The 72,089-nt window shown below is 46.5% G+C and overlaps 1 protein-coding gene across 1 annotated transcript; it reads left to right on the top strand.

The window, feature by feature from the left end:
* Window positions 1-46,451: 46,451 nt before the first annotated feature.
* LOC115083465 (oocyte zinc finger protein XlCOF6-like) lies at window positions 46,452-52,005 on the top strand. Its single transcript, XM_029587313.1, has one exon. The coding sequence runs from the start codon at window positions 46,502-46,504 to the stop codon at window positions 48,530-48,532; it is 2,031 nt and encodes a 676-aa protein (XP_029443173.1). The 5' UTR covers window positions 46,452-46,501; the 3' UTR covers window positions 48,533-52,005.
* The last annotated feature ends 20,084 nt before the right edge of the window (window positions 52,006-72,089 follow it).

Below are 72,089 nucleotides of genomic sequence, written 5' to 3'. Positions count from 1 at the left end.
GCTTGGAGTGCAGTAAGGAATGCCTCACAAGAAGGGGTAAGGGGGATGGCATCGACATGGAGGTTGAAGTCTCCTAGTATGATGGAAGGGATTTCAATATTTATGTTGGCAGATAAGAATTCAATTAAGGGGGAGGGGTCCCGTTCGATGGATCCAGGAGGGGCATAAATGAGACAAATTTGCAGTGAGGGGGCTTTGAAAAGGCCAATTTCTAGCTTGGAGGGTGATGTGGTGTGGGAGAGTTTGAGATTAAGGTGTTTCTTGAAGGCTAGGAGGATGCCACCTCCTCTTTTCTTGGGTCTTGGAATGGATAGGAATTCGTAGGATTGTGTAGGTAGCTGGTTCAGGAGGACAATGTCTGTTTCTTTGAGCCAGGTTTCCGTGATCGCACAGATGTCTGGCTTGGTGTCAGTGAGGAGGTCATTTAAGATGGGGGTTTTTTTGGAGAGTGATTGGGCGTTGAACAGAATGATGGAGAGGGTAGTGAGTCCAAGGAATTGGTTGAGGGGGGTAGTGAGGATAGGGAGGAGGGATTTGTAGGGGGGGTGGGACGGGGGGGGGGGTGGGAATGGGGGCATCTGTTGTGGGGGAGGTGGATGCGGTTGATGTGTTGTGTGGTCATGGTGGGTGAGTAGGCAAAAGGAGGGGGAGGGAGAGGTGGTAGGTAAAAAGGAAACTGAGAGGCTATAGGGTAGTACAAGGGGGGATTAAGGTATCAAGGAGTTAAAACTGAGGGAAGGGCACAAAGCTGATTAGGTAGAGTAAGAGGTGTAAGTAGTGTAGCATGCAGGTCAGACAATGCAGGTTATACAGCTTAGATAACATGTAGATAACATGCACATAAAACAGAATAGAGCAATTTAAGGTGTTAGGGGGAGTAGTCCAGTGGCTGGGAGGCAGGCTCATGAACACCTGTGAGAAGTGAGATAGGCACTTTGGGGAGATGCCCACTCACTCGGAGGTCCTGGAGCAGGGTGGTCCTGGTGCTGGATGGGTCTTGGCTGGGAGGCTGGCAAGTGAGCAGAGATACCTCAGGGTCAAAGGAGACTGCTGGGTGAGAAGGAGGTCCGTGTCGTACTTTAGGGTCTTCCAGGGTCCTTCAGGGCAGTCCGAAGGGGCTGCACGAAGGGGCGCTCAAAGGGGCAGGCCCCTTTGTCGCGCTCCTTCGGCGCGTGACACTAGGCGCGTGACGCCTGGCCTGGTTAGATTTTTATAGATGACTCTTTTGTGTGTCGCTCAACAGTGATGTCATCAATATGAGTCTTAGCATCCAGCACAGAGATTTAAAAGCGGAGTCGTTAGAAGCAGGGCAGTCTTCCAGCTGGGGGAGGGGTCAACAGCCACGAGGTGGAGGAGGAGGAGAGGGTCCAATGGAGGGCTGGGTGCAGGAAAAAGCTCAATCCAAGCCCTGGATCCTGGCTTGCAGAGCAGAGAAAAGAAAGGCAAGTACCTGTACGGAGATTTAAAAGCACATTCGTTAGAAGCAGGGCAGTCTTCCAGCTGGGGGAGGGGTCAACAGCCACGAGGTGGAGGAGGAGGAGAGGGTCCAATGGAGGGCTGGGTGCAGGAAAAAGCTCAATCCAAGCCCTGGATCCTGGCTTGCAGAGCAGAGAAAATATTATATGGACAAGTGCAAGATGATGCATATAAGAAAAAATATTATATGGACAAATATTATATGGACAAGTGCAAGATGTTGCATATAAGAAAAAATAACCCATGCTGTAGTTACACGGAGTTAGATTTTACATTAGGAACTACCAACCAGGAAAAAGATCTAGACGTCATAATGGATAATACATTGAAATCGTTGGCTCAGTGTGCTGTGGCACTCAAAAAGGCAAACAGAATGGTGAATAAAATGTCATAATGTATCTGAATTAGTCCATGGTGAGACCGCACTGTGAGTACTGTGTACAATTCTGGTCGCTGCATCCAGTTGCACTGGAGAAGGTACAGAGAAGGGCGACCAAAATGATAAAGGGGATGGAACAGCTCCCCTAGGAGGAAAGGCTAAAGAGTTTAGGGCTGTTCAGCTTGGAGAAGATACGGCTGAGGGGGGATATGATAGAGGTCTTTAAAATCATGAGAGGTCTAGAACGGGTAAATATGAATCAGTTATTTACTCTTTCAGATAATAGAAGGCTAGGGGGCACTCCATGAAGTTAGCATGTGGCACATTTAAAACTAATCGGAGAAAATTCTTTTTCACTCAATGCACAATTAAGCTCTGGAATTTGAGGCCAGGGGATGTGGTTAAGGCAGTTAGTGTAGCTGGGTTTAAAAAAAGGATTGGATAAGTTCTTGGAGAAGTCCATTAACTGCTAATAATCAAGTTGACTTAAGAAATAGCCTCTGCTATTACTGGCATCAGTAGCATGGGATCTACTTAGTGTTTGGGTACTTGCCAGGTACTTGTAGCCTGGATTGGCCACTGTTGGAAACAGGATGCTGGGCTTGAAGGACCCTTGGTCTGACCCAGTATGGCAATTTCTTATGTTCTTATGTTCTTTATTCTCTAAGGCATTACTGCATCCAGGCTGTTCTTCTTCTATGTTCAAATGTGTGTCTGATTTTGCAATATTTTCCTGTTCTAATGATAAAACAGACAAACACTGTTTTTACTACTGTTTTTTTAAAAATCATATCTAAAAATATACATTAAAACTATTAACTCACCTTTTAATTTTCTTTGTTGCCTTCTTTTAGTAAGTGACATTTTATTAATAAACACAGACTTCTGCCTTTCTTTGTTTGAAGAATCCATTTCTGTTTCAAACTCCAGACTGCTGAATCTTTTCTGGTCACCGGCTATACCCTTTTATCACCAGCATTAGTTGGGGCGTAACCACCAACAAACCTCAAAACCTGTGTATTGAAACAAAACAAAAAAAAAGCTACCTGTCCTCTCTGTCGTGTGATGGACATCTGCTACAACTACCCATCTTATAGAATAAGATAGTTCTCTTACTTGGGTTATCATTTACAGGGCTTTTTGTATGTATTATCAATATCTCTTTAGATCTGAAGCCCATTCACAAAACTACAGTATGTTGAACCTTTTTTTTGTGATTTAATGTTTGCTGATCATTGTTTCTCCCTGATTAGATCATGTGTCCCAGACAGCTATCCGCACCTACCTCATTACAATATACACCCCCCCCCCCCCTTTTGTTCATGAAAGGTAGTGTGTTACCAGCGCCCCTTAGGTCTTGGGGCACTTTACAAAAAATGTAGACTGGTGTGTTTTAAGAGACATCCCCCCCCCCCTGTGTATTCCTTCACCCCACCCACCCCCCCACACAGCAATCCTAAAAAACAAATGAAAGGTCTCTCTTGAACGTCTTGTCATTCTGGTCTTTTTTTTTTTTTCCCCTTCCAAACATTGTCTCATTCTGATTAGATTAACCATTTACAGATCTTGGATCCAGACAACTTCCCCCCCCCCCCCCCCCCCCACCCCCACACACACACACATAGCTCATAGCAATATACATTCCTTAGTTAATGAAATAGTTGCTGTATCAAACATTTTACAGCCTGTGCATTGATATCAAAGAGACTTAATAAAACCATAAGATATCCCCCCCCCCCCTAAAAACTTCCATATCGCCTTAAAGCACAATTGACACATTTTGTTAATTCTGATATATTTATTAGTTGTTTTTATTAACTAATTTATACACATGGCAAAATTTGTTAAAATATTACAAAGTATTTCATTGTCAATACATACTTCTGAAATACAGACAGGAAAAAACAAAGACTGCTTTATTATACATTTTTTAAAAAGGACTGGTGTTTCTCCCATAGATGATGGCGTTTATATATTTTATCATTAAAATCTCATCTGTAGGTTTAAGCAAACTGTTTAGTTTTTGAACAGGATTTTCAGCAGTTTTCACGCTGTGTATAAGATATATGATCAGATTCATATCGTCATTGTTTAGGCTTAATACACCTCGTTTATATGCTGCTAATACTACAAGATTCAAAACACGTTCTAGGCACAACCTGTTACAAACGGTCCTTAATTGTTCCTGTGTCAGAGGCAGTCCAATAAACGCAACAATGATCATCCTGACTCGGATCGTCGAGAACACAGCCTTCGCAATTTTCATACCGTATGCCAGACAGACATTTTGTAAGAATACTATAGACAGCCACCCTTACGATTGATCTAAATGTTGTTTTTCGAAAAACTCCATGCACCGGCGGTGGTTTTGGGAATCCTATATAGCTCCACCAGCTGAAATCGTGCACATCTTCAGGATTGGTTTTTTTTTTTTGATCACATGTATCTGGTTCTTTTATACTTGGACAGAAGCAGCAAATACAGTTCATTTTGATACCTGGTGTGTCTCCATATTCTTCTGTTTGTAAAGATCCTTCATTTTCCTATAAAACATAGTGTAAAACATTAAATTAAAACCTCTTCTAAACAAACTCTCTATTATAGATAGCTCCCAAACACGCCACCCCTAAAATGTATCATTAGAAGGAAAGAGATTTTTTCTTACCTTACACTCAAGCTTTTCCAACAAATAATCTGCTTCGGCATCCAGCGCTGCTTTGTGCAACTCTAAATCTTCAGAATCTAAAGCATTTTCATTGACAAAGTTTGGATCCTGTGAATCAAAAAGCTTTTGTCCCAACGGTAGTTCATCAAAATCTGGGTCAGTGCTTCCTCCTTCTTCTTCTGCCCTCCGCTTTCGTTTATGGCTCCTCTTTAGTTTTGGCTGTTGAACGATTTTCATTTCAAGACGCTTAGGTGTTTCATATACGGCCATTTTCAGGAACAATTACAACAACTCTGCTTGAAGATTGTTCTCACGTGATCACTATCACATGCTTACTTCTATATCCGGTCTTGCAAGTTTGGGCGTGTCTAACAGAGAGGGGAGGAGGGAAGGGTTGTGGGGGAGAATACAGAAGTCTGTTTTTTTTTAAACAAAACTAAAGCCTTGTGGTTTACCATTTGCAAACCTATACCCCACCACTGCTTTGCTGAATGCCCCTGTATTTTAACAAACTCTTCACAGATCTGTTTAAAAACTCTTTACCTCTGTCTGTTTGTATTTTGTTGGGAACACGACCACCTTTAAATATATTTTCAAAGGCCTCGGCCACTTAACGACCTGTTTTTGTTTTTAGGGTCACAGCCCATGCGTATTTTGACAAAATATCTATCACCGTCAAAATGTATTTGTAGCCTCTGTTATAACCAGACAAGGCGGTCATGTCAACCAGATCTGCTTGCCATTGCCAATCCACATCTGGCACTATGGTTTTATTTCTTTTAAATCGTAACCCTAGCAGGTTTGTGTAAAGAATAAGCATCTTGTTCTGTAAGCCAATCAATCACTTGTTTCTTGGTCACAGACGGCATACATGCTTTAGCTGCCTGCAAAAGAGGTGTTATACCGCCAAAGCTACCTACAGCGCTTGGATCATTATAAATTTTCTTTAAGATCTGCTGGTGCATTCTTGTTTTTTTATATGGCTGTAAAATACAGAAGTCTGTTTTTTTTTAAAACAAAACTAAAGCCTTGTGTTTCACCATTGCAAACCTACACCCCCCACTGCTTTCAATTATCCTCTGCTCAGATTTAGGTCTGGGGGAAGGGCGGGTTGAGGCATGCTATCTAGAGAGAGGGGAGGAGGGAAGGGGTGTTGTTGGATTCTCCCTGTCTCTGTGTACAGAATGAGTCACAGCTTCGTGCCTGCTCTCTGGTAACTTTTATTGGGGCATGCCTATCTACAGCAAGGGCTTGGAGGGGTGGGCTTGGGCTTCTGGTGACATCACTGGGGGGGTTTGGCTTGGGGGTTTGAGTGACAGCGTACCCATAAACTACTCCGGTCCTTAGTCTTTGCAAAAAAAACCAAACCTGTCTTTTGCAAAGTTTGATCCTGCAGTTCATGCAATTCACCACCGGTAGCTTCAATCACTTGTTTTAAAAAAAACAAATCCTTGTCAACAGAATGAGCCACAGTTTTTCTGCCTCCTAACAGCTTGTATTGTGTTTGTTTTTTTTAAAAACAGAGTGGCTAGAAAAAAGCATATTTCCTGCAGTTTTCCTGCCTCCTAAAAGCATACCTCCGGCTCCGACATCATGAAAAGGCATCAGGAGGTGCTAGGAGCGCATATTTAGGGACTTTTGTATTGTACTTCCGTTGAAATAATCAAAAACAGCCAGAGTCCATTAATTCTGACATCATTAAAAAAGCGACAGGGCCCTTTCTGATGACGTTTTAGGGGGTGTGTTTTTGGGGGGCGGTGTGGGGTGGACTTCCGGTGATGTCATACCCGCTACATCACAGGGGGTGTGGCTTGAGGTTGGGGTGTGGGCGGGGCCATCCGTGACATCATGGGGGGGTGGTTTGGGGTGGGGTGTGGGGGGGCTCCCCATTCACTTCTATTGGGAGGGGAGGAGCATCGATGGGGTCTGGGGCGGGGCCATGGGTGGAAGGGGTAGGACCTGGGGTGGAAGGGGTGGGGCCTGGGGGCGTGGTCGAGGGCAGGAGGGGCGTGGCTACACCCCCATTCACTTCTATGGGGAGTGGGCGGGGAGTGGGTGGGGCTTAGACCGGAAGTGAACGCTGATTGGCTGCTGTCATCCTTATCTCACCTGTCAATCAGTTTGATTGATCGTGTACCCATTATACTACTCTCAGAGTTTGGAGTTTTTTTGGATGGGTTAGACACGGGTTGCCAACTTTTCCACCAACCAGGATTACATGCTTGTGTACTAGGGATGTGAATCATTTTTTGACGATTTAAAATATCGTCCGATATATTTTAAATCGTCAAAAATCGATAGAGCCACGATACAATAACAATTCCCCCGATTTATCGTCAAAAAATTGTAAATCGGGGGAAGGGGGAGGGCGGGAAAACCAGCACACTAAAACACCCTAAAACCCACCCCGACCCTTTAAAATAAATCCCCCACCCTCCCGAACCCCCCCAAAATGCCTTAAATTACCTGGGGGTCCAGCGGGGGTCCGGAACGACCTCCTGCAATCGAATCGTGTTGTCTTCAGCCGGCGCCATTTTGCGCCGCCATTTTGCAAAATGGCGCCGGCCGTAGACAACACGATTCGACAGCAGGAGGTCATTCCGGACCCCCACTGGACTTTTGGCAAGTCTTGTGGGGGTCAGGAGGCCCCCCCAAGCTGGCCAAAAGTCCCTGGGTGTCCAGCGGGGTTCTGGGAGCGATCTCCTGCCGCGAATCGTTTTTCTGTACGGAAAATGGCGCCGGCAGGAGATCGACTGCAGGAGGTCGTTCCGGACCCCCGCTGGACTTTTGGCAAGTCTTGGGGGGGGGTCAGGAGCCCCCCCCCCAAGACTTGCCAAAAGTCCCTGGGGGTCCGGGAGCGATCTCCTGCCGCAAATCGATTTTTGCGATTCACGGCAGCAAAATGGCGGCAGCAAAATGGCGCCGGCCGTAGACAACACGATTCGACCGCAGGAGGTCGTTCCGGACCCCCGATGGACCCCAGGTAATTTAAGGCATTTGGGGGGGGGGGGGTTCGGGAGGGTGGGGGATTTATTTTAAAGGGTCGGGGTGGATTTTACGGTTGTTTTAGTGTGCAGGTTTTCCCGCCCTCCCCCCCACTGGACCCCAGGTAATTTAAGGCATATGGGGGGGGTTCGGGAGGGTGGGGGATTTATTTTAAAGGGTCGGGGTGGGTTTTAGGGATGTTTTAGTGTGCCGGTTTTCGATTTTCACGATTTTAATGATATTTTAAAACCCCAAACGGCAACGATCCGATTCCCTCCCCCTCCCAGCCGAAATCGATCGTTAAGACGATATATGACACGATTCACATCTCTATTGTGTACTGGGTGCCTCCCCTTATTTGCATGTAATTACATTTATTTACCCCTCAGCCCCTGAATTTGCCTCCTCTTTTACTCTTGTCTGTTCCTTGTGCCACCACTGTCTCTTCCCTCAGCTCTGTTTTATCTCCCTTATCTGCTCTCTCTGCCCTTCTCTCTCCCTTCTGTCTCTTATCCTCCTCCAGGCCCTGTTCCCTCCTCTGTTTCTCTCCCTCCTACATCCCATGTGCCCATGCTCCCCCTCTCCCCTCCATTCCCTGTGACTGCTCTGTTTGCCCCCATTATGGGATTATTTTGCTTGAATGTCACTCTTGAACTGAAAGCTACAAAGAGAATGAACGGAGGCGTATAGAGAACCAGTTCTGGGCCAGGCCAATTCAGAACCGCTTAACCTGAATTACAAATATGCAGGGATGCAGAGGACTGTGCCTGACACCTAATACCCCTGTACAATTGCTTTGGTGACCTCTGACATAATCCACTTTCAAGGTGTCTCTTACTACGTGCCTGTCCAGTAACGCAGCAAAGCAAAAGATAAAAGGACTGACCCAAGCATGCAGAAGAGGAGCTGCCAGCCTGCACTTCTCTGTACTGGACTGTTTACCTAAGAGATATGTCAGGCCATATTATTATCATTTCTATTATCTAATGTATATTCTGATTGATTACCTTCTCTGATTATTGTAATCAGCCCTTTAGTGTTATTTGTACCAATCCCCTTTGTCTAATTATTCCTACAAGCTAATAATAAATCCATTATTTCTTTTACCTGGCACTCAGGTGTTCTAACTCAATGTGTGTGTGTGAGAGAAAGAGAAGAGTATTAAGGTAAACCTTGTCAGTTACTGGTGCAAGCCCTGTCAGTCACTAATATAAGGCGAGTGATCCTAGTCTCAGTCTGAATCTGGAACATCCTTCCCTCTTGTTCCCATCCCTTCTGCCTCTGTTTCCCCTGTGGATTAAGCAGCTCTCTGCTCACCTCCCAGCGCACAGTGGAGCTGACAGTGAGGACTTTTACTGCTGGGCTGCCAGAGATGCAGAATTTAGAGCAGCTGGGAGCTACTGCCAATGAGGAGGGGGAACTGAGCAATGGGCCCACCGGTTCTCCCTATACTTCCAGTCACAGCAGGGGAGGTGAGGAGAGGGCCTCATGAAGGTTGAAGAGAGCTGTGCTAGCTGAGCTCCTAACCCCTGTCCTTCCCACTCCCATCTATAAACAGGAAGTGTCATAGGCGCATGAATGTTAGTGTCTAGTCAGTTCTTACCAGACACTGTAGAGGTCCATATAAAGCTGGATTGTCTGTTAAATCCAGTGGGAGCACTGAGAGGAGAGGATCACCTTGCTGGCAGCTAGAAAGAATCAGTAAGTACTGCTTGGAGAAATTTTTATAACTTAAAATTATTGGGGAGAACGAAACTATTGGGGCATATTATTTAGTGTGTGTATTTTGTTTTAAATAGGTAATCAGAAAGTCAGGCATCAAACAGAAGTTTGTGTGTTTTATTTTAAATAGAATGTCAGGCATACAAACGTGCTTTGTATGCCAATCGTGAGAATCTTTTTCTCCCTAGCAATAAAGAGAGTCCGTCGAGGAAGATCACGTGACGCCTTGAAGGGAAGCGGATGTAGCTTGCCTTCGGGAGCTCCCCAGCCACCCGCTTCCAGCCCCATCAACATCTTTAATTCGGTCCAAAAATCTCCTCACACACGAAACCGGATAGTGCTAACCTCAGGGGTTCCGATTTGACGACGATGTCGACGCAGACTACGAGGAAAGATAAGGAAACTGCTAAAGAACGTTTGCGGCCTACTAACGGCGTTATGGAGGAGGAGGGGGGGGGGGGGCGATGGATTCGCAAGTGCCGGCAAACTGGGCGGAGGTGCAGGCGGCTGTTGTTTCAGCACTGCAGCCTGAATTTTTGAAATTATCCGCTCAATTAGCAGACCTCTCCTCTTCTGTGGCGGGGTATGAGCCCCGATTTAAAGAAATCGAGCAACGGGTGTCCGACGCGGAAGATGGCCTCTGTACCACGCGGTCTGCCATGGAAAAGTTGAAAGAGGAGCTGGTACATCACATGGAGCGGCTGGAAGACCTTGAAAATCGGTCTCGCCGCTCCAACCTGCGTTTCATCGGTCTACCTGAATCGATTGAGGACAAGGATCTGCCGCGATTCTTAGAGCGATGGCTTACAAAAGAACTTTTCCTGAATTCAACCGGAGGGCCTTTGAGAATTGAGCGCGCTCATCGCTTGGGGCAAAAAAGGGCGCCAAATGAGAAACCGCGTATCGTTATTGCCAAAGTTTTAAATTTTATGCATAAGACAGAAATTCTACAGGAGTTGCGACGTGGGACAGCTTTGCGTTTTGATGACAAGAAAATCTTAGTCTTTCAAGATTTCTCACTGGCTTTGTCGGCCCGTCGCCGAGCATTGGCGCCTCTCTGCATTCAGCTCCACAATCTTGGTCAGAGGGCTGTTATTGTCTATCCGGCGAAAGTCAGAGTGGCGGCACCGACGGGACCTCGATGGTTCAATGAAGCGGGGGAGTTGCGCAACTATATTTCCAAGCTTCAGCCGTTGCCTGGCGGCTCCCCTGGTCACTCTTAATAGACAGTGCTTGCTGTTAGTGAAGCGTATTACCTTTTGGGTCTCGGCGAGGGACGCAGCAAGGCAGTCCTAGAGGAGTACAAATTGTTCGTCTTTATTCACATGACTGGCATACCCCTCTTCGAGGTGTACATCGGCATCTAGCGGGAGCTAATTGTCAGTGGTAGCTGATTTTTTTTCTTCTCAGCTTCTGGTTCATAATCCTGCGATGTCCGTGAGGGGCTAATGCAGTGGAGTTATACAGTTTTGGTTATGACAATCTTGCGTGGACTAAGCACCTTTTCGGCTACAGTTCTTATGAGGTTATATGAATAGCCCGAGCTAGTGGGTTTCCATTGTTTTCCAGCTGGCTCCGGATGATTTCCTCCAGAGTACACTCGTGGAATTCACTGGTCGGGATCTTTGTTTTTTCCTATCGGAGGCTATCTGGCCATACCAACTTGGGGTTTGCTCGTTTTATATATATATTTTTTTTTTTTTCCTTTTGCTCCGGGTGAGTTATCATACTAATTTTATTTTTGCGGGCGACTGCGGTGGACTGATGCCCCTTCTTTATGTGTGGCTACAGGACCCTAACACATTTGTGGTTTTTTGTGTTTTTTTATCAATTCCTTAGGGTGATTTAACCCAAGACTTCCAAGACTGCAGTCTTTTGTTTGGAGCTTTGACACTCCCTGTATGGGGCTATCTGGTCATAATTATTAGCGGACCATTTTCTTTGCCTCAGGGTGATTAAAACCCAATATTTCCGCTTTTACCGTTGCCTGCTTTGGATTACTGTTCTTTTTATCTGGGGGCACATTATCATGCTAGGGGAGTGGGGTTTCCCTTATTCTTCCTGTTTAAGATGTTTACCCTACTGAGTTATGTTGTATTCCATAGTTTGGATCTATGACCTTTTACACCACGTGGTTATCTGTACATATCACCTTCGTGGGTGACTTCGGGGCTCCCCCTCCTTGGGATGTCATCCCCTCAGAGCTCCATGGCGCCGTCTATTGCTCGGGGGCAATGAATGTGGGGTGCTGTCTAGGGGGGGTGCTACGTTTGGACATCAATTTCTCTGCCTGTGGGGGGGTGGGGGCGGGGTAGGGAGTTCGAGCGTTATACGTGATCTGACGGGAGGGGTTTTCTGTAAGCCGAGTTGTTCGGGGGGGAGGGGAAACATGGGAAGGAAGAGAAAGGGGGGAAGGGGTTGGGGGAAGGGACGGGGGGAGGGGGCAGTGGTGGGTTTAGGGGTTACTTGGTTCTGGTTTTGGGTGGTAGGGGGGTGGGGATTTATTGAAGTTCTATATCCACGAGTGGGAGGCCACGAATGGCGATGGAGCTGGTCTATGCTGGGACGGCCAATTCCTAAATTAAAACTGTTGAATATAGGGCTTTGTATGTTTTTCATCCTGGACCATGGTTAATTTTGGGCCTAGAATCATTTCCTGGAATGTCTGTGGTATACACTCTCCCATCAAGAGGTATAAAATCCTACAAGCGCTGAGGCGTAAGTCTGCTGATCTTGCGTTTTTACAGGAAACACATTTAACTGATGGGGAGCATGCCAAACTAAGGCAGGGTTGGGTGGGAGAAGTGCACTTTGCATCTGCCAGCTCCCGGTCTGCGGGGGTGGCCATTCTGATTAAGAAAAATGTCCCTATTCAGATCTCCAATGTGATTAAAGACCCTAATGGGCGATATCTGATCCTAGAGGCGGTTTTTTATCAAATTCCCACGGTGTTCTGTTGTGTTTACGCCCCTAATTCGCAGCAATCTGCATTTTATCATAATTTGCGAACAGTGCTGCTTCCCTATGTTGATAAAAATTTGGTGGTGGGGGGAGATTTTAATGCCCTGGGGGATCCAGCCTGGGATAGGATTTCCTCGGGATCACAATCGGGCACATCTAGTAAAGATCTTCAGATGTTAGCAAGTGTATTGCACTTGGTTGACTCCTGGAGGACACTCCACCCCCTTGAGAAGGAGTTTACTCACATTGCACGTGCGCACGAGACCAAGTCTCGCCTTGATTATTTTTTTGTTAGTACCACGTATTTTTCTCGTATTGCATCAGCGGAGATCGGTGATGTACTGATCTCAGATCATGCTCCGATTTGGTTGGAGCTGAGGGCTAGCCCATGTACTCCCCAGGTGCGACATTGGAGGTACCCCTACTTTTTGGCAGAAGACACTGCTTTTCAGACATATCTTCAGGACAGATGGGCAGACTTTGCCGTTCTCAATGCTCAACACGTTGGCGACCCAGTCTTATTCTGGAACACTGCCAAAACAGTCTTGAGAGGAGATATTATTTCTTATGTGGCTCACTGGCGGAAGTCTCTGGATAAGCGACTAGTATTGCTCTCGGCCCAACTTCAGAAGGCTAAGAGAGCTTGGCTAGCTGACCCATCAGCGCAGCAGCGTGACCTGTTTGCTTCTTTACAAACTGCCATTAACTCGTTGCTGCATCAGAGGGCCACTAAGAGTATACTATACTATCGCTTCAAACTGTATCAGTATGGGAATAAGTCTGGAAGACTGTTAGCAAATCTGGTAAAGTCAGTGGGGAAGTCGAGACATATCCCCGCCTTACGGACACCTGGGGGGGAAGATAGTTAACAATACTCCTGATATTCTTACTACTTTTCAGGATTACTTTGCTACGCTCTATAACTCTGGTAACTGGGACAAGGACAAGTGGGGCGACTTTTTATCCAAACTAGCTCTTCCCTCGATTACCGTGGCCCAACAAAGATGGCTCAATGAACCTATTCAACAGAGTGAGGTCAGAACAGCTATTCAAAAGGCCAAGAAATTAAAAGCGCCAGGGCCTGATGGCTTTAGTGCGGAGTTCTATGCTTGTTTGGTCGAGCCGCTCGCCAATTTACTTCCAGGGGTGTTTTCCAAGTTGATCGAGGACGGCTCGTTTCCCGTACATGGTAACGTAGCTCATGTGACCCTCATTCCCAAACCGGGAAAAGATGGGTTGGACCCGGCGGGATATCGACCTATTTCCCTATTAAACGTAGATCATAAATTGCTTCCAAACATTTTGGCGGACCGCTTGGGAATGTTAATGCCCCTGCTAATTCGGCCTAATCAGGTGGGCTTTGTTAAACGTCGACATGCTATGAGCAATATTCGATAGGTGGCGGCGGCTATGGCATTGTGCCGGCGGACGGGCCTCCCCTTTTTAGTGGTGAGCCTGGACGCCGAAAAAGCCTTTGATAGGGTTGAGTGGGGGTTTTTGTTTCAGGTGTTGTCGGATATGGGTTTTCAGGGTTATTTTCTGCAGGCCCTTCACCTGCTGTACAACAACCCTCAAGCGCAGATTACTGTGAATGGGGCATTATCGACCCCCTTCCCAATATTGCGCGGTACTAGGCAGGGCTGTCCACTGTCCCCTCTTTTGTTTTTACTAACGTTGGAACCCCTTCTTTTAGTGTTGCAGGCCACGCCCACCATCCGAGGCGTGCAGTTCTATTTTCATCGGCAAAAAGAGATTTATAAATACGCAGCCTTTGCGGATGACGTTTTGGTTTTTCTTACCTCTCCGGAGCGCTCCCTTCCAGTCCTCGTGGACCTATTTCACGAATTTGGGGAGTTCTCCGGTTTGAGTATCAACTGGAATAAGTCCGAGGCCTTGGGCTTTCCTGACACGTTGATAAAGAACTGGGAAGGGGTTTTCCCCCTACATTCGGCTGGGGATTCGTTCAGATATCTAGGGATTCTCATGTCCACAGACTTGTCCACTTTTTACTCCCTAAATATCGATCGATTGCTTAGTGTGACACGGGAGAAATTGGCCATGTGGCGTGATCTCCCACTTTCTCTGGGGGGGCGTATTAATTTATTTAAATTGATTATTCTGCCCAAATGGCTATACGTACTTCAGAACTTTCCCTTTTAAATCACACGGAAAGATTTGGGGACTTTTGATACGTTGCTGCGCGTATTTTTGTGGAGGGGCAAGAAAGCCCGAATTCAGTTGAGATGGCTGAAGTTGAAGTGGGGGTCGGGGGGGATGGGTGTCCCTGATTTACTTAGGTATGCAGTGGCTGCGAATCTCCGCGTCGTTCGCGACTGGATTTTGGGGACTTCCAACTCCATAGTTTTATTAGCGGACCAAACTTTGGTGGCACCCCTGGATTTACATTACGTGCTTATGTGTCCTAAACGACAGCTGGTGGGGACAGTTGGGCAGGACCTGCTTATAGCTCCCTTGCGCTATGCCTGGCAAGTAGTAACAAAGCAGCTGCGTATCCCGGCTTATTGTGCCCTCTTGGCACCTATTGTGGGCAATCCTGATTTCATTCCGGGGTCACAAAGTAAAGGGTTTGAACACTGAGCAGGGGCTGGCATTACACTATTGGGACACATGTTAGATGATTCGGGGGAACCCTTCTCTTTTGTGGACTTTCAGGAAAGGTACGGGCTTGCGAGCAAGCATTTCTTTGGGTTTCTGCAGCTCAGTCATTATTGGAGGGCGATCCTGGCCACATACAAATCCTTGCAGCATTTTCACACTATTGAACAGTTCTTCCAGTTGAGCCACACCCATGGACCCTCTATGTCTTGTTACTATCAGGGCCTGCTTCGGAGTTTAGCGGGTGATGTTGAGAAGGATAGAGTGATTGACTCAGTTCCTTTGATGAGGGTGTCAGAATGTTGTTTTGTTCAAGGTGGAGAGATAGGCGAGAATTTACGAGTCTTTCCAGGATTTTAGCTAAGAGGGGAAGGTTGGAAACAGGTCTGAAATTGGACAAGGTGGAAGGATCAAGGTTAGGTTTTTTGAGTAGCGGTTTAGCTACAGCATGTTTGAGAAAATTAGGGACTGTGCCTTGTTCCAAGGAACAGTTGATGATGTTGGATAGCGGTTTAGCAATTACTTTGGGAATGGATAGCAAGAGTTTAGAAGGGATAGTTTCCGAGGGATGAGAAGAGGGTTTCATCTTTCTCAAGATGTTCTCTATTTCCAGTGAGGACGAGGAGTCAAAGGAGGAAAGAGTAGCTGTAGGGTTGATGATGGGTAGAGAAAGGTTGTTGGTGCTGTGAGAGAATTTTGCAGTGAGAGATGAGATTTTATCTCTAAAGAAATGAGCTAATTCATTGCAACGGTTCTTGGAGGTAGTTGTTGCAGGCTGTGTGTAGGTGGAGTTAGTGAGGTCCGCAACCATTGAGAAAAGTGCCCTGGGATTATATTGTAGGCCGTGAATTTTTTTTGAGTAGTATTCACGTTTGGTAAGGAGTATAGATTTTCTATACTTGTGCATGTGCTGGTAGTATGTATTCTTGGAGGCAGGGGAGGGGTGTTTACGCCAGCATCTTTCAGCAGCTCTCATCTGCGTCTTTAGCTTTCTGAGTTCGGGTGTGAACCAGGGTTTTCGATTTCGACTGGACGGGTTGACAGATTTTGTGTTTACAGGGCAGAGCTTGTTAGCAATGTTGAAGGTAAGGTCGACCCAGGAGGAGAAGGTGTTGTCAGTAGAGGAGAGATCAATCAAGTTGTCTATGTCAGAGCAGGCTTGAGAGAGGGTATCCACTGTACAGGATTTGCGAAATTTAAAAGTGATGGGTTGCGCTGGTACGTTGAGGGATGCTTGTGGTAGTGAAAGGGTAGTTTGGATCAAGGAGTGATCCGACCATGGTACTGCCAAACATGATGGTGAATTGATAATATTGGTTGTGGAGTTGATGAATATGAGATCAAGGGTGTGTCCAGCTTTGTGGGTAGGGGAGTGGATGATTTGCTTGTATCCCATGGCTTCCATGGAGGAAATGAAAGTTTCACAGGCGGGGGATTGTGGGCAGGCATCTACATGTAGGTTAAAGTCGCCAAGGAGAATTGTGGGTAGGTCAGAGGATAGGGAATTGGCAAAGAATTCAATCAGGGGGGAGAAGTCTTTCTCTAGGAGACCTGGGGGGGGGGGGGGGTGTAGATGAGACAGATTTGAACAGAATCAGATTTGAAAAAGCCAATTTCGTTCTGGGGGGGGAGGTCACATTTCTGGGATATCAGTTTGAGCTCCTTTTTTACAGCCAATAGTAAACCTCCACCTCTTTTCTTTTTGCGTGGAATTGAGAAGAGGTCGTAACTGTTGATAGGGAGCTGGTTGATAAGGGGTGTGTCATGTTGTTTGAACCAGGTTTCAGTTATAGCGCATATTTCTGGTTTAGCGTTCGTTAGGAAGTCATGTAGGATATGTGTTTTCTTCTGGAGGGATTGGGCATTGAACAATATTAAGGAGATGAGTGAGAGACTGATTGCTTGGGTGCTGGGAAGGATGGGGATAGGGATAATTCTTCTTCTGATGTGTCTGGGCTAGCAAGGTGAGATAGGGAGAATACTAGAGTGGTATCCGTGCTGGGAGTAGACAGGGTGCTGAGAGTAGACAGGGTAGTCGCATATAAAGGGAGGCATTTTTTAATGAGTGAAAAACAAATTAGACCAAAGAGACATTTCACCGTTTAAGGTGCGGCAAAAAGGAATAGGGGACTTACAGGGTGTTGTTGGCTTTAGTCAAATTGCTGGATACGAATTGGGAGGTATAGTGGGGTGCTGCTCGGTGTGAGCGAGGGGCGAACCGAAGGGGCGAAACAAAGGGGCAGGCCCCTTTGTCGCGCTCCTTCGACGTGCGACACCAGGCGCGCGACGCCTGCCGTGTGAGCCTTTTCAATTTCAGCGGGGTCTCCCTTTCGATGACGTCGGTCGTGGTCCGGGGAGCAGATTGGTCTCCCGGGCTGTCGATCCCAGCGATGGGGGAGAGCCCTGAAAGGACGGCAGGCTGAAGGTATAGCCGCGTAGGCAGCGAAGGAGCCCGGTTGGGGTAAGTGTAATTTAAGAGGCCTTACCCCGACGGGCTTTAGCGCCGACCGCGCAGGCCTCTGCACTCCTTCCCTGCCGTTCCGAAAAGGAAAAACTCCTGCCAGGTGAGCCTTTTCAATTTCAGCGGGGTCTCCCTTTCGATGACATCGGTCATGGTCCGGGGACCGGATTGGTCTCCCGGGCTGTCGATCCCAGCGATGGGGGAGGGCCCTGAAAGGACGGCAGGCTGAAGGTATAGCCGCGTGGGCAGCGAAGGAGCCCGGTTGGGGTAAGTGTAATTTAAGAGGCCTTAATATTTGAATATCTCGATATTGGTATTTGTTCTGAGTAATGGGGTAATAGCATAACGTATATACGCGGTAAGAATAATAAGAATTTTATAGTAGTGCATTTATACATGAGGTACCCTCCTGTTGAAAAGGTAATTGTTGTTGTTTGATTTATTTTTCACTTAGATTTTTTGAATATTATATAGTCCCCCGTCGAGATACCATATTAACGACGTGATCTTGTCTATAAATTGGTTGTTGGAAGGTTCGTCAAGAATTGATAACACGAACCTACACAGTTTTGTGCTACATATCAAGAGAATACTGGTGTGATATAAGCGGTTGCTTATTTAATCAAGTCCATCCCTGATGAAGCCATTAAGATAAGCTTGGCGAAACGAAGATCTTTGTTGGATATTTTTTGGACTTATATTCAATTTGTTTACAATATTTAAACATGTTGTGAGCATTTGCACTTTATATAATTATTAAATCATTGAAAAAACATTGTATATTGATTGATATCATACACATTTTGTATTTTTCATGTTTATTGATGAAGCTTGTTTTTATATGTGTGTGTATGGGTGAAGTATGAGTGTGTTAGTTAGATAGGTTTACAAATGCAAATAAAAAATGAATGCAATTTGTTGAAATCCTCTTCTTGTGTATACTTAGTTTTATTTTAAATAGGCAGTCAGAAAGGCAACAAACCCAAATTTGTGTTATTTTGAATAGGTAGTAAGAAAGTCAGGCAACAAACAGAAGTTTGTGTGTTTTATTTTAAATAGAAAGGCAAAAATCAAGTTTGTGTTATTTTGAATAGGTAGTCAGAAAGTCAGGCACTCTGATTCCAGTCCCCAAGCCTCTCTTCTGGTTCCGGCTTTTGCCCTCTCTGGGCTCTTCTCTGACCTCAGACTGGCCCTGACCACCACCAACTGCTGCTTACCTCAGACCTCGGACTGGACCTGATTACTACTCCTTCGGCCTCCCTCACCTAACCCAGGCTGGTCCATCTCCAGTCCCGGCCCCAGTCCTCTCGGACCGGGCTTGACCTGCCTCTCATTCACCCTGGACTCTGTGGCATCTGTGTCTTCTGGCCACTCTCCCAGGACCAGCTATGCAGAGGTCCGCCTAAGAACAGCCGGCCCCGGCACCCAAGGGCTGGTAGTGGCGAAGCTCCTGCAGGCCTCTGTTTCCTGTCTGGCTCGCCTCCTGATGGTGGGGACCTGTGGTGCTCATCCCCATAGGTAGCGCCAACATCACCTCTGGCAAAGGGTCCACATTCCATAACAGTGCCTCTCTCTATCCCCTGTGGATTAAGCAGCTCTATATTCTCACCTCTCAGCACACGGTGGAGCTGACAGAGATGTGAAATTTAGAGTAAGAAAAACCTTTGGGTTCTTAAAGATCTCTATAAGAACATAAGAAATTGCCATACTGGGTCAGACCAAAGGTCCATCAAGCCCAGCATCCTGATTCCAATAGTGGCCAATCCAGGTCACAGGTACCCGGCAGGATTCCTAAATTACATAAGAACATAAGAAATTGCCATACTGGGTCAGACCAAGGGTCCATCAAGCCCAGCATCCTGTTTCCAACAGTGGCCAATCCAGGCTACAAGTACCTGGCAAGTACCCAAACACTAAGTAGATCCCATGCTACTGATGCCAGTAATAGCAGAGGCTATTTCTTAAGTCAACTTGATTATTAGCAGTTAATGGACTTCTCCAAGAACTTATCCAATCCTTTTTTTAAACCCAGCTACACTAACTGCCTTAACCACATCCCCTGGCCTCAAATTCCAGAGCTTAATTGTGCATTGAGTGAAAAAGAATTTTCTCCAATTAGTTTTAAATGTGCCCCATGCTAACTTCATGGAATGCCCCCTAGCCTTCTATTATCTGAAAGAGTAAATAACTGATTCATATTTACCCGTTCTAGACCTCTCATGATTTTAAAGACCTCTATCATATCCCCCCTCAGCCGTATCTTCTCCAAGCTGAACAGCCCTAAACTCTTTAGCCTTTCCTCCTAGGGGAGCTGTTCCATCCCCTTTATCATTTTGGTCACCCTTCTCTGTACCTTCTCCAGTGCAACTGGATGCAGCGACCAGAATTGTACACAGTACTCACAGTGCGGTCTCACCATGGACTAATTCAGATACATTATGACATTTTATTCACCATTCTGTTTGCCTTTTTGACTGCCACAGCACACTGAGCCAACGATTTCAATGTATTATCCATTATGACGTCTAGATCTTTTTCATGGTTGGTAGTTCCTAATGTAAAATCTAACTCCGTGTAACTACAGCATGGGTTATTTTTTCTTATATGCATCATCTTGCACTTGTCCATATAATATTTCATCTGCCATTTGGATGCCCAATCATCCAGTCTCTCAAGGTCCTCCTGCAATTTATCACAATCCGCTTGTGGTTTAACTACCCTAAATAATTTTGTATCATCTGCAAATTTGATTACCTCACTTACCATATTCCTTTCCAGATCATTTATAAATATATTTTAAATATATTATATTTATAAATATAATCTCAAAAGCTCTCACCCATTGGAACAACTGCCTTCTATCCATCACCAATTTACTCAACAGCTTAAACCTGGTACTCAACGCCTCTAAGACAGAGCTTCTCCACATCTCCTCAAATGAAAACAATATCTCCCCACCATCACCACACAATTCTCTCATTACCTGTAAGCAGGTTAGAGACCTTGGGGCAATACTAGACAATCGACTAAACCTAAAGAAAATGGTCAACACAACCTCCAAAGACTGCTTCTACCGACTACAGGTTCTGAAACGACTTAAACCTCTCTTATTCTTCCATGACTTCAGGACAGTCCTCCAAGCGCTACTGTTCGCCAAAATAGACTACTGCAGTGCCCTTTTCCTAGGCCTCCCCAAATCCACTACCAAACCACTGCAGATGATATAAAATGCGGCAGCGAGATTACTGACCAGTACCAGCCGCGGCGAACACATCTCACCCATCCTCAGGAACCTACATTGGTTACCAGTGAATTTCAGAATTCTATACAAATCAATTACCTTAATTCACAAAACCATCCATCATCAACTTCATCTCGACCTAGAAATCCCATTTAAACTCCACTCCTCTAACAGACCAACTAGAGATATTCTCAAAGGCACTCTGAAATTTCCCCCCACTAAAGCCTCACGCCTCTCTACGACCAAAGGCAGAGCTTTTTCGATAGCAGGCCCATCGATCTGGAATAGCATCCCATCAAACCTCAGATTGGAGCCTTGCCTTTTAACTTTCAGAAAAAGACTTAAAACCTGGCTCTTTCACCAAGCCTTCACCGACCCACCAGACAATCACTAGATGTCCTTCACTCTGACCCGGTCTGGCATTTATACTCACGAACAATGGACTCTGACACTTACAGGTTAAAGCACCTATTAAGCTTTATCCCGTGCATTATATGGTAACATTTATAGTTATTTCCGGCCTTATCTTCTTTCCAGGTTGTTGCAAGCTCCCAATTTCTCTTTCCCTGTTGATTGTAACTTTGACTTATTCCTACTTATTGTTATCTATCGTTTATTTGAATTATTCTCCAATTACACCCTTGTTAAATGTAAACCGATCCGATATAGTTATTTACTATGAAGGTCGGTATAAAAAACTGTTAAATAAATAAAATAAATAAATATTGAAAAGCACCAGTTCAAGTAAACATCCCTGAGGCATTCCACTGTTTACACTTTTCCACTGAGAAAATTGAACATTTAATCCTACTCTCTATTTCCTATTTTATAACCAGTTTGTAATCCACAAAAGGACATCGCCTCTTATCCCATGACTTTTTAGTTTTCTTTAGAAGCCTCTCATAAGGAACTTTGTCAAATGCCTTCTGAAAATCCAAAAACATTACAGCTACCAATTCACCTTTATCTACATGTTTGCTAACCCCTTCAAAAAAATGAAGCAAATTTGTGAGGCAAGACTTCCCTTGGGTAAATCCATGATGACTGCTCCATTAAAACATGTCTTTCTATATGCTCTGTGATTTTGATCTTTAGAATAGTTTCCGCTATTTTTTCCAGCACTGAAGTCAGGCTCACCATTCTATGGTTTCCCGGATCATGCCTGGAGCCCTTTTTAAATCTTGGGGTTACATTGGCCACAGAACAGTCTTCAAGGAAAAATGGATAATTTTAATGATAAGTTACAAATTTTAAGTAATAGATCTGAAATTTCATTTTTTACTTCCTTCAGAACCCTGAAGTACATACCTTCCGGTCCAGGTGATTTCCTACTCTTTAGTTTGTCAATCTGGCACACTACATCTTACAGGTTCACAGTGATTTATTTATCTATTTATTTATAACTTTTCTATACCGAAGTTCAAATAACAGTTACTTAACACTACGGTTTACATTTCAACCATAAAACAGACAGTAAAAAATTTGTCTTACAATGAACAAGGAGGAAATAACTTGGATACAACTTAAGCAAGGGGAAAACTAAGTATCAAACTAGTAAGAACTGGATTATTTGGGTAGTGGGCCAACTGGGATGGGGAGGTTGACTGGTGGGAGAGGTGAGGGAAGGTGGTTACTACATCTTTATTGGAAATCAAATGCATAAATTGAAAGCCTAGGTAAAAATATACGTAGGAAAAAAGCTTGGGAAGAGATGGTCCATGGAGGTTGTAGCGGGGACGAGTAGATTATGGGAAAGCTTGTCTGAACAGAAGAGTCTTAAGTCTCTTCTTGAAAGTAATCGGGCATTGTTCAAGCCTAAGGTCGGGTGGGAGCAAATTCCACTGTTTGTGACCTGCGGAGGAAAGAGCTCTTTTACTTAAAGAAGTTTTGATTGTGGGTGCTTGAAGAGTGCCTCTCTGCGCTAATCTCTGAGGTCGGGCTGAGGTATGAAGTTGCAGGGGGGTAGAGAGGTCCAGCGGAGAGATGTTAAAAATGGCTTTTTGGGTGATTGATAAAAGCTTGTAGAGGATCCTAAATTTGACAGGTTTAGTTGATTTAGTTGATTTGGTTTAGTTGATCTGACTCATCACCCTTGAAAGCCATCTCTGAAACCAGTATCTCCCCAACATCCTCATTAGTGAACACAGAAACAAAGAATTAATTTAGTCTTTCTAGAATGGTCTTATCTTCCCTAACAGCCACTTTAACCCCTTGGTCATCTAATGGTCCAACTGACTCCTTCGCAGGCTTCCTGCTTCAGATATATTTTTTTAAGTTTTTATTATGCGTTTTTGCCTCTACTGCCAACTTCATTTCAAATTCTCTTTTAGACCGTGTTATCAATCTTTTACACTTAACTTGACAATGCTTATGCTTTTTCCTATTTTCTTCAGATTAATCCTTCTTCCAATTTTTGAAGGATTTTTTTTTTGGCTAAAATAGCTTCTTTAGTTGCGGTCCCGACACCACCTCTCATGTTCGGGGTCAGGCCCGCTTACCGCCTCTTCTGCCCACACAGGAGTCCGCTGGGTTCCGGGCCCATCAGGGTCTCCGTCCGAGGAGTTCCCACGAGGAGGACGCCATTACAGGCCTTTTCCCGTCTGGCCTCGCGCGCGCGAGGAGGGCTCTCTTGAGCACTCAGCTACCGGAGGTCCGGCTCCGCCCCATCCGCTGACGTCACGCCCTGCTCCCGATTTAACCGGCGTCCAGCCCTCCCTTAGACGCCTTGCAACGAGGTTCCTTGCTGACTAGTTGCTTCCTGTTCCTGTTCCTGCTTGCTGTGTCTCATTGTCTTCCTGGTTCCTGATCCCGGTTTGCCGAACGGACTTCTCTGCTAGCCTGCTGCCTTGATCCCGGTTTGCCTAACGGATTTCTCTGCTAGCCTGCTGCCTGCCTTGATCCCTGTTTGCCTAACAGACTTCTCTGCTAGCCTGCTGCCTGCCTTGATCTCGGTTTGCCTAACGAACTTCTCTGCTAGCCTGCTGCCGCCTTGATCCCGGTTAGCCACGGACTTCTCTGCCAGCCTGCCGCCGGCTCTGATCCCGGGGTTCCTCGCGGCCTACTCTGCTAACCCGCCGCCCGCCGCTACCTTGCTCCGTGGCGGTCCAGCCTCCGTTTCTCCGCTGGCTCTGACTCCGCCCTATTCTCTGAACTGCCTGCCAGCACGCAACCTGCTTCCTCCTGATAGTCCTCCTTGCACCACTGGACCTCTCTCCTGGCCTCCTTTGGACTTGCTTTCTCTGGACTATCTTGTCTGTTCTACTCCCTAGGGCCTGGGTTCCTACGGGCTCCTCCCGGGGGAATTCCAGGCTCCGGGTGTCCGTGCCAGGTCTTGACTCTGCCCCCCGGTCTGCGCTGTGTTACCTGCAGGCCGGCCCAAGGGTCCACTTCCCGCCTTACCGCAGCCTAGTCACAACAGTTTGCAAGGCCATGGACCCGGCGGAGGCTCCCAGTCTACAGGCCATCCCGGGAATGGCACAACGCCTCCAACAACAACAGCATTGCATTGACGCTCTTGCTGCCACTGTGGAACAGCTGGTTTCCCGCCTGGAGGCACGACCACCGGAACCAGTCCCAGCTCCGCCTCCCGCTCCTGTTCTCAGCTCTACGTCGGTAACCCAGTTGCCTGCTCCGACTCGCTATGCTGGGGATACCAAAGCATGCCGAGGCTTCCTGAACCAATGCTATGTCCGGTTCACCCTGCTGCCAGCACAGTTCCCCTCGGACTCCGTCAAGGTAGCTTATATTTTCTCGTTACTGGACGGTAAAGCACTGGACCGGGCTTCTCCCATGTGGGAGTGGCGGGACCCTCTTCTACATAACCTCCAAGAGTTCGTTCTTAACTTCCGCCAGGCTTTTGATGACCCTGCTCGTCAGACCACAGCCGCCTCTGAACTTTTGCACCTTATGCAAGGGGTGCGTTCTGTGGCGGACTATACTATTGATTTCTGCACCCTTGCCATGGAGGTCGGTTGGCGGGACGACTGCCTTAGGGGGATCTTTCTTGAGGGCCTGTCTAGCCGCATCAAGGATGAGCTGGCCGGCCGGGATCTTCCGGATGACCTCAATGAGTTAATCGACATAGCTGGCAGGGTGGATCGTCGACTCCAACAACGAGATAAGGAGATGCGCTCCTCTCGAAGGTCTCTACCCGCCTCTCAGGCTCACGCCCGGCCCACGGGGCCCAGGGCACCACCTTCTCCCTCCACACCGGGGGAACCAATGCAACTGGGCAGGGCTCCGTTGACTGCGGAGGAGAAGAGGAGACGCCGGTCCCAGGGTCTTTGTCTCTACTGTGGAGGGAAGGGGCACTTTCTCTCCACTTGCCCGGAGCGTCCGGGAAACGACCGTGCCTAGGTCATCCTGAGGAGCTACTCCTAGGCTATACATGCTCAGCTCCTCAATGCACCATGCCGGTGAAACTCAAATACCCCGGAGGGGAACTTCTGACTTGAGCCTTCATCGACTTTATAGCAACTTTATAGTAGCGGACTTGGTGAATCAGCTTTCGCTACCCACACAGCCCACGGACCCTCCTTTGCGCATCTCCTCTATCTGAGGTACCTTGCTTCCTGGGACCATCTCCTGCTGCACCAGCCCTTTGACTCTCCAGACCGGACTGCTCCACTCGGAGGAGATTTCGCTGCTCATTTTGGAACGGGCAGTCCATCCCCTGATCCTTGGACTACCGTGGCTATGCCGCCACTCCCCTGTGATTCAATGGGACACCCTCCAGTTGACCCAGTGGAGTCCCTTCTGCTTTTCACACTGCCTACAGATCCCTCATCCTCCATCATCGGTCCAGCTATGTTCTTCTCTCCTACTGCCAGAGCCGTACCAAGCCTTCGCAGATGTATTCTCTAAGGAGATGGCTGAAATCCTCCCTCAACACCGACCGTTTGACTGCTCTATCGATCTGCTCCCCGGTACCACACCTCCGCGGGGCCGAGTATACCCGCTGTCTCTGCCAGTGACGGCCGCCATGTCCCAGTACATTGTTGAGAACCTTGCTAAAGGCTTCATTCGCCCCTCTCGATCCCCTGCCAGGGCTGGCTTCTTTTTTGTGGGTAAGAAGGACGGTTCGCTCCGCCCATTTATTGACTATCGAGGCCTAAATGCCATTACCAAGAGAGACCGCTACCCACTTCCGCTGATCCCCAAACTCTTGGATAGGCTTCAAAGGGCCAAACTCTTCACGAAGCTCGACCTCTGGAGGGCCTATAACCTCGTACGCATCCGCCCCGGAGATGAATGGAAGACTGCCTTCAACACCAGGGATGGGCATTACGAATACTTGGTAATGCCCTTTGGACTCTGTAATGCCCCGGCAGTCTTCCAGAACCTCATGAATGAGGTCCTGCGTGAGATGCTACACTCGCACGTCATCGTGTACTTAGATGACGTGCTGATCTTCTCTAAGGATCTGGAATCCCACCATCGCCACGTCAGGCAAGTTCTGCAAGCCCTAAGAGACAATCACCTTTAAGCCAAGCTGGAGAAATGTGTCTTCGAGGCAGAGTCGTTACCCTTCCTGGGGTACATCATCTCGGCCACGGGGTTCCAGATGGATCCTGAAAAGGTCTCTGCCATCACGAACTGGCCTCGGCCGGTTGGCCTCAAGGCTCTGCAAAGGTTCTTGGGGTTTGCTAATTTTTACAGACACTTTATCCCTCACTACTCCCATCGAGTCACTCCCCTCACTGCTCTGACCCGTAAGGGAGCCGATGTCAAGTCCTGGCCTGACTCTGCCATCGAGGCCTTCGCAGACTTGAAAGAGGCATTCTTGGCCGACACCTGTCTCTGCCACCCGGACCTGACGCGCCCCTTCATAATCGAAATGGACGCCTCCAGTGTTGCCGTCGGGGCAGTCCTCAGCCAGCACTCCTCATCGGGCCAACTCCTGCCCTGCTCATACTACTCGAGGAAGTTCTCGCCAGCGGAAGTGAACTACTCCATTGGGGATAAAGAACTTTTGGCCATTAAGCTTGCCTTTGAGGAGTGGAGGCAATGGCTTGAGGGAGCCAACCACCCAATCACAGTGTACACGGACCATAAGAACTTGGAGTTCTTGTCTCAAGCCCAAGCCTGAACCCACGCCAGGCCTGTTGGTCCTTGTTCTTTAGCGCTTTGACTTCACTCTGCGCTACCGCCCTGTTGCTAAGAACGCCCGGGCCGACGCTCTGTCCCGGTCCTCCTTCTCCGAAGAGGATCTAGAGCCTCCCCAGTTCATCCTGCATCCTTCCAAGGTCCAACTGTCAGCCATGACTGTGCTCTCTCAAGATAGGACCGTGGTTCCCCAACGCAATCGAATGAAGGCACTGTGTTGGGCCCATGACTCTCTCACAGGGGATCATGCCGGTCAAGAATGTACATTGGAGCTCCTTAACCGCTTCTACTGGTGGCCCAGCGTTTGGCAGGACATCCGGACCTACGTAAATTCATGTCCTACTTGTGCCCAACAGAAGCCTAGCCCAGGACTCCCGTGTGGCCTCCTGCAGCCTCTCCCGATACCCACAGAGCCTTGGACCCATCTCGCCACAGACCTCATGGTCGACCTACCCCCGTCACGTTGGAACACGGTAATTTGGGTCACCGTGGATCGTTTCTCCAAAATGGCCCACTTTGTGCCCTTGCCCAAGTTGCCATCCGTACTCCACTCGTACCCGAACTGGCTCTTCTTTTCGCCCAGCACATCTTTCGAATCCATGGGCTCCCCGTGGACATCTTTCTGACCGGGGGCCCCAATTCATCGCCCGTTATTGGGGGGCCCTCTGCAAATGCTTTAAAGTCCAACTCAGCTTCTCTACCACCTTTCATCCGCAAAGCAATGGACAATCCGAAAGGATGAACCGCACCCTCAAGACCTTCCTGCGAGCCTTCATTAACGAGAGGCAGGACAACTGGACTGAGCTTCTGCCCTGGGCCGAGTTCGCGTACAACAACCAGTACCACGCCGCCACCGGAGCAATGCCCTTCCAGGTGGTGTATGGAAAGCAGCTCAAACCTCCGCTACCCATCGCCACACCCAGTGCCTCTCCAGCCGCACAACTCACCGCCCAGCAACTACAGGCCCTTTGGCAAACCACCCAGACCAAACTGAGTGATTCTGCCACCTCAGCCAAACAAGTGGCTGACCGTCATCGTCGACCTGCCCCTGTGTACCAGCCCGGGGACCGGGTCTGGCTCAGTACTAAAAACATCCACCTGAGGTTGCCCTCAAGGAGATTCGAGCCCAAATTCTGTGGACCCTTCCGGGTTGCTGAAAGGGTGGGCCTCGTCTCCTACAGTCTGCGGTTGCCGTCCTCCCTACGGATCCACAATGTCTTCCACGTCTCTCTACTGAAGCCACTGGTCCTCTCTCGCTTCCACCGCCGACTCCCTGACACTTTTGCTACGCCCATCGCCGAGGATCCTACGTTACAGGTATGCGAGGTGGTCGATGTACGCTTCTGCAATCGAAGATGGGAGTATCTCCTAGCCTGGGAGGGTTGCGGTGATGAGGATAATATCTGGGAACCTGCCAGCAACATCCTGGACAAGTCTCTCCTTGGGCAGTTTCACCTGGACCATCCTGAAAAGCCGGGGCCTCTGAAGAGAGGCCGTAAAGGGGGGGGGGGTACTGTTGCGGTCCCAAGCGCTCCTCTCATGTTCGGGGTCAGGCCCGCTTACCGCCTCTTCTGCCCACACAGGAGTCCGCCGGGTTCCGGGCCCATCAGGGTCTCCGTATGAGGAGTTCCCACGAGGAGGACGCCATTACAGGCCTTTCCCTGTCTGGCCTCATGCGCGCGCGCGCGCGCAAGGAGGGCTCTCTTGAGCGCTCAGCTACCGGAGGTCCGGCTCCGCCCCGTCCGCTGACGTCAAGCCCTGCTCCCGATTTAACCGGCGTCCAGCCCTCCCTTAGACGCCTTGTAACGAGGTTCCTTGCTGACTAGTTGCTTCCTGTTCCTGTTCCTGCTTGCTGTGTCTCGTTGTCTTCCTGGTTCCTGATCCCGGTTTGCCTAACGGACTTCTCTGCTAGCCTGCTGCCTGCCTTGATCCCAGTTTGCCTAACGGACTTCTCTGCTAGCCTGCTGCCGCCTTAATCCCGGTTTGCCTAACGGATTTCTCTGCTAGCCTGCTGCCTGCCTTGATCCCTGTTTGCCTAACGGACTTCTCTGCTAGCCTGCTGCCTGCCTTGATCCCGGTTTGCCTAACGGACTTCTCTGCTAGCCTGCTGCCGCCTTGATCCCGGTTAGCCACGGACATCTCTGCCAGCCTGCCGCTGGCTCTGATCCCAGGGTTCCTCGCGGCCTACTCTGCTAACCCGCCGCCTGCCGCTACCTTGCTCCGCGGCAGTCCAGCCTCCGTTTCTCCGCTGGCTCTGACTCCACCCTATTCTCTGAACTGCCTGCCAGCACGCAACCTGCTTCCTCCTGATAGTCCTCCTTGCACCACCTGACCTCTCTCCTGGCCTCCTTTGGACTTGCTTTCTCTGGACTATCTTGTCTGTTCTACTCCCTAGGGCCTGGGTTCCTACGGGCTCCTCCCGGGGGAATTCCAGGCTCCGGGTGTCCGTGCCAGGTCTTGACTCCGCCCCCCGGTCTGCGCTGTGTTACCTGCAGGCCGGCCCAAGGGTCCACTTCCCGCCTTACCGCAGCCTAGTCACAACATCTTTCACCTCATCTTTTATCCGTGCTGGTAATCATTTTCCCTGCCTTCCACCTTTTTTAATGCATAGAATACATCTGGACTGCACTTCTAAGATGGTATTTTTAAGCAATGTCCACATCTATTGTACACTTTTATCCTTTGCAGCTGCACCTTTACTTTTTTTTTTCTATTTTCCTCAATTTATCAAAATTTCCCTTTTGAAAATTTAGTGTTAGACCTGTAGATTCACATATTGTCCCCTTTCCAGTCATTAGTTCAAATATGATCATGTTATTGTCACTATTGCCAAGCGGAAAGGACTGATGACAGCCGTAGGAGTCCCCAGGGTTGGCCATGCAGCATTTTGTTTTGCTATGCACAAGTAGGGCATGAGCCAGGCCTAGATGTTTTGCTTCATATGGGGCCAGCAGTAGTGTTGCTGAAGCAATTCAAGGATTTGTGCCTGACGAATATGACCTACAACATGGGAGTCACGGTCTCATTTCAACACTTTCTCACATTATCTGGAAAATACAACCATATTCCTTGGAGGGACAGGGGCCATGATAGCCAGGAGTATCTCAATGGGATTTATGATGTGTCTGGGAGGTTCTGGGACATCCTGGATGTGAGAGAAGCAAGAGAGTGTGCCTGCCTGTTGATTCTTGAGTGCTGGATGATACTGCAGTTTGAAGTTGAAGCAAGCAAAGAACAAAGACTAGTGGTCCTGCCTTGAATTTAGCTGCTGAGCTTGATATAGGTGTTCAAGGTTTTTGTGATCCATGTATATTGTAACACAGTGTTGGGAGCTATTTTGACAGCCAAAAGCTCTCGATCTCTGCTGCTGTCATTCTGTTCCACAGAGGAGAACTTCTTCGAGAAGAAGGAACAATGACGGAGTACCCCTTCTGGAGTGTATTGATCAGGACCGCCCTACGACTAGAGTAGAGGCATCAACTTCGAAGATGAAAGGTCACTCAGGATCTGAATTATGTAGGCAGGGCTCGATTACCAAAGCGTTCTTCAAATCCTGAAATGCATCTAAAGATTCAGATGCCCAGTCTTTGGTGTTGGCGCCTTTGCAGGTAAGGGGAGCCACCACTGAAGAGTAGTTTGGATTAAACTGATGATAATAATTAGCAAATCCAAGGAATCTCTGTAGAGCCTGAAGCCCCACTCAATGGGGCCAGTCCCTGATGGACTTTATCTTGTCAGGATCCATATAGAATCAATCACGAAAGACAATGTATCCCAGGAAAGGGAGTTCCTCTTATTCAAAGAGACATTGTTCCATCTTCGTGTATAGATTGTTCTCTTGCAGGCACTGCAGGATGCTGCGGATATCTCAGCAGTGAGCATTTAGTTTTATGAAAAGATCAGAATGTCATCTAAATACATGACTACACAGGTGTAAAGTAGGTCATGAAAAATCTCATTGGTCATTTTTCTGGAATACTGCTGGAGCATTGCAAAGGCCAAAGGGCATAACTAGATACCCCTGGTGTCCGTCACAAGTGTTAAATGCAGTTTTCCACTCGTCATCAGCCTTGAAACAAATAAGGTTGTATGCACCTCTGAGGTCCAACCTTTTGAAAATCTTAGTGCTTAAATGCAGTCGAAGAGTTCTATGGTTAGTGGTAGTGGATAACCAGTCCTTCTTTGTGATGGCGTTCAGTCTGCGGTAGTTTATGCATGGACTGAGGGAGCCATCGTTCTTCACAATGAAGAAGAAACTTTCCCCATCCAGAGAAGATAAAGGATGGATAAATACATTTTTCAAGTTTTCCTGGATATAAATCAGACATAGCCTGAGTCTTAGGAAGTGGCAAAGGGTAAAAACATCCATAAAAGGGCCATCTGCATATTTCAGATACTGAGGAGGGAACCCCAGAAGAGTTGTAGCCACGGTTATAGGCAGAGGAGGTTCCACATGCTCCAGCCATGAATCCATCACTCACAGTCCCAGTGGGTGAGTTGTAGGGTAGCTCAGTCAAAGTGTGGATGATGCTGTTGGAGTCACGGTACCCCAAGATAATGGGGTGAATGGCCCGGGAGATCAAATGCAGGCTACCTCTTTTCAGATGCAGGAGGCCAGTACGTAAGGACCCAAAAACAAAATGGAAGTCGGTCTAGGGTAGCCACAGATGTGAAAAAACAAAAGCAAGACCGATGCCTTGGAGAGACAATTTATTAAATACAATAACGCCCGACTCCAGCCGAGTTTTGCCTTTTCGGCTGCATCAGGGGCTTATAATTGCATACTCTACAAATATATCACCATTCACATTTGTATAAAGGTGTGAGTCTCAGCTGCTTAGAATGATTAGAATGTTAATTTGACAAACACATAAAATCTCTTCCTGTTGATTAATCAATGTTATTCTGCAGCTTCAGTCATTGGTCCTCTTCTTGGATCCCTGCTGTTAGTGGGATAGTGATCTTATGGATTTCTTTATTTATTCTGCCTAATTCAGCATCATCTGCTTAGAAATGGAGAAAATGAGAAATGGAGAAATGGAGAAAAGCCCCTTCACCGGCATCACTTCAGGATTACAAACGCTCACTACACCTCTACAAAAACAGCACACTAAAAACCAAAAGAGACTATTACGCCCGCAAGATCCACCACCTCATATTTGATTCAAAAGCTTTGTTCAACTACGTGTCCAGTCTCTCAAAAACCATCACTCCAGCCATCCCAGATGACCAAGCACAGACTAAAGCAGATGAACTGGCTCTCTACTTCAATAAAAAAATCGCCGACCTCCTTATGAAGCTGACACCAAACCCAAATGCATCCTTCAATACCTCATTTCTCTACTATAACAAAGACTTCGCTTTCAACTCATTCGAACCCATCTCTACTGTGGACATACAAACGATCCTGAAGAAAATGAAACCGTCATCACACCCTTTTGACCAACTACCCACCAAAATACTCTTACTAATCCCGGATACTATTTCCAAAACGCTAGCGGACATCATAAATTGCTCTCTTGAACAGGGAATCTACCCAGATGACCTTAAAACGGCTTCAATAAAACCTCTACTCAAAAAACCAAACCTTAACACAAATGATCCCGGCAATTTCCGCCCCATCTCCAACCTCCCTTTCATATCAAAAATTATGGAAAAAATAGTAAATGCACAATTATCTAATTATCTTGAGGATCACCAAATTTTATCTCCAAACCAATTTGGATTCCGTAGAGCAGCAAGCACAGAAACGCTTCTACTCTCTCTCACAGACTTCCTCCTAGCCGGCATCGACAAAGGACACGCATTCCTTCTAATTTTACTTGACTTTTCGGCGGCATTCGACACGGTCAACCATCACATCCTTATTAACCTACTGGCAAACATTGGAGTTTCAGGCAGTGTTCAGACCTGGTTTAAAACCTTTCTGAAGAACAGAGGATACAAGGTAAAAATCCACAACAAAGAATCTCGCTACCATCCATCTTCGTTAGGGGTTCCACAGGGTTCCTCCCTCTCACCCACCTTATTTAATATATACCTGCTCCCACTCTGCCACCTTCTTACAAAACTAAATTTGAAACACTTCCTCTTCGCAGACGACGTTCAGATCGTAATCCCCATAAAAACAACCATTACAAATACTCTGAAATTCTGGGAGAGCTGTCTAACTGAGATTAAACAACTCCTCAACAGTCTAAACCTCATTCTCAATGCCTCAAAAACGGAATTTCTCATTATAGCCCCAGAAAACAACGACATCACCACAAACCCACCATCTAACCTCAAACCTCACACATAAGAGACCTAGGAGCAATTATTGACAACCGACTAAACTTAAAACCATTTATCAACCAAACGACCAAAGATTGTTTTCATAAATTATACACCCTTAAAAGAATCAGACCTCTTTTCCACTCCAAAGATTTTAGAACTATTCTTCAAGCAATTATTTTTTCCAAGCTGGATTATTGTAACTCCATATTACTAGGCCTCCCCATCTCTCATACAAAACCTTTACAGATGGTGCAGAATACAGCTGCAAGAATGTTGACCAACTCTAGGAGATTCGACCACATCACCCCCATCCTGAAAGCCCTCCACTGGCTACCGATTCATTACAGAATTATGTACAAGACCATCACTACTATATTCAAAGTCATGCAACTTCAGGCACCGTTAAATCTACAAATTCCATTTGCAAAACGCACCTCTGTCAGACCTACTAGGGAATATTACAAAGAAGCTCTACATGTTCCACACGCCAAAACCTTCCAACATAAATCATTGGATGTCAGAGCATTATCCTCAGCAGGACCACGTCTATGGAATTCCATCCCATCTGAGCTACGCCAAGAACAGTGCCTATTAACTTTCAGAAAAAGGCTAAAAACTTGGCTTTTTAAAAAAGCCTATCAGATCTCTGATTGATCCATATAAACCCTACCCTTCAATCAGTCTATCCCATATTACCAGAATCCCAGTGTAAAGACCATCACTCTGCCTTATTCATCATACTCTTCCTATTTTAGCCTCAATTTTTCAGCCCATGACCACCTTTAGTCGTGCCTTTAATCTTGTACATATTGTAAATATTATCCTGTAAGTTTGTTGTACCTATTGCTATATTTTTCTTCTTGCTTCCTCCTCTCCCAGTTGTATTTTCCTTGTTTTATTGTAACTGCTATTCCTGCACCAGTTCAGTTCATCTAGTTTTTATGTTCATTACACTAAATGTTAAATGTAAACCGGGTTGATGCGACTACCAGTCGTGAAAGCCGGTATAGAAAAATAATAAATAAATAAATAAATAAAATAAATTCAGAAGGAGCTTTCTCATTGGCCTCTGATCCACACAGTTTGGTAAGACGGGAGAAACACAAAACTGACTTAAATCATGGAAATAATCTGGCGCTTCTGCTATCAGAAATGTTATCTTATGCACTTCCCTGATGCATCCGAAAAGGCGAAACTCGGCCGGAGTCGGACATTATTGTATTTAATACATTTCCTTTCCAAGGCATCGGTCTGGCCAATACGTAAGGTCACCGGTACCATGGTCAGGGCAACTTGACCTGGAAGAGGGACTCCATAGATGGAAGAAATTACCAAGGGGGAGGTCTTCTGGCCTATGGAAATGAGGAGTTGGTCAATAAGTTCCATCAGAATAAATTTCCTTCCTGAGCCCAAATCCACAAAAGCTTGTGAGGAGAAGCATGTGGAACCAAACTCCAGGGTCATGGAAAGTAGTAGTTGGGGAGCTGGAACAGTAAGGCCTAAAGTAATCTCCCCACAGGATCCTAGGCATTGAGATTTCCCAACCTGAATGGGCATTGAGCCAACAGATGGCCCCGGCCAGCGCAGTATAAGTAAAGGCTCTGCTGCTGGCAATGGAGCCTCTCCTCCAGGGCCAAACAGCTACGGCACAATTGTATGGGCTTTTTGGGAAGAGTAGAAGTTGAGGGAGCAGGGGTCAGAGGCAACAGTGGGCATTGGAAAAGAGGTGCCAATGTGATATTCCTTTGAGGTAGCGGATTTCTCGTGTCCTCTGCTGAAGATGGTCAATTTTCCCAGTTAACACAATGGGTTCTTCCAAGAAGGCGGGAAGATCCTGAGCAACAAGCTCATCCTTGATTTTTGAGGAGACGCCCTTGAGAAAGCTTGCATCAAGAGTATCCTCTCTCCAGTTGAGTTCTGTGGCCAACGTCCAGAATTCTATGGTATACGCCGTCAGGGTTCTAGAGCCTTGGCGAGGTGAAGTAACTCGGAAGCCATGGCAGCCATTCGACCAGGCTCCTCAAAAATGGTTCGGTGAATTGTTGCAAGTTGTGCAAAATGGGATTCCTATGCTGCCAGAGGGTAGAGGACCATGCTTGGGCTGTACCGTTCAATACCTGCCGCTTCCCCTGCAGTGACTATTTACTCTTTATTCCTGCCAAAACCCCTCCCCTCACTACCTCTGACAGTCGCTCAGCAGTGCATGGTTGGGAGAGAGGTATCTTCAAAGGATACTAATGATGCATTAGAATTAGGGCATCCCAACAGAGAGGTTCCTATAATAAGAAAAGTAGTCCAATACCTGTAACTAAAAACTCACCTGAGGTAAAAAAAATTCTAACATCCCTATCAATTAAAAAGCAGAATGAAAACACAAACAAAAAACAAACTTTGAAATGTTTGTATGCTAATGCCAGAAGTCTAAGAAGTAAGATGGGAGAATTAAAATGTATAGCAGTGAATGATGACATAGACTTAATAGGCATCTCAGAGACATGGTGGAAGGAGGACAACCAATGGGACAGTGCTATACACCGAGGTACAAATTATATCGCAATGATAGGGAGGAGCACCCAGGAGGTGGTGTAGCACTTTATGTCCAGGATGGCATAGAGTGCAACAGGATACACCTCCTGCATGAAACTAAATGCACAATTGAATCTTTATGGGTAGAAATCCCTTGTGTGTTGGGGAATCTATAGTGATAGGGGTATACTACCATCCACCTGGTCAAGATGGTGAGATGGACAGTGAAATGCTAAGAGAAATTAGGGAAGCTAACCAATTTGGTAGTGTGGTAATAATGGAAGATTTCAATTACCCCAATATTCACTGGGTGTTACGGGCGCGTCCACCACGCCGCCGACGGGCCAAGGGTTTGGAGGCCCTCGGGGACTGTTGTAGGCGTGAGGAGCATGGCCATCTCTGGAGCAGATGGTGAGCCCTTGGGCCACGGCGAGACCCAGGAAGGAGCCCCAAGCCACACCGTGGGAGGTGAGCCGGGCAGGTACTGAAGCAGGGATAAGGAACGGAGTCTGACCCTCAGCCGGACCTGCACGCCCATGGCAACCAGCAACGCAGTGTTGGTTGATGAACGGTCCTCCGACTGTTCCAAGCCCTTTTGGACCTGCCGCTGGGTAACGGCATGGGGCGGCAGGCCGGACAGAGGACAAGGGCAGACAGAGTCCATGGAACACTGAAGACATCATAGACAAGGGCTGGTGCAAAGACATCATAGACGAGGGCTTTGGCAGAGACATCATAGACGAGGGCTTAGGCAGAGACATCATAGACGAGGGCTTAGGCAGAGGCATCATAGACGAGGGCTTAGGCAGAGACATCATAGACGAGGGCTTTGGCAGAGACATCATAGACGAGGGCTTAGGAAGAGACATAATAGACGAGGGTTTAGGCAGAGACATCATAGACGAGGGCTGAAGCGGAGATATAGGCACTGTCCATCAGGGCGCCCTACACAGCCCACCGACACAGGCAGACTCCACGGGCTAGTCGCGGACCACCCTGTCCCATACGCGCCCTACACAGCCCAGAAAGGCTGGTCGCGGACCACGCTGAGAATGGGAGAGTGCAGGGAAGAAGCGGGGTGTTGCTCTCCAGGCAGACTGAGCGAGGGATACTGCTCTCCTGGCAGTATGAAGCGAGATACTGCTCTCCTGGCAGTCTGAAGCGAGATACTGCTCTCCAGGCAGTCTGAAGCGAGATACTGCTCTCCTGGCAGTCTGAAGCGAGATACTGCTCTCCAGGCAGTCTGAAGCGAGATACTGCTCTCCTGGCAGTTTGAAGCGAGATACTGCTCTCCTGGCAGTCTGAAGCGATATACTGCTCTCCAGGCAGTCTGAAGCGAGATACTGCTCTCCTGGTAGTCTGAAGCGAGATACTGCTCTCCTGGCAGTCTGAAGCGGGATACTGCTCTCCTGGCAGTCTGAAGCGAGATACTGCTCTCCTGGCAGTCTGAAGCGGACAGGAACATCAGGAACCGGATAGGCAAACAACCAGGCAACTTCGGGAGCCAACATCAGGGAAACCGGCAGAGGCAACAGAGGCAATGGCTGGTAAAGATGGTAATGGCACTGTCCCTCAGGGCGCCCTACACAGCCCATCGACACGGGCAGACTCCATGGGCTGGTCGCGGACCACCCTGTCCCATGGCCGCGGGAGCGGGACTAGAGCAGAAGGCCTGTTGCACTCCTGGCAGCCTACGGCACTCCTGGCAGCTTACTGCACTCCTGGCAGCTTACAGCAGGAACATCCGGAACTGGATCAGGAACTGAATCAGGTACAGGCATCAGGAACATCTGGAACAAACAACAAGGTAACATGCAGAAACAGGACAGGGAGCCATCAAGACAAGCGGGGTCACGGAGGACTTGGATCGGGACAGCCACAGGGAACCCAATCTGAAGGCAAGCATGAACTGAAATGAAAGTCCTTTTATACTGCTGTATGCAGGCAACTCCCTGGGAGGAGTTTACCAGGACCGCCCCTCGCTGGCCCTAAAACTGAAGTGGAGAGCTGCAGGCCGGCCCCTAGAGAAGGGCGTGGCCAAACCAGGAAGTCCAAGTGAGCACAAGCAAACCACAGGCAGGCCTCAGGAACAGCTAGGCCTCCCAGGCCCTGGAGCACATCCTGGATAGAGCGCAGGCAATGCCCTGGCTTTGGAGCGGCCTCCAGTGGAAAAGTGAGATACCTCCTGTAGCGCAGCAACAGGGGGGATCGTAACACTGGGTAAATGTATCGTTGGTACATGCTAGAGAGATAAAGTTCCTAGATGGAATAAATGACAGTTTTATGGAGCAATTGGTTCAGGAACTGACGAGAGATATAATTCTCAGTGGAGCACAGAATTTGGTGAGAGAGGTAACGGTGGTGGGGCCGCATGGCAATAGTGATCATAATATGATCAAATTTGAATTAATGACTGGAAGGGGGACAGTAAGTAAATTCATGGCTCTTGTGCTAAACCTTCAAAAGGGAAACTTTGATAAAATGAGAAAAATAGTTAGAAAAAACTGAAAGCAGCAGCTACAAAGGTAAAAGGTGTGCAAGAGGCGTGGTCATTGTTAAAAAATACCATTCTAGAAACACAGTCCAGATGTATTTCACACATTAAGAAAGGTGGAAAGAAGGCAAAACGATTACCGGCATGGTTAAAAGGGGAGGTGAAAGAAGCTATTTTAGCCAAAAGATCTTCATTCAAAAATTGGAAGAAGGATCCAACAGAAGAAAATAGGATAATGCATAAGTGTTGGCAAGTTAAATGTAAGACATTCATTAAGACAGGCTAAGAGAGAATTTGAAAAGAAGTTGGCCATAGAGGCAAAAACTCACAGTAAAAACATTTTTAAATATATCTGAAGCAGAAAGCCTTTGAGGGAGTCAGTTGGACTGTTAGATGATCGAGTGGTTAAAGGGGCACTTAGAGAAGATAAGGCCATTGTGGAAAGATTAAACAATTTCTTTGCTTCAATGTTTACTGAAGAAGATGTTGGGGAGGTACCTGTATTGGAGAAGGTTTTCATGGGTAATGATTCAGATGGGCTGAACCAAATCTTGGAGAACCTAGAAGATGTGGTAGGCCTGATTGACAAACTGAAGAGTAGTAAATCACCTGGACCGGATGGTATACCCCCCAGGGTTCTGAAGGAACAAAATTATTCACAGTTGTTAAATCATATGTGGATTGTGATAAATTGCAGGAAGTCCTTGTGAGATTGGAAAATTGGGCATCGAAATGGCAGATGAAATTTATTCTGGATAAGTGTAAGGTGATGCATATAGGGAAAAATAACCCATGCTATAGTTACACAATGTTATTTATTTATTTATTTAAAAACTCTTCTATACTGTCGTTAAGTTAGATAACCAACACAATGGTTTACATATAGGCACGATAAAAAATATGAGTGGTATATTTTTTGAATTAAACATGTGCCATCATTGTACAGTAACAATATAGTACACTAAGCTATTTGTTAAAGTTGAGCTTATCTGTTTGGTAGGAAATTTTTTAAGCGGTTGAAATTTAACATTAAAGTGCACTTGTAGGTTTTAAAAAAAAACAACAACTGCTTCTTCGGTGCGTCCTTATCAATCAATTGTTTTTCTCCTTCTCTTTGTTTTTATAGAAAGCTTGTTTAAAGAGCCAGGTTCCATATTAGGAGCTATCACCTAAGAAAGAGATCTAGGCATCATAGTGGATAACACATTGAAATCGTCGGTGCAGTGTGCTGCGGCAGTGAAAAAAACAAACAGAATGTTGGGAATTATTAGAAAGGGAATGGTGAATAAAACACTGATTAAGTTGACTTGGAAAATAGCCACTGCTATTACTAGCACCGGTAACATGGAATAGACTTAGTTTTTGGGTACTTGCCAGATTCTTATGGCCTAGATTGGCCACTGTTGGAAACAGGATGCTGGGCTCAATGGACCCTTGGTCTGACCCAGTATGGCATATTCTTATGTTCTTATGTCCTTAATGTCAAAATTCCTCTGTATCGCTCCATGATGAGACCACACCTTGAATACTGTGTACAATTCTGGTCGCTGCATCTCAAAAAAGATATAATTGCAATGGAGAAGGTACAGAGAAGGGCTACCAAAATGATAAGGGGAATGGAACAACTCCCCTATGAGGAAAGACTAAAGAGGTTAGGACTTTTCAGCTTGGTGAAGAGACGGCTGAGGGGGGATATGATAGAGGTGTTTAAAATCATGAGAGGTCTAGAACGGGTAGATGTGAATCGGTTATTTACTCTTTCGGATAATAGAAAGACTAGGGGGCACTCCATGAAGTTAGCATGTGGCACATTTAAAACTAATCGGAGAAAGTTCTTTTTTACTCAACGCACAATTAAACTCTGGAATTTGTTGCCAGAGGATGTGGTTAGTGCAGTTAGTAGAGCTGTGTTTAAAAAAGGATTGGATAAGTTCTTGGAAGAGAAGAACATTACCTGCTATTAATTAAGTTGACTTAGAAAATTGCCACTGCTATTACTAGCAACGGTAACGTGGAACAGACTTAGTTTTTGGGTACTTGGCAGGCTCTTATGGTCTGGATTGGCCACTGTTGGTAACAGGATGCTGGGCTTGATGGACCCTTGGTCTGACCCAGTATGGCTTATTCTTATGTTCTTATGCAACAATAGCATCTGGGTAACTGTGGACAGGTTCTCTAAAATGGCTCACTTTGTGGCGCTTCCTGGCCTACCATCTGCTAGTGAACTGGCGAAACTTTTCATCAGCCACATATTCCGACTGCACAGAATACCGAAATACATTGTTTCAGATCGAGGGGTTACAATTCACAGCGAACCTCTGGAAGGCCCTATGTAAGAAGTTTGAAATCACTCTGGACTACACTTCATCCTCAGTCAAATGGTCAAACTGAAAGCATGAACCGTACCCTTAAGCAGTTCCTCTGTACCTATGTGTCATCTCGTCAGAATGATTGGGCCGAACTGTTACCATGGGCCGAGTTTTCCATCAACTCCCATCCAGCAACATCTACTGGATCAACACCCTTCGAAGTGGTATATGGACAACTTCCTTCACACCTTTACCGCTTCCACTATTCGTGTCGTCCCCGACAGCTCAAGCCACTGCCGATGAGATTCAACAACTTTAGAAGAAGACCAAGGAGATGCTCATCAAAGCTGGTACAAGGTATGTCGGACCATTTCCCATCCTCCGACATCTGGGCAATCTCTCCTACAGTCTCAAACTTCCCCCACCAATGAAGATCCATAACGCATTTCATGTCTCCTTATTGAAACCGCTCATTCTCAACAAATTCAGCACCAAGACACCAGATCAACCTCCTGTTGAGAAGAGGACATTGAGTACAAAGTCGATGCTATACTCGCTGTATTTATTTAATTATTTAACGGTTTTTATATACCAACATTCATTATGGATATCACATCGGTTTACAATAAACGAGAAACTATGCTTAAGTGGTGTTTGACAGGTAACCGGAGAACAAATACATACGATGCCAAGAACAAATACATACAATGCCAAGAACAATATATATGTCTATATGATTATATAAATATGTATATATGTATATATATGGGGAGACAAACATGGAGAGTAAATATAAAGGGACCTATATATACAGCATTAAAATTACTTACAAGGTTGCTTATAATACACTAGGGGGAAGTTATCAATTAGTTGCCGTAGCGAAAGTGGATTGAAGTTGTGAGGTACAGAATGGAGTGTGGTATGGTATAGGATAGAGAGAGGTATGGTGCAGAGTATAGCTTAGAGATTAGGTAAGAGCAGTTAGGAGATAGAGATTATTGCACATGTATCAAGAATATAAACAAAATGTCTCAAGTATATAAATATCAACATGAGGATGTAACAGAGGCGGATGCTGGGTGACAAGAATGGGTAGGATTAGGTGTAAGCTTGTGTGAAAAGCCACGTCTTCAGTTTATGCTTGGACATTTTATGGCAGTCCTCCTGGCGTAAATCTACAGGCAATATGTTCCATAAGGCGGGACCGGCTATGGAGAGTGCACGTGCTCTTGTGGAAGCCAGGTTGGTGCTTTTAGGGGAAGGTGTACAAATGGTATTGGTTTCTGGTTGGTTTAGATGACCCATGGAATATGAGTGAATCATTGAACCAATTCATCTCAGGATTGTGAAGAACCTTATGTATGATAGAGAGGGTCTTATATTGGATTCGGGATGCGATGGGGAGCCAGTGTAATTCCTTTAGTACGGGTGAGATGTGTTCATTTCTGTGTGTGTTAGTAAGGATCCGAGCAGCTGTGTTTTGTAGAAATTAGAGTGAGTGGATGGAGTTTTTGGGTAAGCCTAGGAGAAGTTACAGTAATCGATTTTAGAAAATGTTGTAGTTTGCAGTACTGTACGAATGTCGGGAGGGTGGAGCAAAGGTTTTAATTTCTTTAGGATGGGCATTTTAAAAAAACACTCTTTCAATGTATTGTTAATGAATTTCTTGAGGTTGATATGATTGTCTAGAATGACCCCTAGATCTCATACCTGCTGGGAGAACGAGATTGGTGGAGATAGGGAGTGAAGTAGGGGAAGGGTATTGGGGTAACTTTGTGAGGAGATAAGCATAATTTCAGTTTTTGCCATGTTAAGGGCAAAGTGAATGTTGGATAGGAGCTTGTTGATTGAAAGTAGCGTAGATTCCCAGATGTTCATGGTTTTAAGAAGGGTGTCAGATATTGGAATAAGTATCTGCACATTGTCTGCATAAATATAGTGGGGAAGATTTAGGGTGGATAGGAGGTGACAGAGCGGTAGGATGTAAATGCTGAAGAGGGTGGAAAACAGGGAGGAACCTTGTGGGACTCCTTGGTCAAGGGGTATTGCTTTGGACTCATGGTTTCCGATTTTGACTTTAAAGTTTCGATTACTGAGATAGGATTTGAACCAGCTGTGGGCAACACCTGTTATTCCAATTTCATTAAGTCGCTGCAGGAGGATATTGTGACTGATGGTGTTGAAAGCTGAGGATATGTCTAAGAAACCGGATTGATTTGTATTGCATACAGGAATTCCGGTATATAAAAATTAAAAATAAATAAATAAATAAATAAGAAGGCTAAGATATACACTTGTCCTTTATCTAGGCCTTTAATGAGTTGGTAGGAAAAGTAAAAAGTCATGGGATAGGTGGCGATGTCCTTTTGTGGATTGCAAACTGGCTAAAAGACAGGAAACAGAGAGTAGGATTAAATGGGCAATTTTCTCAGTGGAAGGGAGTGGACAGTGGAGTACCTCAGGGTTCTGTGTTGGGACCCTTACTGTTCAATATATTTATAAATGATCTGGAAAGAAATACGACGAGTGAGATAATCAAATTTGCAGATGACACAAAATTGTGCAGAGTAGTTAAATCACAAGCAGATTGTGATAAATTGCAGGAAGACCTTGTGAGACTGGAAAATTGGGCATCCAAATGGCAGATGAAATTTAATGTGGATAAGTGCAAGGTGATGCATATAGGGAAAAATAACCCATGCTATAATTACACGATGTTGGGTTCCATATTAGGTGCTACAACCCAAGAAAGAGATCTAGGTGTCATAGTGGATAACACATTGAAATCGTCGGTTCAGTGTGCTGCGGCAGTCAAAAAAGCAAACAGAATGTTGGGAATTATTAGAAAAGGAATGATGAATAAAACGGAAAATGTCATAATGCCTCTGTATAGCTCCATGGTGAGACCACACCTTGAATACTGTGTACAATTCTGGTCGCCGCATCTCAAAAAAGATATAATTGCAATGGAGAAGGTACAGAGAAGGGCAACCAAAATGATAAGGGGAATGGAACAACTCCCCTATGAGGAAAGACTAAAGAGGTTAGGACTTTTCAGCTTGGAGAAGAGACGACTGAGGGGGGATATGATAGAGGTGTTTAAAATCATGACAGGTCTAGAACGGGTAGATGTGAATCGGTTATTTACTCTTTCGGATAGTAGAAGGACTAGGGGACACTCCATGAAGTTAGCATGGGGCACATTTAAAACTAATCGGAGAAAGTTCTTTTTTACTCAACGCACAATTAAACTCTGGAATTTGTTGCCAGAGAATGTGGTTCGTGCAGTTAGTATAGCTGTGTTTAAAAAAGGATTGGATAAGTTCTTGGAGGAGAAGTCCATTACCTGCTATTAAGTTCACTTAGAGAATAGCCACTGCCATTAGCAATGGTTACATGGAATAGACTTAGTTTTTGGGTACTTGCCAGGTTCTTATGGCCTGGATTGGCCACTGTTGGAAACAGGATGCTGGGCTTGATGGACCCTTGGTCTGACCCAGTTTGGCATTTTCTTATGTTCTTATGTTCTTATGTTCTTATGGTCTGACAAGGAAAGGAGGAGGGTTTCCGTGCTGTGGAATTTACGGAATCTGTACTGAGATGGAGAGAGGATGTGATGGTCATCAAGGTATTCAGTGAGTTGCTTATTGATCGTTTTTTCAAGAATTTTTTAGATGAACAGGAGGTTTGAGATGGGGCGGTAATTAGACAGGTCGGTGGGGTCAAGCTTAGGTTTTTTCAGTATTGGCTTGACTATTGCTTGTTTGAGGGGGTTGGGTACAAAGCCTGAAGTGATGGAGGTATTTATAATGTTGGCTATGGGTTGGGCTATTATGTTAGGGATGGAGAGGAGGTGTTTTGTGGGGATTGTGTCTGAGGGGTGGGAGGAAGGTCTGGCTGTCTTAAGAAGAGATTCAATTTCCAGAGCAGTGGTGAATTCTAAGGAGTTCAGGCCTTTGGAGGGTTTTTTTGAAAGGGCTGGGTAGGCTTCTTGTGAGGATTGGTTTGGTGAGGAGGAGGAGTGGAATCGTGTAAGCAGTTTATTGATTTTGTCTTGGAAGTGTATTGCGAGTTCCTCGCATTTGGTTTTGGCTACTTCCTCCGGTATGTCTGAGGGTGCTGATTTGGTTAGCGAAGCAACGAAGTCATAGAGGGCTCATGGATTATATTGAAATTGGTGAATTATGGAAGAAAAGATGACATTATTTAACCTTTCCCTGTAGCAATGTAAAGAGGATTTGAATCGGGCAAGGAGTGTGGGGGTCGGATCTTTGCGCCAGGCCTTTTCTACTTTTCTAAGATTGTGTTTCATGTCTTTTAGTTCTAGTGTGTACCAGGGGGTTTTTCTTTTGTTATGCTGTGAGTCACTGCCCAGGACACCAAACTCTTCCTGCCCTGTTAGGATTTAGCACAGTGAGTCCTCCTGATAGAATAGAACCTGATGTTCTGGATAATGCAAAGCAATAAGCCTATATAAAGCTTATTGCTTTGCCTATATAAGCTTTATGGGAAGCTTAGTAGTTCACTTCTCAGCGGGTGACGTCATGTTACGTCACTTCCGATCAGACGTGAGTGTTGGAAGTCTTTATATCTTTAAACCTGGAAGTTTGGGGTGGAGGGTTTACTGCTCTATTTTTATAACAAATTCTTGGTTATATTGTTGCAGAATATGTTTGGCTTGAGATCATAGGTTGGCGTCTTCTATTTCGATCAACATGTAAGAAGCAAGGAAGTATAGAAAACCATAAGGGTTAAAAGAAACGCCGCTAAATTTTGATGGCCGAGAGTCATGATTAATGAATATAGGGGAACGCTGTGCTGAAGGAATTTTGTAAGGAGTTCGAAGTATAAGAGGTTGAATAAATTGTTGTGATTCAGGTAGGTACAGCCTGTATTAAACATATTTGGGTTTCGGTATAGGAAATAAGGATATATTGCTGTTGTCATTAAAAGTGGAGAAGATTTTAGGATTTAAATAATAGAAAAATAAAGTGAGATAATATACACAGAAAAGTGTTTTGTTTTTAATTGTGGTGGGTAATATGTTTTGTGGTGATTAGTGAAGGGGTTAGTGGTGTTGTGGATATGTGTTAGTGGTCACAGGTTTTAGCAAATTTGGGTCGGTATATGTGCTTGAAGTGCAGTTGTTAAGACAATGTATGTTTTTTTGAATTGTGTAATTAATTGTTGCTATGTGCTTTGCAGTGTGGTAATACACTTGTAAGGTGTATATTTACATCAGTCCCTGAGGAAGCCCCAAAAGACGGGGGTGAAACGAAGAGATCTTGCATCTGCTTTTGTCGGACACAAACAGTACACAATTCCAATTTAAAGTTCATAATAATTTATTGAGTTTCAATTGAAATTTTATTTGTAAACTTAATTGGTAACATAAATATTGTTATACATTGTATCTCAATACAACATATTTTTTAATTTGTGGGTATGAATGTGTGAGTGTGCTAGTTCAGTTTTATTGTCTATATAGGTATATTTGTGTGATATCTTTAAATAAAATTTGTGTATTTCATGTATTAGTGTTGGGCTCTCTATATGATATGTAATTATACGACAAGTGGATAGAGAGTTGTAGCTATTTACCCTTTTTGTATATCCTCCATGGTAACTGTCATCCTTCCCCTCCAAGCTTATCCTACCCCCCACTCTCCTCCCTCTTCTCTCCCTCTCAGGTTTTACCTATGGAGTATCCGCTCTGTTTCCAGCAAGCTCGCCTAGGTTCCTGACCTCTTATCTCTCATTCTCTCCATCTTCTCTCCTGTGTTTATCCCGCTGTTATTTTTAAATTCTGTTACAGTTGTCATCTCCAACACTTCCATGAGGTAATTCCAGGCTTTCACCACACGTTCTGTGAACAAAAAATATCTCTTGATATTATTCCTAGTCTCCCCCCTTGGCAACTTTGCTCTACAAATGATTTTCCATTCAAAAGAAGTTTACTTCTTGAGCATTTATTACCTTTCAGGTATGGAAGTGTCTCTATCATATCTCCTCTTTTCTCCTCTCCTCTAGGTTATACATATTTAGGAGCTCATCTCATAAGGCTTTTTGTGCAAACCTCATTGTTAGAAGTTTTTCATGGTCACCAGTGGTTGGTCAGTCAGGCACAGCTGTACCACTGTGTGACATTGCCAGAGCAGTGATTATGGGATCAGAAACCCAGATCCATTTGCATGGTCACTAATGCATGATTAATGTCTTTTTCTGTCACCAGCAAGTAATGAGGTCACACAGCACATAAAGGAGGAGAATCGAGAAGATCATCCTATGGAAGAAGGACTGATCCCAAGAGAATCAGGAAATGTCTTTGAGAATGTTTCACAGGGGACTGAGAGGAGAAACACAAGGAATAGTCAGCAGGAGTCTGAGAAGAAGCAGAGACAGCCTTCAGGAGACTCATGGGATGGAGTCACTGCACTTGAGATGGAGGTCAAAGTCATCCCTGAGCAGCAGAGACACGTGAGCGAGAGACTCTTCCAGAGCAATAACAGTGATCAAAAGACTTCTGACCTTCACCAGAGGGAGGAGAAAGAGAAGAAATCTTTACCGTCTGTCTCCTGTGGTAAAAGCTTTGGTAAAGAATCGCATTTAATATTGCACCAGAAATCCCACCCAATCAAAACACTATTTCTATGCAATAAATGTGGGAAAAGTTTCAGTCAGAAGAAAAATCTAAAAGTGCACCTAAACATACATAAAACAGAGAAACCCTTCCTCGGCAGTGCTTGGAGGAAAAGTTTAAGTATTAAGTATAACCTAAAATTACTTCACAACATCTACACTGGAGAGAGACCATTTACATGTACTGAATGTGGGAAAGGTTTTACTAGTAAGTATAAACTAAAATTACATCACAGAATCCACTCTGGAGAGAGACCCTTCTCTTCCACTAAAGGTGGAAAATGTTTTGATAGGAAGAAAAACCTCACACAACACCAGCAAATCCACACTGGAGGGAGACCATTTATATGTACTGAGTGTGGGAAAGGTTTTATTAGTAAGTATCAGCTAAACTTACATCACAAAATCCACACTGGAGAGAGACCATTTATATGTACTGAGTGTGGGAAAGGTTTTATTAGTAAGTATAAGCTAAACTTACATCACAAAATCCACACTGGAGAGAGACCATTTATATGTACTGAGTGTGGGAAAGGTTTTACTAGTAAGTATAAACTAAAATTACATCATAAAATTCACACAGGGGAGCGACCAGTCTCATGTACTGAATGTAATAAAAGCTTTTCTATGAAGGCTGCTCTCACAAGACACATGAAAATCCACACAGGGGAGCAACCATTTTCATGTAGTGAATGTGATAAAAGCTTCATACAGAAGAATGTCCTCATAATACACATGAGAATCCACACAGGGGAACGACCATTCTCATGTACTGAATGTATTAAACGCTTTTTTGTGAAGGCTGCCCTCACAAGACACATGAGAATCCACACAGGGGAGCAACCATTCTCATGTACTGAATGTAATAAAAGCTTTTCTGTGAAGGGTGCCCTCACAAAACACATGAGAATCCACACAGGGGAGCGACCATTCTCATGCACTGAATGTAATAAAAGCTTTTCTGTGAAGGGTGCCCTCAGAAGACACATGAGAATCCACACAGATGAGAGACTATTCTCATGTAGTGAATGTAATAAAAGATTTACTGACAAGGGTACCCTCATAAGACACATGAGAATCCACACAGGGGAACAACCATTCTCATGTAGTGAATGTAATAAAAGATTTACTCACAAGGGTGTCCTCACAAGACACATGAGTATCCACACCGATGAGAGACTATTCTCATGTAGTGAATGTAAAAAAAGATTTACTGACAAGTGTGCCCTCATAAGACACATGAGAATCCACACAGGGGAACAACCATTCTCATGTAGTGAATGTAATAAAAGATTTACTGAGAAGGGTTCCCTCACAAAACACAAGAGAATCCACACAGGGGAACAACCATTCTCATGTAGTGAATGTAATAAAAGATTTACTGACAAGTGTGCCCTCACAAGACACAAGAGAATCCACACAGGGGAACAACCATTCTCATGTAGTGAATGTAATAAAAGATTTACTGAGAAGGGTTCCCTCACAAAACACAAGAGAATCCACACAGGGGAACAACCATTCTCATGTAGTGGATGTAATAAAAGATTTACTGAGAAGGGTTCCCTCATAAATCACTTGAGAATCCACACAAAGGAGCGACCATTCTCATGTAGTGAATGTAATAAAAGCTTCACACAGAAGGGTACCCTCACAAGACACATGAGAAAACACAAATAGGAGAGACCATTCTCATACATTAAAATGGAAGGTCCTTTATTAGGAAGCAGTATCTCTCAAAACACCAGAAAATCAATTTGCCCCACTACAAACCATTTACATGACCTGAGTGTGGTTAAAACTTCCATGCTTAAACGTACACTTGGGGGTAGAATTTCAAAGCAGCGCATGGCCATCCATGTGCACATGGTTCCCGGCGCGCGCATGTATGTGCGGTGACGCTATTAAGCCTTCCCCAGTTCCCTTCCACTCTGCTCCAATTAAGGAACGGACTGGGAGGGCATTCCATACCCCCCTACCTACACTTCCTCTTCCCTCTCCTTCCTACCCCCTAAACCCTAACTTTACCATTCACTAAATTTTTATTTTATTACTTATTGCTCTTCCAGAGCAGAAGCAAGTGTCACAAAACCTTCATTAATAACTATTTACTAATCTCGCACCAGAAAATCCACACAGGAGAGAGACCATTGTCTTGTAGTGAGTGTCAGAAAACCTTCATAAATAACTTTATATTAATCTCACAGCAGAAAATCCACACAGGAGAGAGACCATTCTCATGTACCGAATGTGGAAAGTCCACACGAGTCCTGAGTGGAGGAAAAGCTTCCTTGCTAAGTTTACGGTAATCTCGCACAGGAAAGTTTTAACAGATGAGAGACCTGTTTCATATAATGAGTATAATAAAACATTCTCACAGAAGACATGAAAATTCACGCAGGGGAGACATGAGATCATCCCGATAAACCATGGCTTACAATTGAGGTTCATTCTGATCAATGTCTGCACAAACAAACTCGTATGGAGACCCTGCCCCGAGAGAGACCATTCTCATGCAATAAATGTAGAAGATGCTTCATTAGGAACGCTCGCCTCTCATCGTGCCAGAAAATGCACACAGGTGACATGTGATGACATTTAACAAATGCTGCAATCAAAGACCAAGAAAATGTGCCAGAGCGATAAAGAAATTGTTTGAATTATACTGAGTGCCACGGGTCTGATGTATCGAGACGCTCCCTGTGCATTGAACTCCCCATGGACTCCAGCAGGAAATTCCCTTTTACACAGTGCGAGTGCTAAGAGGGCATTGGCAGTGAATTGGAGCGACTAGGATCAGACTCAGCCAGGGCCACTGTCACCCAGCAGTCTCCTCCATCTCTCCTGCCCCCATTAATCTGATGCTGCTGCAGCTTTACTCCTTGTTGGCTGATGGGAGGGCAGTCGCATGCTGCTTCCTCTTTCTGGCCAATGCACGCACATCTTTACCTTTATCCAGCCCTCGTAGGACCAGGCAAGAGCAGCATGAGGCTACTTCCACCTTCTGACCCTTGCAGGCTGGTGCCAGTGTGGTAGTAAGGGCTTTGTGCTATGGGCAGCACTGGTAGAAGAGTATTAAATACCCTAAGTGAACCTTCAGCCTTGTACACCTATCTCCCAAAATAACTGTCTGTCGCAGGCGGCTGCACCCTCTGATGCTCTCCTCTTTGTTAGCAAAGTCAACTCCCATCGGGAGAACCGCTGCCTCCACCTCTACGACGACCTCGCTAGCCTCCTCGGACCACCTTGGGCGAATGCATTCGCCATCTTTTGTCGGGAGTAACCTAGGGCACGTGCGCGCAGCCCGTCCTTTATGTGCGTCATGGCAGGAAACTCGGGGGCATCACCACCACATGATGTCACCAACACTGGACATTTAACCCCGGTTCACGAACACTGCTACGAGTTAGCAAGGATTCCTCCATGCTAGTTTCTCCTCGCTATCGGATGCCTTCCCCTGGCGTATCTCCGCTCTGGAACAACTTTGGCACCCACTCCTCGGGGGCCTTGCCTTGCTCCTCTACAACTTTCAGGGTAACACTCTACTACCAAGACATTTAAGGTACCCGCTCCTCAGGGGCTTTGCCTCGTCTTGAACCCTCACTCCTCAGGGGTTCCTTCTTCCAGCTCCTGCCAGCTTCCGAGTGAGTACATTAACTTTACTTTATCTCAGCTTCATCTACACAGATCTTCGGCTTACCTCGCATCGCGGACCACTTCCGGATCTAGTCCTTCGGCACCGCCTACCATGCCAGGGTTCTCGGCGTACCCCGCCTCGCGGACCACTACCATATCTACTCCTGCAGTACTGCTCCCAGGCTCGGTCTCTGGCCTACCCCGCTTTGCAGGCCACTCTGCCTTCCTACATCTGGTGAGACTGAGTATTGCCTTACAGAGATTTTCTCCTCATTGGGACCTGCACCCATTCCTCGGGTCTACCCCCTTTTTGCAGTACAATAAAGTTTGCTCCCTCTGTGTCCATCACTGCCTGAGCTTGCCTATCTCTGGGAGTCCCCGCAGGGTGCCGCCCTGTGGGAGGTGCCATTCTCTCCCAGAGACCAAGGGCCCACGTTCTCACGTCAAAAACACAACACATAGACCCTCCCCTGAGATAATTACATTCATCATTCATTATGAAACACAGCACCACCATCTCATTACTATCCTGTGACAATGGGTACTTGTAAATATGAAACTTTGCTTTATAAATATAAACATAATACAAATATGTGTCAGAAATCATGTCAGCGTCTGATGAAGGGCTCAGCTGAGATTTTTTTTTTGGACAGGGGTTAAACAAAGGTTGCCAACATTTCCACAGACCAGGATTACACACTTGTGTACTGGGTACCTCCGCTTATTTGCATGTATTTACATATATTTGTCAGCCCCTGAATCTGCCTGCTCTTTCACTCTTCTGTCTGTTCCTTGTGTCACCACTGTGTCTCTTTCCCTCTCCTCTGCTCTGTTTTATCTTTCTCCCTTATCTGTTCTCTCTGCCCTTCTCTCTCCCTCTTCTGTCCCCTCTGTCTCTTATCCCCCTCCATGCCCTGTTCCCTCTTCTGTGTTTCTCTCCCTCCTACATCCCATGTGCCCACGCTCTCCCTCTCTCCTCTATTCTTGTCACTGCTCTGTTTCTCCACTGTTATGGGATTATTTTGCTTGAATCTGATTCTTGATGAACTCAGAGCTGCAAACAGAGAGAATGAACGGAGGCGTATAGAGAACCAGTTCTGGGCCGGGCCAATTCAGAACCGCTTAACCTGAATTACAAATATGCAGGGATGCAGAGGACTGTGCCTGACACCTAATACCCCCGCACGATTGCTTTGGTGACCTGTGACACAATCCACTTTCAAGGTGTCTCTTCCTACGTGGCTGGCCAGTAGCAGCAAAGCAAAAGATAAAAGGACTGATCCAAGCGAGCAGAAGAGCAAGAGAAGAAGACTGATGGACTGAGGCGCTGCCAGCCTGCACTTCTCTGCACTGGACTGTTTACCTAAGAGATATGTTGTCATGCCCTATTATTATTATTATTCATATTATCTAATGTATATTCTGATTGATTACCTTCTCTGATTATTGTAATCAGCCCTTTAGTGTTATTTGTACCAATCCCCTTTGTCTAATTATTCCTGTAAGCTAATAATAAATCCATTATTTCTTTTACCTGGCACTCAGGTGTTCTAACTCAATGTGTGTGTGAGAGAGAGGAGTATTAAGGATGGAACAGCTTCCCTATGAGGAAAGGCTGAAGAGATTAGGGCTGTTCAGCTTGGAGAAGAGACGGCTGAGGGGGGATATGATAGAGGTCTTTAAGATCATGAGAGGTCTTGAACGAGTAGATGTGACTCGGTTATTTTCACTTTCGAAAAATAGAAGGACTAGGGGGCATTCCATGAAGTTAGCAAGTAGCACATTTAAGACTAATCGGAGAAAATTCTTTTTCACTCAATGCACAATAAAGCTGTGGAATTTGTTGCCAGAGGATGTGGTTAGTGCAGTTAGTGTAGCTGGGTTCAAAAAAGGTTTGGATAAGTTCTTGGAGGAGAAGTCCATTACCTGCTATTAATCAAGTTTACTTAGGGAATAGCCACTGCTATTAATTGCATCAGTAGCATGGGATCTTCTTAGTGTTTGGGTAATTGCCAGGTTCTTGTGGCCTGGTTTTGGCCTCTGTTGGAAACAGGATGCTGGGCTTGATGGACCCTTGGTCTGACCCAGCATGGCAATTTCTTATGTTCTTACTGGTGCAAGCCCTGTCAGTCACTAATATAAGGAGAGTGATCCTAGTCTCAGTCTGAATCTGGAACACCCGTCCCTCGTTCCCACCCGCACTGCCGCTCTGTTTCCCCTGTGGATTAAGCAGCTCTCTGCTCACCTCCCAGCGCACAGTGGAGCTGACAGTGAGGACTTTTTCTTCTGGGCTGACAGAGGTGCAGAAGTTAGAGCAGCTGGGAGCTACTGCCAATGAGGAGGGGGAAACTGAGCAATGGGCCCACCGGTTCTCCCTATACTTCCAGTCACAGCAGGGGAGGTGAGGGGGCCTCAGGAAGGTTGCAGAGAGCTGTGCTGAGGTCCCAACCCCTGTCCTTCCCACTCCCATCTATAAACAGGAAGTGTCACAGGCGCATGAATGTTAGTGTCTAGTCAGTTCTTACCAGACACTGTAGAGGTCCATATAAAGCTGGATTGTCTGTTAAATCCAGTGGGAGTACTGAGAGGAGAGGATCACCTTGCTGGTGGCTGGAAAGAATCAGTAAGTACTGCTTGGAGAAATTTTGAAAACTTAAAAGTATTGGGGAGAACTAAACTATTGGGGTATATTATTTAATGTGCTATGTGTTTTGTTTTAAATAGGTAATCAAAAAGGCAACAAACAGATGTTTGTGTGTTTTATTTTAAATAGGCAGAAAGGCAACAAAAAGTTTGGAGCAGATTTTAAAAGCCTTATGTGCGTAAATCCAGGGGGTGTTACACGCACCGGGCCTATTTTCAAAAAGCCAGGCGGTGAGGGTAAAGCCCTGGGACGCAAGTAAGTCCCAGGGCTTGAAAAAATGGGTGGTCTGGGGGCGTGGCCAGAATTCTGCATACGGCTGCTGGGCCAGGGGATTGCGCTCTGGCATTTAGCAGGCGTGCGCAACCTACGCCTGCCCAGAGGCAGGCGCAACTTATAAAATAAAGGTCTTATAAGTTTGACTTTTTTCTTTATTGTTTTCTTTAAATGGCTTCCCTGATAATGTGGTCTTAATAGTTGGAATTACTAAGTCTAATGTTCTTTTTTTGAGTGGTTTTCCTTTTGAATTTGACATGTATTCCAAAATTACTTGATTTCTTTTTATTGTAAATGGTAATAGAAATTTAATAAATTATAAATTAAAAAAATAAAATATAGGTAAGGGCGGGGGTTCAGGTAGGGCTGGGGGGCGGGTTAGGTAGGGGAAGGGAGGGGAAGTGTGTTTGAGACATTTTTGTGGAATCTTGGTCGCTGCAGTGATGACTCCTCCCACGGGGAGGAGCCCCGTAGGGAACTGCAACGATAGGCTGGACTCACAGAAAGCGGACACGGAGAAGGAAGCTTTTATTTGTACAGCAGAATGTTGTCCGTGGGCCGGACAGTAGATGATGGTATAGAAGTACCTCGATGAATGTATCCAGACCGGCACAGAAAGCCCGGTGTCTAGTAGCTTTTGCCCAAGCAGGGAGATCGGGTCCGGCGGTAGTCCATGATCAGGGTGACCCGAATCTGATAGGTGAAGCGAGACAAACAATCTGGAGAAATAGCGGTACTCACTGCTGGTAGGTGTAGAAAAGCAGTCACGTCTAGGATGGTATTGAGCAGATGTAGAACTCAAGTCCATGGTGCAGGAACTCAGGATGTAGGAATTGGTAGGCCCTCAAGGAGCGAGTACCAAGGCGTTCTTCTGGCAGGGTTCCTGAAACGAAAATAACAAGACTCCTGAGGAGCGGGTGTCCTAAGGTTGAAGTGCAGCAAAATCTCAGAAGCAGAAGGGCCCCCAAGGAGCGGGTACCCAGAACTTCTAGGAGGCAGCATACCCCTAAGGGCAGGAGGAGAAGTTCCAACCTGGCAACTTAGAAGCGATCAGAGCAGCTGGACCGAAGCAAATCCAATCCTTGCTAACTCGTAGCAATGTGAGCGCGGAGGCTAAGTACCCGGAGGTACTGATGTCATGCGGTGGGGCTGTCTTCGAGGTTTCCGCCATGACGTCTTCAAGAGCGTGTGTGGTGCACGCACACACATCCTGGAAGGCCTCAGGAGAAAGCATGGCGAACTCAATCGCCCATGCCGATCCGGGGACGCCAGAGAAGTCAGCAAGCAGCAGTGGAGGTGGCCATCTTTCCCAGAGGAGAGGAACTAGAAGAAAAAGAGGTAAGACAGAGAGGGCACAGCCGTCTGCGACCGACAGACGCAACAGGAAGTTGGGGGGGGAACGGAAGGAAAGTTCCCTCCGTGGCCGCTCCGATTTCAGCCTCGGAAGGAACGGGGAAAGCCAGCAGGGCTCCCCAAGGGCTCGGCTCCCCAAGGGCTCGGCACGCATGATCAGGGTGACCCGAATCTGATAGGTGAAGTGAGACAAACAATCTGGAGAAATAGTGGTACACTATTGTGCACCACTTGTGAGCGCCAACCCCGGATTTTATAACATGTGCCCACGCATAGGTATTAAAATCCGGCCCTTTATGTGTTTTATTTTACATAGTCAGAAGGTCAGGCAACAAACCCAAATTTGTGTTATTTTGAATAGGTAATAAGAAAGTCAGGCAACAAACAGAAGTTTGTGTTATTTTACATAGTGAGAAAGTTAGGCAACAAACAGACGTTTGTGCTGTTTTGAATAGGTAGTCAGAAAGTCAGGCAACAAAAAGAAGTTTGTGTGTTTTATTTTAAATAGGTAATCAGAAAGTCAGGCAAGAAAAAGAAGTTTGTGTGTTTTATTTTAAATAGGTAGAAAGTTAGGCAACATGAGTTTGTTATTTTGAATAGCTAGTCAGAAAGTATTGAGTATTAATTCACTCTTAAAGATGATTCTCCACACAGGAAACAAGGATACGAAATCAAATTTAATAGGAACAAATATACATTTCCTGGCGTGTAGCCAGATGGACTCAGTACGAATGGGATAGTATCCGCGTGCTAGCAGTTAGAGACGGATCTGACGTCAGTACGGGGGCGTATATAGCCCCACAGGAAGCGTAGCGACTCAGTAATTTCCGTCTCCAAAGCAGTTTGGAGTGCCTGCACGCTAGTTGAGCGTGCTTTCCAAGACTACTTTGATTTTTTTTCTCTTTCTTCTCATTTCAGATTCTACTTTGTTGTTTCCTGTCTATTCGGCTTAGAGCCCCGCGCTCCTGCGGTAGATACCCTTGGGTTCCTCCCCCAGCGAGCTCCCGGGGTGATTACCGTGCTCCCCCGGTGGGAAAGTCCTCGGTCCTGCCGAGCCGCGGCAGTGACATAGCCCCCGGACGACGTTCGGGTGTAGCCTACGAGGCCCTCGGTCCCGGCATGGACGAGGTAGCGGGTGCATATCCTCAATTGCGGTGGCGAGGTGCTCCCTTCCCCCGCAGCCGGAGACCGCTTGTGTTCCAGCCGAGAAGCGCCGACGCTGCTAAGGTGCACCGCTCTTCCTACGGGTCTCCGAAGCACAGAGGATTGGCGGCGTGGCACGCTGTGGAGGACGCCATCTTGGGCCTGGTTCAGGTACTCCGCACCCGTAATAGGCGCGGCTTTCTTCCTCCTTTTGAGTTTCTGGCTTACTGTGCGCCTATTGCATGCCACTGCGCATATATTGCTGACCGCCTATTGCTGAAAGCCTATTGAATGCATATTGAGCGTATATTGCTGACCGCCTATTGCTGAAAGCCTATTGAATGCATATTGGGCGTATATTTTGCTGATTTTGTAAATTTGTTAATTTTTATACTCAGTTTTTAACACAGTTCCTATCAATTTCTCTCTCTCCTAGCACTTCACTACCTTTCTCCTTCCCGCAACTTCTGCGCTTGCTGTCACCTGGCCCCCATCCTCTCCATTTTCCGTTCCTGCTCCACCTCCCCCCTCCCTGTTATTTGTAATTTCCTCTTCCGCCTTTCCAATGTTGATTGTGAACCGGCATGATATGTCCTATGAATGTTGGTATATTTTAAAAGCATTTAAATAAATAAATAAATATGGTTGCCCGCCTATTACTGAGAGCCTATTGAATGCACATTGAGCGTATATGGCTGACCGCCTCTTACTGAAAGCCTATTGAATGTATATTGAGCGTATATGGCTGCCCGCCTATGACTGAGAGCCTATTGCCTGCACACTGAGCATCTAGCGCTAGCCGCCTATTGCTGAAGGCCTATTGAATGCCATTCTGCGTACATTGCTGCCTGTATCTTGCTGGCGCCTGTTGTATTAAGCGACTTTTGCTGCCGCATATTATTATTGTGTGCCTGTTGTATTAAGCGCCTTTTGCTGCCGCATATTATTATTGAGCGCCTGTTGTATTAAGCGACTTTTGCTGCCGCATATTATTATTGAGCACCTGTTGTACTAAGCGCCTTTTGCTGCCGCATATTATTATTGAGCGCCTGTTGTATTACGCGCCTTTTGCTGCCGCATAGGATTATTGAGCGCCTGTTGTATTAAGCGCCTTTTGCTGCCGCATATTCTTATTGAGCGCCTGTTGTATTAAACGCCTTTTGCTGCCGCATATTCTTATTGAGCGCCTGTTGTACTAAGCGCCTTTTGCTGCCGCATATTATTATTGAGCGCCTGTTGTATTACGCGCCTTTTGCTGCCGCATAGAATTATTGAGCGCCTGTTGTATTAAGCGCCTTTTGCTGCCGCATATTCTTATTGAGCGCCTGTTGTATTAAACGCCTTTTGCTGCCGCATATTCTTATTGAGCGCCTGTTGTACTAAGCGCCTTTTGCTGCCGCATATTCTTATTGAGCGCCTGTTGTATTAAGCGCCTCTTGCTGCCGCATATTCTTATTGAGCGCCTGTTGTATTAAGCGCCGCTTGCTGCCGCATATTATTCTTAAGCGCCTGTTGTATTAAGCGCCGCTTGCTGCCGCTTATTATTATTGAGCACCTATCGCTCGATGGATCAGGACGCAGCGGAGTCTGCGGCGCCGGCGCCCCCTACCTCGGGCATTGCAGCCCTTGGCCTCTGCTCTGCATGCCAGCTTCGGGCCACGCGCAGTGATGAGCCAGACTTGCTATGTGCCCAATGTGAGGAGGCCGGGCGACCCTCGGGTCAGGACCAGCCACGGTTTGTGGATAGTTCCCCAGGGGCTACCGCGGAGTTAGGGGGCAGTCTCGACCAATCTGGGATCCCGGGGGAGATTGTACCCCGGCGATTAGAGGCTGCTTCCATTTCCTGGGTAGATCTCTTTAAGGGGATTCATGCTTTTGTACAGATGCAAACGGCTGTCCAGCCTGGCCTAGCGGTTCCGGCTGTTCCTGTCATTTCTGCGATGGCTGCGCCTGCTGCGCCTGCTGCTGCGGTGGTGGTTCCTGCAGATCCGGTTCCTGGGCCATCACGCCCGTATCGCGAGTGGAACTTCCTGCCGCTGAACAGTCCGGATCAGTCGGACCAGGAGGTCTCACCGGACGAATCCGAGCTCCCGGACGAGGGGGACCTTCCTCCAGGGACTGAGCCATATAGAACCATGAGGCGGTTCTTCCCTAAAGAGGATCTCTCCAACCTGGTGTCTCGGTGCCTGGCGAAATTGGATATTACAGGTCCCAGCACTTCGGTACCCCCGGCGCAGAACCCCCTGCTGGAAGGTCTTCGTCCTACAGCCCGCCATTTTCCTTTCTTACATGCGGCACAACAACTGATCGATTTGGAATGGGCGGCATCAGCGGCTGCCTTCAAAGGGGGTCGGGCGCTGAGGGGCATGTACCCATTGGCACCGGCTATCCAGGACCTGCTGGCATGCCCTCAGGTGGACGCCTTGATTAGCGCTGTGGTCAAACGCACTACCATTCCCGTGGAAGGGGGGACAGCCCTCAGGGAGCCTCATGACCGGCGACTGGACGCCATTCTGCGACAGACCTTTGAGGTGGCAGCTTTATCTTTGCGGATCGCCACCTGCTGCACGGTGGTGACGCGTGCCTGTTTGTCACAGGTTCGGAACAACGCTCCAGCGGCGGACATGGAATCCGCTCTTTCCTTCCTTACCGATGCGGCATCGGACCTGGTCCGCACAACAGCTAAGGGGATTTCATCCTCCGTGGCCGCCAGGAGGCAGCTCTGGATCCGAAAATGGTCGGCTGATGCGCCTTCTAAAACACTCCTCACTAGATTGCCCTTTAAAGGCTCCTTTCTCTTTGGCAGCGACCTTGACAAACTGGCCAGTGCATGGGGCGCATCTCAAGTGCCCAGATTGCCGGAAGATCGGTTCCGAAGGGGCCAGCGCGCTTTTCCCCGGCCCTCCAGGGGCAGGGGTTCACAGCGCTTTGTTCCTTACAGGGGTCGCTACCAGGCACCACGTCCTCCGGCCAGGAATCCGTCCTTTCGGGCCAAGCAGCGTAGGAGGGGAGCGGGCCCGGGCTCGGGTCCCGGCCGCGCCTCCCAATGAGGATATGCCGACTCATCTGGGGGACGAGGCCATAGGGGGCAGGTTAGCCCTCTTCTACCCCAGGTGGGTCGAGATTACGTCGGACCAGTGGGTCCTCGCCGTTATCCGGGAGGGATATTACCTGGACTTTCATCATCTCCTCCCTGACAGGTTTGTGGAATCTTCCTGTCCCACACACAAGAAGGTAGCATTGGAAGCTACCCTGGCGAGGCTCCTGTCCTTGAAAGCCAACATCCCAGTACCTGCCTGGGAAGTGAATTCTGGTCATTATTCCATCTATTTCATGGTACCAAGAAAGGGGGTACCTTTCGGCCTGTCCTGGACCTCAAGTCTGTCAATCAATACTTACGCGTCCCGCGGTTTCGCATGGAAACTCTACCCTCCGTCAAGGCCGCAGTACAGCCAGGGGAATTCCTCACGGCATTGGACCTGTCAGAGGCATACCTGCATATCCCAATCCATCCGGATCATCAGCGCTACCTACGCTTCAAGGTTCTAGGCCGCCACTTCCAGTTTCGGGCTCTGCCCTTCGGGTTGGCAACGTCGCCTCGGACTTTCACCAAGGTGGTAGTCATGGTAGCGGCGGCGCTCAGGCGGGAAGGGATTCTGGTCCATCCCTACCTAGACGACTGGCTGATCAGGGCGAAATCACGAGAGGAGAGCCTTCGGACAACCGACAGAGTGATCGCCCTTCTGGAAAGCTTGGGCTGGGTGATCAACCTCAGCAAGAGCTGTCTACAGCCTTCCCAGTCAATAGAGTATCTGGGAGTACAGTTCGACACCCGGGCGGACACGGTCAGTCTTACGACCAAGAGACAGTTGAAGCTTTGGCAACGTCTCCAGTATCTGATGGGAGCCAGTCGGCCCATGGCCTGGGATTACATGCAGGTTCTGGGTCTCATGGCATCCACCCTAGAACTGGTGCCCTGGGCGCGGGCCCATATGAGACCTCTACAGCATTCCCAGCTCTCTCGCTGGAGCCCCCGTCGACGGGACTATTCCACGCACCTTCCTCTGCCAGCCGGAGTTCGGACCCAGCTGAGGTGGTGGTTGCAGTCCGCCCACCTGAGCAGGGGATCGAAGATGACCTCGCCCACGTGGACCTTGCTCACCACGGATGCCAGTCTGAGCGGCTGGGGAGCACATTGCGAAGAACTCCATGCGCAGGGGCGATGGAACAAGGAGGAGTCCACGTGGAACATCAATCGCCTGGAGGCTCAGGCAGTCTTGCTCACAGACTGAAAAACAGAGCTGTCAGAGTGATGTCCGACAACGCCACCACGGTGGCATACATCAACCGTCAGGGCGGAACCAGAAGCCATCAGGTATCTCTGGAGATCACCCCTCTGATGACTTGGGCGGAGGCGAATCTTCAGGCCGTCTCCGCCATCCACATTTCCGGGAAGGACAATACCACGGCAGACTTCCTCAGCAGAGAAAGCCTAAATCCGGGAGAGTGGCAGCTCTCACCGACAGCCTTCCAGATGATCGTGGATCATAGGGGGTTTCCGGACATGGATTTACTGGCGGACAAGTCCAATGCTCAAGTACCCAGATACTTCAGCCGCAAGCGCGACCCGTACTCACACGGAATCGATGCCCTGGTTCAGCCATGGCCCCCAGGGACTCTACTGTACGCCTTTCCTCCGTGGCCTCTGCTAGGCGCTGTCATCCGCAAGATTCAGAGACACCGGGGCCTAGTTCTTCTCGTGGCGCAGGACTGGCCAAGAAGACCCTGGTACGCGGACATGAGAAGGCTACTGGCAGGGGAGCCCCTTCCCCTGCCTCCTCTCCGGGACCTTCTACGTCAAGGTCCCATTCTTCACGAGGATCCGGCTCAATTCTCTCTTACGGTATGGCCCTTGAGAGGGCTAGATTGAAGAAGAAGGGTTACTCGGAGCCCGTGATTGATACCCTCCTCCGGGCTCGCAAGTTTTCCACATCCCTCACATACATCCGGATCTGGAGAGTATTTGAAGCATGGTGCGACACTCACGGCACCAATCCACATGCGACCACAATCCCTATTGTGTTGGATTTCCTGCAGGATGGACTTCAGAAGGGTCTGTCCCTCAGCTCCATCAAGGTTCAGGTGGCTGCGCTGTCTTGCTATGGTCCCAGGAGGGATGGCAAGACCATCGCCAAGCACCCAGATGTTTCTCGCTTCCTGCAAGGAGTCAAGCATATTCATCCGCCACTGAAGTGGCCTGTGCCTTTGTGGAACCTCAACCTTGTTTTGGATTTCCTCGCAGGATCCACCTTCAGACCCCTTCGGGGCCTGTCTCTTCGTTCTCTAACCTTGAAAATGGTATTCTTGCTGGCGGTGTGTTCCGCACGCCGCATCTCCGAGTTACAGGCACTGTCCTGCCGTGATCCCTTTCTTAGGATCACTCCAGAGGCTATCCACCTTCGTACGGTTCCCTCCTTTCTGCCTAAGGTGATTTCACAGTTTCATCTTAATCAAACCATATCCTTGCCTACCACGGCGGGTGTGCAGAAATCTGAAGAAGGTCGTTTATTACGCCATCTCGACATTGGCAGAGTGCTGCCCAGGTATCTGGAACTTACACAAGACCTACGAAAGGCGGACCATCTGTTCGTCCTGTACAGCGGGAAGAAGCAAGGTGAAGCGGCCTCGTGGCCCACCATCGCCCGCTGGATTAAAGAAGTCGTTAGAGCCGCCTACGTGGAGGCTGGGAAGGCTCCGCCTCTACAGGTCAAGGCTTATTCTACCAGGGCCCAAGCGGCGTCTTGGGCTGAATCACGGATGCTGGCTCCGGCAGACATCTGTAAAGCAGCGACGTGGCCCTCCCTTCATACCTTTTCCAGGTTCTACCATCTGGACGTCCAGGCCAGGGAGGACTCAGCTTTTGCGAGGGCGGTTTTGCATGGTCCTCAGGCAGCCTCCCGCCCAGGTGGGAGGTAAAGCTTTTGTACATCCCATTCGTACTGAGTCCATCTGGCTACACGCCAGGAAATGTTTAGATTACTTACCTGGTAATCTTCTTTTCCTTAGTGTAGACAGATGAACTCAGCATCCCGCCCCGTTGCCTGTGTGCATGAGTTTCACCGATTCCAGGTAAGCCATGCCTTTGTTTACATGAGAGCGTGCACTCTACTAGGTGTCAACGCTTTCCGGTTGGGAATGCTGGCGGTCTCCAGCCACTGTCAATCGGTCAGGGGAATCCTGTTTTCACTTTTCACTTTTCACTGAGCGTCAGTACACACATCCATAACAGCTTTTGCAAGGAAGATTACTAAGTCGCTACGCTTCCTGTGGGGCTATATACGCCCCCGTACTGACGTCAGATCCGTCTCCAACTGCTAGCACGCGGATACTATCCCATTCGTACTGAGTCCATCTGTCTACACTAAGGAAAAGAAGATTACCAGGTAAGTAATCTAAACATTTATTAATACATATCCTTGGGAGACACAGGCAGCCAGACTTCTGTTCATGTACAGCATTAGCTCCTGTCTCTCATAGTATGTTAGTGAGTGCTATGTTTTATAGGTTTAAAATATACAGTGATGTCTATGAGCCTATGATCGATTATCACTTCCATAGGTTGTCATATTAAAATAAGATGAATTAAACCTATGTTTAACCTGATCCCTTTCCACCCAAGTTAAGGCCCCCCTTATTTTAGCCAGATGTTAGCAGCAATCCTCTGATAGTCCTTTGTCAATCTTTTCATTCTCAGGGGGAATTAGGAAAACTCTGATTTCAGTAGGGCCCCTGAAGTGGAGACGGTGTCCTGTGAGAACGTGACCTCACCCATTTGCCCTTTGTAACCTCATGACCCTCCATCATAAGTTCTGAACAGCTCCAAATGCAGTCCAGATGTCTCCCAGAGTCTCCAATCTAGGGTCATTTTGAGGTTTTCATGGCCAGAATTTGCAAATAGGCCAATGCAGCAAAGGGTTCTAGGTAAATCATAGTCTCTATGTTGATTTCAAACTTATTTATTTATTTATTTATTTTTAATTTTTATATACCGGAATTCCTGTATACAATACAAATCAGTCCAGTTTACATGAAACGAAAAGATTGCCCTGGTCTGGGAGGTAGGACAGGGGTTTTTTTTACAAAGAACATTGAACAATAACAATAAACCATTAAACAATTTTCATTAATTAAATTAAAATTAAGACAATTAGCAGGTTAAACATTGCATATTATTAACTGTAATACAAAATATTCCCAAGTTCAGTCAGGATAAGGCGCTTAGTTACATTCTGGAGATTGGAACGCTTGCCTGAAGAGCCAGGTTTTTAACTTTTTTTTTAACTCTGGTAGACTGGGTTCGAGGCGTAGGTCTGGGGGGAGAGCGTTCCAATGGTGTGGTCCTGCAGTTGAGAGTGCTCTTTTTCTTAGTAATGATGTTGCTGGAGGGGCGAACAGTGTGCCTCTGTAAGCGCTTCTGATGGGTCTGGAGGATAGGTGTAGTCGAAGTGGAATTTGGAGTGATATAGGTGCGATGTTGTGTATTGATTTATGGATAATGGTGAGGGTTTTAAAAAGGATTCTCTGTTTGATGGGTAGCCAGTGGAGGTTGCTCAGAATGGGGAAAATATGTTCTCTTTTATTGGTGTTTGTTAGAATTCTGGCAGCAGCGTTTTGTACCATCTGTAGAGGCTTGATACTGTTGGCAGGGAGGCCAAGTAGGATTGCGTTGCAGTAGTCGAGTTTTGAAAAAATAATGGATTGAAGGACGAGGCGAAAGTCATTGAAGTGAAGAAGTGGTTTTAACTTTTTGAGGACTTGTAGTTTATAGTAGCAGTCCTTGGTGGTGGTATTTATAAAAATTTTTAAGTTGAGTTGATTGTCAAGCCATGCTCCTAGATCCCTGACGTCTGAGGAGAGATCAATATTTAATGAGGAGGATTGCGAAAGGCTGGGTGAGTGGATATGTGGGTCTTGTGAGATAAGTAACATCTCTGTTTTGCTGGAGTTTAAAATCAAGTTAAGGTTGGAGAGGAGTTGTTTAATTGGCTGTAAACAGTCCTCCCAGAAGGAGAAGGTTTTTTGAATAGATTCTGTGATAGGTATGAGGATCTGGATGTCGTCTGCATAGAGGTAGTGGGTAAGCTTGAGTTTTGATAACAGATGGCAGAGGGGGAGGAGGTAAATGTTGAACAGGGTGGGTGAGAGAGATGAACCTTGTGGTACGCCTTGGTCTGATAGGATGGGTTCGGATTCCTTGTTGTTTATTCTGACCTTGTAGAACCTGTTTGATAAAAACGATTTAAACCAACTGAGAGCTGTGCCTTTAATCCCTATGTTTGATAGTTGGTCTAAGAGTTGTGAGTGGTTTACCGTGTCGAAAGCTGAGGATAAATCTAGGAGAACCAGTAGGTATGATTGTTTTTTCTCCAGATTCAGAAGTAAGGTATCAGTGAGAGAAAGCAGAAGGGACTCTGTACTTAATGATTTCCGAAAACCATATTGTGCGGGAGAGAGAATGTTGTTCTCCTCGAGATATTCGGAAAGTTGTTTATTGACAGCTTTTTCCATCAGTTTGGAAATCAAAGGTAAGTTTGCAATGGGTCTGAAGTTTGCTGGGTCAGTGGGTGACGCGTTTGGTTTTTTCAGTAGTGGTTTAAGAATTGCTAGTTTTAACTGATTGGGTACCATACCTTGGGCTAAGGAGGTATTAATGATTTCCGCAATGGGTTTTGCTATGGTGTTTGGGATGGCGGTGAGCAAGTTGCTTGGTAGTGGGTCTGAGGGATGTGCAGCTGGTTTGATTTTTTTGAGTATGTTTTCGATCTCCATGGCGGATGTGGGTTCGAATGCCTCTAGTCTGGCATTCTGAGTGATTTGGTATGTACTCAGAGGTGTTAGTGGGGCGTTGTGGGTTGTAAGAGGTCGAGTAAGGTTGGAGATTTTTGTCTTAAAATAAGTGGCCAGTTCATTGGCCTTGTTGAGTGCTTGTTGGTCTGGAATGGAAGGGGGAGTTGGTTTGGTGAGAGATGAGACGTAAGAAAATAGAGCTTTCGAGTCGAAGATGAAATTGTGAATTCTTTTTGCATAGAAGTCCTTCTTTGTTTTGTGGATGGCATTTCTGTAGATGTTGAGGGTGTTTTTGTAGTCCAGTCTTGCTGTATGTGAGGGGTTGTTTCTCCAGCTTTGTTCTTTATTTCGTAGTTTTTGTTTCAGGGATTTGAGTTCCGGGGTGAACCACGGTTTTCTGTTGTCTCGTGCTGGTTGTATTATTTTGGAGGAGATTGGGCAGAGTTGATCTGCTATTTTGTTCGTAAGTTTGATCCATGAGGTAGTGGCTGTGTTGGCGTCTGAGAGGTCTAGTTGGTTGAGTTCATTGGAGCAATGTTCGTTGAGTAGTTCAAGTGAGCATGGTTTCCTGAACTGAATAGTGGTTTTGTTGATGTTTGGAGGTGGTGTGTTTTTCATTTTGAGGGTCGTGTTGATGATCTGGTGATCTGACCAAGGGACTGGTGTACAGGAGGGATTGGAATAGGTGGATAAGCTGTCGTTGATAAAGATGAGGTCTAATGTGTGACCTGCCTTGTGTGTGGGACCGCTGATTATTTGTGTGAATCCTAGGTGACTGAGGGAGGTTAGAAAGGTTTTGCAGTTTGAGGATTGAGGGGTGGAGTCGACGTATAAGTTGAAGTCTCCTAGGATGATGGTCGGTTTGTCTGACTTGAGGTGTTTGGCTATCAGCTCTATTAGAGGAGAGGGGTTAGCGTCTAGGGTTCCTGGTGTAGCGTAGATGAGGAATATTTGAAGTTGTTGAGATTTGAATATGGAGCATTCCAGTTTTGTAGTGGAGTATGATTGTTGTAAGGTTAGGCCCAGTTGTTTTTTTGCAGCAAGTAGGATTCCTCCTCCTTTTTTTTTGGGTCTGGGTATTGAGAAGAGGTCAAAGGTTTGTGTTGGTAGTTGGTTTGTTAGTGTTATGTCTGAGGGTTTTAACCAAGTTTCTGTTATTGCACATACGTCTGGGTTGTTATCAATGAGGTAATCATTGAGTAGGTGCATTTTTTTGGAAAGAGACTGTGCATTGAATAGGGTTAAAGTGAAAAGTGAGAGGCCTAGTAGTTGCGTGATGGGAGATGTCATGATGGAGATGAGTCTTTGTTGTCTGGGTATGTGGATTGGGTCTGGTAGTGTGTTTTTTCTGGGTTTTCTCTTGATTGTGGGAATAGGATGGAGGTGCATCTTTGTATGCTGTATTGTCAGGATGCAGTAGTGGGGTAAGTTAGTAACAGGATGATTTCTATGTGGGAGTTATAGTCCCTTGAGAGGTGAAGTCTTTCTGGCTGCACTCGGGCTGCACTAAGGGGCGCACAAAGGGGCAGGCCCCTTTGACGTGCTCCTTCGACGCGCGACACCTGGCGCGCGACGCCTAAGCTCTGTCCATCTCTTTAAAGGGCCTGCAGTCGCGTCTGAGTGCCGTCGTGGGTGCGCAGCGTTTCTATTGGTTTGTTCAGTGTTGGGGGCGTCGGTAGGAGGCCTGAAGCGGTGCTGTGCGTTCGATTCGGTCACGTGGTCGGTGCGGACCTGTCGGAGGTAGGGGCGAGGTATTGAAAGCCTTACCCCGATGGGCTGCTGCGCCGGCTGCGCGGCTCTCCCTCCAAGCTCCCTGTCCTGTCCTCGTGGGGCTTCCGATGGCCTGTGCTGCAGGTAAAAGGGCGCGCCTAAGCTCTGTCCGTCTCTTTAAAGTGCCTGCAGTCGCGTCTGAGTGCCATCGTGGGTGCGCCGCGTTTCTATTGGTTTGTTCAGTGTTGGGGGCGTCGGTAGGAGGCCTGAAGCGGTGCTGTGCGTCCGATTCGGTCACGTGGTCGGTGCGGGCCTGTCGGAGGTAGGGGCGAGGTATTGAAAGCCTTACCCCGATGGGCTGCTGAGCCGGCTGCGCGGCTCTCCCTCCCAGCTCCCTGTCCTGTCCTCGTGGGGCTTCCGATGGCCTGTGCTGCAGGTAAGAGCTTCAGGCACACATATCAAAAGTCAGGCAACAAACAGAAGTTTGTGTGTTTTTTTTAAATAGGTAGTCAGAAAGTCAGAAAACAAACCCAAATTTATGTTATTTAGAATAGGTAGTAAGAAGGTCAGGCAACAAACCGAAGTTTGTGTTATTTTACATAGTGAGAAAGTTAGGCAACAAAAAGAAGTTTGTGTTATTTTGAATAGGTAGAAAGTCAGGCAACAAACTGAAATTTTTGTTATTTTACATAGTGAGAAAGTCAGGCAACAAAAAAAGTTTGTGTGTTTTATTTTAAAGAGGTAGTCAGAAAGTCAGGCAACAAACAGAACTTTGTGTGTTTTATTTTAAAGAGGTAGTCAGAAAGTCAGGCAACAAACAGAACTCTGTGTGTTTATTTTAATGAGGTAGTCAGAAAGTCAGGCAACAAACAGAACTCTGTGTGTTTTATTTTAATGAGGTAGTCAGAAAGTCAGGCAACAAACAGAACTTTGTGTGTTTTATTTTAAAGAGGTAGTCAGAAAGTCAGGCAACAAAAGGAAGTTTGTGTGTTCTATTTTACATAGATAGTCAGAAAGTGAGGTAACAAACCCAAATTTGTGTTATTTTGAATAGGTAGTAAGAAGGCAGGCAACAAACCGAAGTTTGTGTTATTTTACATAGTGAGGAAGTCAGGCAACAAAAAGAAGTTTGTATATTTTCTTTTAAATAGGTAGTCAAAGTCAGGCAACAAAAAGAAGTTTATGTGTTTTATTTTAAATAGGTAGTTGAATGCTCACAGTTTATTGAGTTCTATTGTACTTTATTATTATTTCAGTATTAGTATTCTATTATTATTATTATTTCTAACATTATTACTATTAGCATATAATTTACATCTGTATTATTTGTTTAATGTTTATTGTTCCATGTACACCATGCCCATGGTATGTCTAATTCTGGTTATCTGTAAACCGAAGCGATATGTACTTGTACATGATCTACGGTATATAAAAACTTTTAAATAAAAATAAATAAATAAATAGTCAGAAAGTCAGGCAAAAAAATTAAGTTTGTGTGTTTTATTTTAAATAGGTAGAAAGACAGGCAACAAACAGATGTTTGTGTATTTTATTTTAAACAGGTAGTCAGAAAATCAGGCAACAAAAAGAAATTTGTGTTATTTTACATAGTGAGAAAGTCAGGCAACAAAAAAAGTTTGTGTGTTTTATTTTCAATAGGTAGTCAGAAAGTCAGGCAAAAAAATGAAGTTTGTGTGTTTTATTTTAAATAGGTAGTCAGAAAATCAGGCCTCACCTTTCTTCCTTCTCTCTCCTCAAGTCTTGGGAAGATGGCTGCTGCCGCATCTTCATGCCGCTCTCTCCGGCATCCCCGGAACGCAATAGCGACAGTGTTCGCCATAGATTTCCTGAGATCCTCTAGGGTGAGCGTGCGCATGCCACCCACGTCTTTATCCACGTCATGGCGGGAAACTCGGGGGCGTCCCCTCCGAGTGATGTCACGCCATCCAGGTATTTAGCTTGCCCTTCGTTTGCAAAGAAACTGAGTTAGCAAGGATTGGAATCGCTCCAGTCTAAGCTGCTCTGCCGCCCCCAGCAGCTGGAAGCCCTGTCTGCCCTTCGGCGTTAACGCTAACGTGGGGGCCCTTGTGCTTTCTTTCAGGTACCTTCTCTGGAGACTGGGTACTCGCTCCTCGAGGGCCTGCTCTCCTTACCTTGGTGCCCACAGTTCAAGTACTTCTGCCTGCCAGGATTCTCATCAATACAGCTATCTACTTATTTATTTATTTATTTATTTTTAATTTTTCTATACCGATGTTCTTGTAAGAATACAAATCACACCAGTTTACAATGTAACTACAAAAATTCGCTAAGGAGCGTTACATAGAACAGTGAGGCGATTAAATAAGGAACGAGTTATAAATTAACATATCGTAACTGTGTCTTGTCATATCGTATAGCTTAACATATCGTAACATATCATAACATATCGTAACATATAACTATAACTTAACTTATCGTATAACTCAACTTATCGTCATATTTTGAAACAGACAAGGTGTCTTAGAAGCGCGCTTAGGACAGGTAACTGAGACAGCATAACATAACCAGACATATCATAACATAACTTGGCATCTTAGGGAAAGCGAGGGGAAAGATGACTAAGAAACATAATAGGAGCAAAATTGATTAAGAGACATAATGGGAGTGAAATTGACAGACTGTGTCGACTGATTCGGGTGTCAGAGGAGGAATTAAGAGTTTGATATGGCTAGAATTAAGAGTTTGTAATCGCTGGAGTCTGGCGTCTGGGAAGGAAAGAATTAAGAGTCTTCAGTGAGTAACTAACATTGTCAACTTGTCTCATCTTCAGCTGAAGCGCTGGAGTCTGCATCCGGGACTCTCTTTTCTATCCTGCGCTGCCTACCATCCATACGAACGTGGGACTGGTCTCCTTTCCTGAGGACCCCTGGACTGACTCTACTGGGTTACCTCACTACTGCCATACCTGGCAGTACCACCAAACTGCATAATAAATCGAATTCTCTGTGTCTGCTTGTATAGAGTCTAGCCTAGTACTGTGGTTCCTCACGGGGCTGCTCAACATGGGAGTGGCCATCACCGCAGTACCCAAGAATCCACTCCAACACCTCAAATCCCTAACACTGGCAATCGGGAGCCCCTCCTCTGGAGCCAAATAGCTACAGCCCAATTGTATGGGTTTTTCGGGAAGAGTAGAGGTCGCGGGAGCAGGGGTCAGAGACAACAGTGGGCATTGGAAAACTGTTGCCAAAGTGATGTTCCTTCAAGGTGGTGGATCTCTCGTGTCCTCTGCTGAAAATGATCAATTTTGCCAGTTAAAACAATGGGTTCCTACTAGAAGGCAGGAAGATCCTGAGCATCAAGCTCATCCTTGATTTTTGAGGATAATCCCTCAAGAAAGATTGCATCAAGAGTATCCTCTTGCCAGTTGAGTTGTGTGGCCAGCGTCCAGAATTCTATGGTGTACTCCGTCAGGGTTCTAGAACCTTGGCAGAGGTGAAGTAACTCGGAAGCCATGCCAGCCATTCAACCAGGCTCCTCAAAAATGGTTCGGTGAATTGTTGCAAGTTGTGCAAAAGGGGATTCCCTTGCTGCCAGAGAGGGTAGAGGCCCATGCTTGGGTTGTACTGTTCAACAGGGAAAGAATATATGTAGTCTTTGTCTGGTAATCAGAGAACAATGGTGCTTGCAGAGAAAAAATCCCCATTGAAGGGAGGAGCTCTGGAGGACAAGATGGTGGCATAGGAGGAACACGGAGCATTCCAGCTGCTTAATCTTTGCTTTTTTAAAATTTTTCTAATGCCATGGCGGCAAAAAGGAAAGGGAAAATAAGGGTTTACTTCACCAAACCCTTACCCCCCATGCTGCAGCTTGATATTGAACGCTTCCTAAACCAGCTGGATTTGCAGGGAGCCGGTGAAACTGCTGGGAGTTCCCGTGAAGGAGAGCGGGGATCTCCCTTGGAAGAGGTGTCCCTCAGCCCTAACCTACGTCTGCCTCCGGCACAGCGTGACCCCAGCAGAGATGCTGGACAGTCGCCTACCGGAACGACTGGGCAGGAGGGAGCTGTTTCTGTGGCAGCGTTGGAGGCGAAGAATCTCTCTGTCACTGGAGAGGAAGTAAACCGCCACGATGGAGGAGGTGTGAATGGCTCCCCAGGAGATCTACAGAGGAGGGAGAGAGAGGAGGTTCCTCTGGATGGCAGCCAGGGACCAACAACTTCCAGCGCACTGGGTGAGTCCGTGCAATTTCCATCTAGGATGGAGATGGTAACCCTGGAGGCAATATGGGACTTGGTGGCTTGTTTTGGGACTTCTCTAAATAGTCTAGAAAGTAAAATAGACTCTGTAGCCTATAATGTTCAACAAAAGATCCTTGGCGTACAAGAGCAATCCAATACAGTCCAATTCAGTCAGCACAAGCCCTAAGTGTGGCTATTATAAAGGATCAACAGGCTTGTTCAAAGTATCTGGAAATTTTGGAAAACAACATCAGACATTTGAATGTCAGGATTTTAAATTTTCCTAAAGTGGCGGGGGAAATACCCTATACTACCTTGAAGAAGTACCTAACAGAAGCACTTGGATTTCCTCAGGACAATATTCCCTCTATAAAGTCTTGTTATATCCTAAATAAGAGTGCTTTTGCTATAGGGACACCTGCTGTTGTTTCAATTCCCGCTAATCTGACAAGTTTCTTAGAAAATTCTAACATGGAGGTATTAGATAGAAATATGTTATTGGTATTTTTCATTGCTGTCCAAGAGAAACATTGATAAGACAGGTGAAGAGAGAATTTGAAATGAAGTTGGCCATAGAGGCAAAAACTCATAATAAAAACTTTTTAAAATATATCCGAAGCAAGAAACCTGTGAGGGAATCGGTTGGACCATTAGATGATCGAGGGGTTAAAGGGGCTCTTATCTTAGGGAAGATAAGGCCATTGCAGAAAGACTAAATGAATTATTTGCTTCTGTGTTTACTAATGAGGATGTTGGGGAGATACCAGTTCCAGAGATGGTTTTCCAGGGTGCTGAGTCAGATGAACTAAACGAAATCACTGTGAACCTGGAAGATGTAGTAGGCCAGATTGACAAACTAAAGAATAGCAAATCGCTTGGACCGGATGATATGCATCCTAGGGTACTAAAGGTGTTGCGGTCCCGGTCGCTAGGCTAGCGACCGGGTCCTTACCTTTCTGCTGCCTCTCCCGGTCTCGCCGCGTTCCGTTGCTCCTGGGGCCTGCAGGGCCGCATGGCAGCGTCTCTCTCCACGTGGAGACGCTGCCGAGGGACGACTCTGACTCCTCCCACTGCCAGGCAACGCGCGCGCGCGAGCAGGGGGCTCTTAAAGGTCCAGCACCCGGAAGTGCTGAACCGCCCCGTTCCTGACGTCACACGCTGGCCGGCTATTTAAACCAGCGTCTGACTTCCCTGCTTTGCCTTTGCAACGAGGTCACTCTACTGTGTGCTTAGTTGCTTCCAGCTCTGGTTCCTGCTTGTTCTAGCCGTGCCTTGCTTCCAGCTCTGGTTCCTGCTTGTTCCAGCCATGCCTTGCTTCCAGCTCCGGTTCTAGCTTGTTCCAGCCGTGCCTTGCTTCCAGCCCTGGTTCCTGCTTGTTCCAGCCGTGCCTTGCTTCCAGCTCCGGTTCC

The sequence above is a fragment of the Rhinatrema bivittatum genome, chromosome 2 (genome assembly GCF_901001135.1).
Source record: "Rhinatrema bivittatum chromosome 2, aRhiBiv1.1, whole genome shotgun sequence".
Lineage (NCBI taxonomy): Eukaryota > Metazoa > Chordata > Amphibia > Gymnophiona > Rhinatrematidae > Rhinatrema > Rhinatrema bivittatum.
The sequence above is the reverse complement of the archived record's forward strand: the minus strand, read 5'-3'. Positions and strand labels throughout refer to the sequence as shown.

Excerpts from the sequence above, each read along its gene's own strand:
- LOC115083465 (XM_029587313.1), top strand. The coding sequence starts at position 46,502 with ATGGAAGAAGGACTGATCCCAAGAGAATCAGGAAATGTCTTTGAGAAT.